At 42.3% G+C, this 72,089-nt stretch overlaps 1 protein-coding gene across 1 annotated transcript; it reads right to left on the reverse strand.

The window, feature by feature from the left end:
• Window positions 1-3,461: 3,461 nt before the first annotated feature.
• On the reverse strand, window positions 3,462-43,457 carry LOC138766861 (zinc metalloproteinase-disintegrin-like VLAIP-B). The gene is made up of 25 exons (XM_069944333.1): window positions 43,347-43,457; window positions 34,640-34,722; window positions 33,044-33,120; window positions 27,186-27,264; window positions 25,626-25,702; window positions 25,061-25,235; window positions 21,905-21,967; window positions 21,589-21,660; window positions 19,608-19,777; window positions 19,418-19,502; window positions 18,523-18,653; window positions 16,506-16,683; window positions 15,687-15,776; window positions 14,977-15,172; window positions 14,438-14,540; window positions 12,335-12,479; window positions 11,862-11,942; window positions 10,901-10,976; window positions 9,987-10,080; window positions 7,477-7,561; window positions 6,832-6,891; window positions 6,236-6,277; window positions 5,721-5,753; window positions 5,550-5,624; window positions 3,462-5,172 (listed from the first exon to the last, which is right to left on the reverse strand). The coding sequence occupies exons 1-25, from the start codon at window positions 43,399-43,401 to the stop codon at window positions 5,146-5,148; spliced, it is 2,352 nt and encodes a 783-aa protein (XP_069800434.1). The 5' UTR covers window positions 43,402-43,457; the 3' UTR covers window positions 3,462-5,145.
• Between the last annotated feature and the right edge of the window lie 28,632 nt (window positions 43,458-72,089).

Genomic DNA, 72,089 nt, shown 5'->3' on the forward strand with positions numbered 1-72,089 from the left:
AGAGAGACATCTGAGCACCTAGCAGACTTTTATAAGGCCATCACACCTGAGTCCTGATTACTCTGCCTCAGAACTCTAAAATCCGGACTGTCTAGCTGTGGCCTGGACATCAGCACCTATAACCAGGCTTTACACCAGACCTATTGCATACATTCTGATAGAACTTGAGGAAATATAGACTCCATCCACAACTTCTCCACATTGTCTGTTACAGTGTCTAAACCCCCATTACTAAAACAAATGTGCAGTAGCATTCAGCTGCCCACTGTGCCTGTTCTTGTCTGCTATTAAACAAGGAGCAGTCCAGGGATTAGAGGGTTAATCACAAATTATACCAAGAGCCACTCGAGAGTGGCTCACAAAAGACCCGAGATTTCCCAATACACCTACTTAGTGTTTATAAAAACGTGGTACTTTTTTACATTCATAAACGATACATACATGTTACAGTCAAGCAAACCCTACAGTGTATTAGTAGTATCATAAACCAGCGGTCACTGGGCACACGCTAGCTACATATCCTGCCTAAGGGCCAGTTCACATGGAGTAAAACTGGCGGAATTCTGTGATGGAACTCTCCACCATGGAATCCTGCCAAACTCAGTGTCATACAGGTTGTCTATGGGAGGGCTCGCACGCCTCCTCTATCCGCGCCTCTCTGCTCATAAGAGCTGCAGCCTGGTGCAGATCATGTTCACTGTTTGGGGTCAAGTGCTACTAAAACATATACTCAGGCCCCCCTCAACATGTTTCGGCACGATAAGTGGCATTGTTGAAGACACTTTGTGTGCTGAATCATGTTGGTGGGGGGGGGGGGGCTGAGTATAGACTATGGGGGAGATTTATCAAATATGGAAACATGGTGTAAAGTGAAACTGGCTCAATTGCCCCTAGCAACCAATCAGATTCCACCTTTCATTCCTCACAGACTCTTTGGAAAATGAAAGGTGGAATCTGATTGGTTGCTAGGGGCAACTGGGCCAGTTTCACTTTACACCATGTTTGATAAATCTCCCCCTATATGTAAATCACTACACCGACAATTAGAAACCAATGCTGCTCCTTATTTGTATTAGTAATAGGAGGGAGTATGACGTGTTGCTATGACATCCTGTTTTTTTTTGTTTTTTTTTTCAAATATAAAGTTCTGTTGTCTGAAATAACCAGGGGGTTTTAGGGTATAAAGTAATTGTAATTTGTATTTTATATTACTTAGTACTTGAAAGCGGTAACAAAATACAGAATAAATGTTATTTCTTTTTATTGGGTGAACCGCATATAAACTCCAATAACATAATTGTCAGATACAAATGTTAGGTCATTTATAAGAGACTATAACTAGACTATTGTGGCAGGTTCCCTTGGGTGATAGTTACATAACAAAAAAAAAGTACGTGTTTTGGAGGGAAATTCTATTACAGCAAGGTGACTCTTGAACATTTATGTTGTTTTTTTAATTGATTCTATTTAAATCAATGTCTTCACACATCTTGATATTGGTCAGAGCTTTTTTTTTCTGATACAGAGCTCCAAATACCTTTTCATAGACACATTAAATGCTGGTTGTTTGCAGCCACCACTAGAGGGAGCATTTGAGCTGATACTGTATACAGATTTATTATTGACTTCAAAGTACTGTATAACACAGCATTTCCCAATGGTAGTTGCTTTAAAGTGCACTTCTGGCTAAAGCTAAAAAAAAAAACCTTTGGCGATTCTACCGTCTCATATCCAGTAACTGTGTGTAGTCCATGTCTTAGCACGCCAACCTTTCCCTGAATTCAGCTTCATTAACATTATATGGCTATTCTGATTTCTGCAAACAGAGATTTTTATTACTGTTTTTAACATACTTTCGATAACCATTGTGAATGTTTTTTTTGAATCTATGCAATTCAGCCTATGATCCTGTAAACTTGGTCCTGAGGAGGGCAAACATTGTAGGATGCATAGCAATAGCATAAAGACCTACAGTACAATGCCCAGCCTCCCATATTACATATTTAGTGTCGTCTGAGCCCAGGGGAAATACCACTTAGAGAAAGGGTAGGTATGGGCGGGTTGGCCCTTGTAGTTCCCCAGCTTTTCCTTATCTTGTGTCATTTGTCATTTTTTTCCATATCTGTATTCCTTCTGCTTACCCGATCACTGACATGCCCTGGGTTTAGGTGTTCAAACCCCCAGCATTCATTAACCAGAGCCTACTCTGTGCTTACTTTCTAGCCTTGCTTTACTCCCTGCCCTGCTGCAGAAGATAGGCTCTATTGTAAGTCAATGGATCCCATCTCCTGCAGCAAGTTTAGCTACAAGACCAGCTGCAGCTGACCGTTGCTATCTTCTATGGGCTGCTCGGATGATCCAGCGATCACCTGGGAAGCCCCACTGCAGCCCCCCGCGCCCATCCCCGGCTCTTACCGACTCGCTGCCGACGCATGTAATATCGCCAGCACTCAGCGCTCGTTTTGTCCCTCTTGTCATCTCATGTAATAGGGGCTTTAGTTTATAAGGCTATATTGTTGGAATTAGTGACTAGCCAGGGAGTGGATGGTGCTGCTGCTGTGCTCTTTCTCCCCGGCTATATCGCCCATCACAGCTGGTTTCAGCAATAAGAACCACTGTGATCAATAACTTTTGACATGCCTGATGACATGCCAAAAGATCTTTTTCATGACAGATACTCTTCAAGTGTCTCTGTCACTTGAAAAAAAAAAACTTTTCATGTGTCACAAAGATATGTTAAAAGTTTTCAACAGTTAGTGTCTGGGTATTAAAGGGGTTATCCAGCACTACAAAAACATGGCCACTTTTCCCCCTACTGCTGTCTCCAGTTTAGGTGTGGTTTGCAATTAAGCTCCATTTACTTCAATGGAACTGAGTTTCAAAACACCACCCGAACTGGAGACAACTGTAGGGGGAAAGTGGCCATGTTTTTGTAGCGCTGGATAACCCCTTTAAGACCCCAGCAATAAAGCTAGGAGAAGCATGACAAAAGCTATTTTTCTTGTGTTATTTTGTTCCTTTTGTGAGCAAGGGCTTCCCGAGTCAACCCCTGGCTGAAGAAGAAGACCCTCCTACATTCATTCAAAGTTGCAAGTAAGTTGCAGGTGGAGGAGCTACACCATAGTGAAGTAACAACTACAAGATACCCTGCATGTTGGGTTGGCACTAAGGGGTGTTACATCTGGTTTAGACAAACTGAGATGAGCTGATATTGCCCAGGAAATTACACATTACAAGGCACCTACTGTAATCGATGGACAACATAGGTCATGGAGAACAAAAAACATTTTTGATACCACTCCCACAATACTTTAACATGCCTCAATATTGTATTTCACAAGTGTCTGATAGAAAGAGGAATCACTGCAGTAATAAACTATGGGATATAGCAACACAGGAGAATATTGAAGACATTGTATGAGTTTTCTTTTATAGAGATAAATCCACATAAGACGGCAGAGTTCTGGTTATTATATGTGCTCTTTATTGCATCTTAATAAAAAAAAAACAACAACACAGTAACAATAAGGTAAAACAAATCATTTACATTAGCAATTCATCTAGAATTTTCCACTCTACTTATAAAGTATGTGAGGAACAAAGTACAAAAATAACATAAAATGCAGCTTTCCAACCTGCAGTTTTGTGCTGGAGATTTATAAATATTACAAACGCCCAAATCACAGTTACAAGCAGCACCAAAACCCTGTAATAATAACAATTAAATTATCCTATGTACAAGCCGTATATACAGAAGTGATACAGGTAGTGATCACTATTGTACAGTGTGTAGTGAATATGCAGGATATACTAAAAAAAAGGACATGGAGCCCCTGAATGCCTTGTTCACACTTGCCTACTTTTTACATGTAATAAAATCAAAGGAGCTCCCTTCATTCTATGGGAATCAAACTAATTCCAAAGTGTAATAGTTTGTGTCTATTCACCATCTATCTGCCACCAAGGAGAACAGCTACAAAGAGCACCTCTTCCTCTGGAGGACTGGAGAGCTATGTCTTACAAACACAGCCCATTGATTTCTACTGGAACAGTGTAATTCTTCTTTCCTCCTGTAGGGGCGCTGCATGTTAATTGAATACTTGCTGCCTAGTTTTTTAATTTTGTCTATCATTAGGAATTCTATAACACATAGCAGACAAATCCCTTTAGGCTAGGATTACATTTATCCTAAAAGGGTTGTCTTAGCAATAAGCCTTAGTAAACAGATGATTTTTTCACAGGATATTGCTATTGGCTACTCATTTCCCTGCAACGACCTCTACAGGTGAAATGAGGCATTGCATGCTATCTGCATGGAGGGACTGGGGCTGCTGCTGTTTGTTACCAGCTCTAAGCTTCATATAGGGGGTGATGGGAGTCCCTCTCTATGATGTCCATATGGAAAGTTTTGTCGAGATGAGATGGACCCTTTAAAGTTTAAGTAAAAACGTATTCATAAGTAATGATAATCTATTGTTGGATACCGAGCAGAAGTATCTTTATGTATTAGATATTTTATCTTGTGCATTATCTAAATTTTTTCTTCCAATGTAAAACTGCAATATATTCACAATCCTGAAAGGGTCAGTAACCAGTGGTAGATATGACTGCAGTGCTACGGCCTCTGTGGATCCTTTACTCGGCTTGTTTTCTGTTCAGGAAGAGGGGGCATGGTAATATATATACCCTTCCCCTTCTTATGTCACTTGAAGTCTCCAGTCCGGGGTAAGAGAGGCAGAGGTGTAGTTCTTGGGGCCTTCACCCAGACCCTGGGGGCCAATAGCATTACTGCTATATAAGAGGACACCCATGTTATAAACGACATATAACAATTGTGCATAAAAACACGTTTTCCCCTTATGGATATAAAGATATGTCAGACTAGTGCCATGGCTCCTTCCTTTCTTTGTTAATGTTTGTTTACACTGACTACAGAGGAAAGGGATGGGACCACTCTGTTGCCCTTCTTCATCAGTCCCTTAGCAGTCTATATAGTGCATTCACCCATTCTTGTGGTTTGTTTTTCAGTGCACGCAGGACTATGGAAGTCATAGAATAAAACAAGGTGTAAAAAAAGATACAAACATAAAAATATAAACAGTCCAAAAGTTCTCTAGCAGAAGGATGTCCGCCGCTCCTTCCATATTAATTTTTCACCGGAGGTTTCAGTGCCTGAAATTAGAATAGAAATAACATGTAAGCTGTGGAATCATTGATGTTATATATGCATACTTTATAGAAGAATACCCTATTAGAATGGGTTGTCTCATGGCAGACATTGATGGCACATTGCTATGGTTTTAAGTCATTGGGCTCTAGGTTTAAAGTCAGCCTAACCCACAGATTTCAGCATGGTTGGCCAACCAGTTAATGTGTATGGTAGCTTCCCTAATCTCCCCCGACATGTTGGATTTCAACCATGAACGATCCTATTGTTATCATGGAGATAGGATACCTTAATTGAGAATACCTTTTGTATGTGAGGATCAAGAGAAATAGCTGTTAGCCGAATGACTATTTGGCTGACACCTATATAGGAAACATCGTACCTTAGGTGGAGGAGTGGGTAGAGCAGGCTTGCTGGGGGGCACAGGTGGTGGAGCAGAGGTCGGCTTCTGTATTGCCTAAAATAAAGCAATGGTGAAAAAATATTGATTATTGTTTCCATCTCAGACAAATTCTCACAGATCATAGATCGAGTCACTATATGTGTTTCTTACCGGAGATTTTTTTGTGAACTCAACTGAAGTTGTCTATGAAGAGAATAAATAAAAAGCCATATAAGTAAAAAATCTGGATTTATAGTTAAGTTACAAACCATATCATCTGCTGATCTCATCACCTTCATCTCATCTCCTTGGATTTTATTTTATTTATTGTATTTTCCATACTTCTCCCTAAATTACTTGTACATGTAATATCATCCAGTTGCCAGTCATCTGAGCTTTTTCTAACTATCAAATTGCTCCATTAAAAAAAAAATCATAGTTTTAATAGCCTCTGAGACCAGGGTAACTAGTCACTGAGACTTCCACAGTGCTGCAGGCCGTGAGTGACATGCCTCGTCCTATGTATGTACAGGTGAGATGTGTCACTCAAGCACAGCTGAGCCAAGGAGCAGGGACCACTTCCCCCATGACTACTTACCCTTTCCTGCCAATACATTTCACAGTAAATGTAAATAATAATTTATTATTAATATAATTGTTGCTAAGGCATGTCTTTATGTCCTTACCGTGGAGAACTGTGGACCTTGATATCCATCTCGACTTGCCGGCTGCAAGAAAGAAGAAAACTCAGTACTATAATACAGTAATAGACTACTTAAAAATGAGTAGAATAGTTATCCACTGTTTATCCGCTGTCTTTATATGTTACTTAATTCATGCAGAACACATTTTTTTTGCAGGATTGGTCTGGTCCAAAGATGATCAGACCATTGTTTAGCTCTGCCACAGAAGACCTAGGTGGTCCAGCAGATGACAACCCTCTGAAGCTAACTTTAGGGTTTGTCACGTACCACTGGGATCTATCACTTGTAGGGTTTTATGTTGGAGGCAGTTTGGTTCCCACCTGACTGATTAGCTGCCCTTTAATGTGCTGACCTGTACAGATCCTCGGGGGCGGGACCCCTAACAATCACACTTTAATGACCTACAAATACTTTCTTCCAGTGAACCCAGGGGCAGGTTTTCCATTAGACACAAGAGCTGTACGTGAAGGACAAGCCCAGATGGACATCGTAGGGATTCTGTTCCTCCACGTCAGATCAAATTTTATTGTGCTAGAACCACAGACCTCATACTAATGGTAATATACAAAAAATTGTACCTGTGGTTTCTTTGGCTTTGCTGGTGGAGGTGGAGGAGGGTACACATTCTTGGAGCTCAGCTGTTCATGGAAAAAAGACAAAAAAAAATTACTTTACTGAGTTCTTTTATATGCATGTACTAAATTATAATAATAATATAATTTTTTTTTTTTTTTTAGCACCAACAGATTCCGCAAAGCCATTCTAAATGTCCTCTGTCTCCTTTGATTTCAAATATTGTGATGTTAGAAAATGGCCTTTGGATTTGGTCTGTTCTTGTGGTTGACCATGGACCTAATTTTTACTATAGTAATGCTAAAGTATTAAGAGTGTTATAAATGGACGTAAGATGGTTTGTTGTTTAAAAAAGCTGATATATCAAATATTTCAACTCCCTAACCCATGTGTTAGAAGCCTGAGCCAAAACAGTCTGGCAGCCGCCCCACTCCTCTGTTCTCTAAGACCATATGGTTTATCAACTATGGCTATAAAGAGCAAAAAAACAAGAACCAAAGAAAACTATAATGGTAAAACTTGCACCTTTTTCTGTGTTTTGCATCCACTGCTGTTTGACTAAAGTTACTAATCAAAATACTAAAGACGTGATGAATTAATCCATTGGGAGATATTTCCACCATGAGGTCCATATACCCCTCTTCTCTTACCTCTGGAGTGGACACGTTGGAGCTAGACTTCACTTGTGGCTGATAGAACGCTGGGTTTGTTGCACCACTGACTCTGACTGCAGATCTGTAAAAAAAAAAATAAATAAATAAAGTAATGACCATCACAATCTAATGGAAAGAAAATACAGCTTTCCAGGCAATTATTTATTTTCCATAACTAAACCTGCCTATACATATTCAATATCTGTCAGTTGTCTCTCCCGTTCTTCCCGTACACATAAACATTTTGCATGGCCGAACATTATGTTCCCTATGGGCAGGAAGGAGGTAAGCTGCTGATAGAAAGCTCTGGCGGTTACTTATCCCCCTGAGACAAAAAGGGTCAGGCAGTAAAAATCTATCACAACCAACACTTTTTTCCACCAACAATATCTTTCGGTGAAGAGTCAGAAGTTCCCATACACCTTATATCCACTGCCAGTATGTGTGTGTGTGTGTGTGTGTGGTGGGAGGGGGTTCAGCTGACTTTAGTATCAAGTGTATGGGGTCTTAATGTACTTGATCGCTGCCATTCATAGACCCCACTAAGTAACTGATATCACAGGGTGAATTACACTGGGTGATCCCATCCCTGAATTTGTTAGGGTCTTTTTTACCTAGAAATTTCACAAGTTATTGGATACCACAGTCATATTGCACCCCAATGCCTTAAAGAACAAAGCAAAAGCTATACGTCCTTCAGACATTGCTTGCTCTAGCTTCATAGGAATTTACATTCATGCCTATATACTGTTTTATGTTTTGGTGTCATAATCTGTCATATGCTTGCCTGCCTAAATGGAACTGGTTTCATACAGCCCTGGTTTTATACTGTCCAAAACTATGGGCAATCTTATTACAATAATCTATGATTTTCTCTGAACCTCTTAGTTCAAAACCATGCTTAAAGGGTCACCAGGATGGCCTTTCACATTTTATCACTATACTATTCAACATGATATTAGCCCATCCGGCAACCATTGCCCATATGCCCTATTGGAGATGTTCGCATTTGGGTACCTCCCACGAGGAGCTAGTACAGAGAACAAAAGCAAAAATTGGCAGCACCTCTATGCCTCTGTTCACACTGCAGGTTGCACGCTTCACACTGTAGGTTATGGCTTAAGTACAGACAAAAAAACATAAGGTGCAACAGCAACCTACAGGTGCAAGTGCTTACCATATATACTCCTCAAGTGTACACTGGGGGGAGTATGTACGCTAAGCACTTGCACCTGTAGGTTGCTGTTGCACCTTATGTTTTTTTGTCTGTACTACTGTTTTTTTGCTAGTGCGGAGAACTGACAAAAGAATGGATACAATAAATTTCCGTGCAGCAAACTGGCCTTTTAAAGAGAACCAATCATCGATGAAAATCAAAATTTTTTTTTCCCCTAATTAGATGTATTTACTTATTTTATTAATATTTGTAAATATAATTGATTACTTTTTTGGCTGTGTTTTTAAAATATTTACTTTTTACTTTCCTATCTCGCGCCAGCTCTTTTCAAAAGAGCCGGCGCGAGACAGGAAGCTCCCGTCATGCAAAGCGGCAAGGCCGGGCACCGCCATCTTGATGACGTCACTTGCGTTCCACCGCTGGAACGCAAAAGACTAAATCAAGATGGCGGCGCCGGCCTTGCTGTAGCGGTCCAGAGGATCAGGTAAAGTATAAGATACAGACTGCAAAGGCAGTCTGTATCTTCATTTTGTCTATTTATTAAGATACAGACTGCCTTTGCAGTCTGTATCTTATACTTTACCTGATCCTCTTGTTCGGTGCAGGAAGGCCGCGCGCCGCCATCTTGAATACGTCACTTGCGTTCCAGCGGTGGAACGCAAGTAGCGTAATCAAGATGGCGGCGCCGGCCTTGCTGTAGCGGACCAGAGGATCAGGTAAAGTATAAGATACAGACTGTAAAGGCAGTCTGTATCTTTCCGAAGTCTATTTATGAAGATACAGACTGCATTTGCAGTCTGTATCTTATACTTTACCTGCTCCTTTGTTCCGGTGCAGTAATGCCGGGCGCCGCCATCTTGATGACGTCACTCTGGAACGCACCGCTGGAACGCACGTGACGTCATCAAGATGGCGGCGGCCGGCATTACTGCACCGGAACAAAGGAGCAGGTAAAGTATAAGATACAGACTGCAAATGTAGTCTGTATCTTCATAAATAGACTTCATAAAGATACAGACTGCATTTGCAATCTCTATCTTATACTTTACCTGCTCCTTTGTTCCGGTGCATTAATGCCGGCCGCCGCCATCTTGATGACGTCACGTGCGTTCCAGCGGTGCGTTCCAGCGTGACGTCATCAAGATGGCGGCGCCCAGCATTACTGCACAGAGGAAGAGAAATTAGGTAAAGAATAAGATACAGACTGCAAAGGCAGTCTGTATCTTCATAGATAGACTTAGGGAGAGAGAATCTTTGATAATAGGGATAGTAAATTTTAGGTGATTGGTTCTCTTTAACCTTTTCCCTTAGGAAAGAATTCCCATCATACCTCTTTGCACATCTCTTTCGGAACACGAGCATTAGGATAAGTCCAACCACAAGAAGAACGGCAATGATGACGACCACCACAATGATGATAATATCTGAAAAAAAAAAAACAGGAGAAATGTTAAAAACCAACAGGGCAATAGGGAATTTGGAGATAGAAGTCAACTTTTCCACTTTAAGCACAAATAGTTAAATGTTATCTTAATTCGGGCCTAAAGGACTCTTAGGGTACTATTACACCAAGCAATTTTCCGACGACTAACGATTAACGATAAACGATCTAAACGACCGCTAAGGCAAACGACCCGAAATCATTCGCCCAAGTACACGAAACGATGATCGTTATTTATGATCGTTCTTGCGGTCGTTTAGTCGTCGCTATTGCGTACGTTTCAGCTGTGAATTCTTATTCCACCGAACGATGTGCGAACGATTAAACGATAAAAATAGGTCCGGATCCTATTAAACGATCAACGATTTCTCGTTGGTCGTTTAATAGTTGCCTGCTATTACACTAAATGATTATCGTTCAAATCCGAACGATTTAACGATTTTTCGAACGATAATCGTTCCGTGTAATACCACCCTAAGACTATGCTTAAAAGAGTTGCAGGGAAAGTAAAAACATTAGAGACAAGGTGGATGAATATTTTAAATTAAATCATGAACATGCTATCGAAAATGGAGAAGGGGACAGAGTTATCCAAGGGGTTACATGGATTGTAAAAAGAAGAGTTTTTTCCCCCCAGTTCCATTGCCATTGTGTCCTTTGGGTTGTGTCTGGTATTACCCTGTTCACTTGGTGACCTACTGTATAATACTTTGCACAGTCCATGGACTGGCAGTGATTCAGGGGAGAAAAAAATCATGGGCATTCATTCCTTAGTAACTTTTGATAATAATATATGTATATACTTTTATCTGAAGTGACATCGCAGTGTGGAGGTGCCCAACCCTCTTGACATTGGCATTGTAGCTCGTGGTCGCAAACCTGAAAGAAAAAAGACACACCTTGTCAATACAATTTGCTCTATGGACAAGACAGATATATAGTACATTGGCTTTAGTATATCAATTTTTTTGGGGCAAAGTAGAATATTTTTGCCCATCAAATATCCTTAGTCTGTGGGTGATATATGAAATAACATTTGGTAACACTAAGATGATACAAGTGACCATTTGAATGTAAAAGGTCTTCTATATACTGTAACTATTTCCATGTACTATTAAAGTACCTTATAAAGTTGCAGAGGTCATATGATGCCATACAGCTTCTAACTTAGCGTATTGCACTTGAAAAACATGTTTTCAGTTATGTCTTGCTCTATCATGAGGTCTGTATTGTCTATCAGTTATCTAGGCATGATCCTGGTCTCTTTCTGTAGCTCTAGAGAGTGCCGAAATCCAGCAACCATTTCTGTCATTTATATGTAAATCAATTGGTCACTGGGTCACTCAGGTTTTGTAGAAACACATAGCCCAACTCTTATTCCTCCTCCCTGTTCTTGCACCATCCATGGCGCCACCCAATACTGACTATTGCAGGTATACTTAGTCCAGCTCCAGGTTCACATGATGTCAAAATCCATTATCCTGAAACTACCATGTTCACAATAAAGACAGACCATGCAGCTGCTATGGGGCCCTCCGAAAGATGGGGTCCATCTGCCTTTGCTTTTATGTGGTAAAAACCTGAACATGCATGGGCAGCAGGCCAAATGGTCATGGAGAGGGCATACGCCAAGTCGGGTTGGCCTGGGTGGTAAACCCCAGCACCATGACATGAGAAAATGTTCATATTTGCAATGAGGGCCTTTCTTTTCCATGTATGTCACTCAAGACCTAAAATACCCCATGTTCCGTACTTGTATCTTACCCCATGTCCAGGGCACTTTTCAGAGCAGTTTGCAGACCGGTAGGCAGCATTAATACTGAGACATTTTCCATCATGACAGACCTAAAAAGAACAGGGAGATCATTGTCATTGCACAAGAATATAAAATAAGTAGCTCTATGTTATCTGTAGGCTAATGTGACTACTGTGACTACTAATAGTATTGCAGATGATTTTCCTCATTGATACCTATACTAGTTATAAGGACCCAGACTGTGTGTGTATAGTAAGGACAGCCCATTGCCTTTATTTCAAGCAGTGTAATGCCTTAGTTCTCCTGTGGGGGCAGTGTAGGTCTAATGACCAATTACTGCTGGGATTTCTAGCAGCAGGACAAGAGCCTAAAAGGGCTTTTTCATAGCATGGTGCCCATTTTTATGTAAGAAATTAAAGTAATGGTATATGACTCAGCTGTATAAAAGTTTTTGCTCCTCTCACTCTTGGCTATCACTTACTTGTCCATCTCCGCACTTTGTTCCGTTTTGAACCATTCCACGGGGATCCAGAACCGCCCGACATCTTGAAATTGTTGCGACAGAAGCGTATACACTGGGATTTTCGCTACCTCCAAAGCAGTAGAGCATCCCGCACTGAATATCCCTGTGTAAAACAGACAGTATATAGTTCATACATCTCGGGCTCCTTTCTGTGAAACTCTTCAATTTAAGGCTATGTTCACACTGCGTATGAGTCCGGCCGCATTTCGTACGCCGCCGTACATGTGCGGCTGAAACTACGGGCGTGGGAAAAAGCGACATGCGGCCGGATGCGTGCGAACCGCGAACATACGCCCGTAGTACAGTTCTGCTTCCCTAGCTTGATTCGAAGCGATCTGAAACAGGTCATTTACTTGGAAATCTTCGCCCAGCCCAATAAAACTCACAGAACCTTTTGGATTGAAAAATCAAGTTCAATTTGGCTGAAATAAGAACTTCGTACGGGACCGCATGGAAATCCACGGCCATGAGTTGGAACATTTCCGTCCTCAAACAATGGTCTTGTTAATTTTTCACGGCGCCGTATACGATCCGGCCGTAAGCTCATACATAGTGTGCATTGTGCGGCCGTATATCGTATACTTTCAAGCGAACGCATCAACCTCAAAACTACGTGCGTATACAGTATTCACGGTTTGCATTACGGACGGACTCATACGCAGTGTGAACGTAGCCTAAATGTGTGCTGGCATTTTCCAAATTGTCATGAAAATTAGATTATATTTTACTTATCAATGATAAAATTTCAGAGACCTCCCAACCAATCTGAACTCATTGTTATATAGCGTTTAGGAATACTTAAAGTGGTTACCAGGGTTAGAAAACAGCACCAATCACTTGTATGGGTTTGTCTTGTATTACAGCTTAGCCTGATGCCCTTACATAGGATAATATGCAATGCCAGAATAAATACCATCAATAAAAGTAAAAAAAAAAATAGTTTTAGGAGAAAAGAAAATCTGATTTTTCCTAAACCCAACACTCCTTTAAATCAAGTTTCCATTATTAAGAGGGTAATTTGCCAGATTTAGGCAAGAAGGCGCTGTGGGTCTTCACAGTACTAAGACTGATGAACAGGGAGATTTATCAAACATGGTGTAAAGTGAAACTGGCTCAGTTGCCCCTAGCAACCAATCAGATTCCACCTTTCATTTTCCAAAGAGTCTGTGAGGAATGAAAGGTTGAATCTGATTGGTTGCTAGGGGCAACTGAGCCAGTTTCACTTTACACCATGTTTGATAAATCTCCCCCTAAGGCCCTATTACACGAAACGATCTGGTGTAATAGAAGACTACAATCAGCCGACATGTTGAAAGACAAACGACTAAGATAGCAACGATTTGCTGCAGTCACTCCGTGGAACAGGAGCAGCTGGAAGCAGACTGCCACTATCTTCTATGGGCTGCCCGGACGATCTAGTGATCACCCAGACGGTTCCAGTGGCCCCTCCGCACTTACCTGCTTCCTGCGGATGCGTGTAATAGCGCCAGCAGCAAGCGGGGAACGATGAGAAAGTGAGCGCTGACAGCTCCTCTCCATTAGCTTGTGTGACTCTTGCACCCGTTTAACATTTTATGACTATGTTCACACTAGGGGTTTTTTTGTGCGTCGTTGCTGCCATGTCCGATATTTGCTGATGACGGCCGCCTATAATAATCATGATCATTAGAGATGGCCATCATGAGCAAATATCCAACGTCTTCTTGACGGCCGTCGACAATGATGGCCGAAGAATCCCTTTATGTGAATTTCATGAGCCTATTGATGTAATAGGACACTTGATTTCATCTACGTTTCACTGTAACCACTTCATGCCTCATTTAGTTGGCCATATTATAACAGCAAGACCAAAGCCCCCCCGATAATTCAACTAAAATTGATCTTATAGGATTATATTGAGATCTAAGTTTAGTTGTTTTCATCGATGGGGGTTTTCAGCCATAATACTGATACTATAAAGCAGCCACGTTACTGCAATCCAAATGGCTCCTAAAACGTAGTCATCACTCCGACTATGTAATGTAGACATTGACTAGAAAGGTCCAGGGACTTTATACTCACTGAGATGGGCACGCGACATAGTTGCCGTCCACCTTCTTACAGTAACCATAGTTGGTGCCTCTTGAATTAAAGTTGAAACAAGATTTTTCTCCGACCTCTGCACCTGGATTAGAAATTGGGATGTTATTATGTCACACCTGACGATAAAGAGGTTTAGTAAAGCCGTGATGATCTGTAAAGTCTTAGTATGTCATCTACATCTACATGTCATAGTCATCTACATCTACGTTGGGATTTCCCAGGCAAGTCTGGATTCACCTTTAGGCCTTAATGCAGTCCTGGCCTGACCATGAACTGCATTAAAGTGGAGGCTTGTAACCCAAATTAAAAACCATTAAAAGTCCATGTAATGCTGCTAGTTTAGGTCATGATTGCAAAAAAAAAAGGCTACTTTCTTTCTGTGTGAAGCTATGGAGCTGAGCTGCACTACTTCATCCAACCAGTGGGCGGGCCATTGCAGGTTTTTTCTATTACTGTCCCACTTCTATAAGGTGTGGCCTACGTGATAGGTGGGATAGGTGGTACATAAAACCACTTACTTGCGCCCCACATTTGAGTGCACTGGTCCTTCAGCGATGGGCACTGTCCATTGTAACAGAACCCTTGGCCATCATTGCACGGTTGACCATTGTATATGAAGCGATCTTGGGGACATACTGGGGATTTTCCGTTACACATATCGACCAGATCACAGTCATCTTTTTTAGGTCTACAAACGGATCCTGCTTTCTTAATCTGCCAAGAAACAACATAATTTGAATGAAGGAAAAAATAAATAATAATAATAATAATAAAAATATACACACACTAAATTTGCTCATAAGATGAATCAATTAGTTTGGATTCAGACACTGCATGTCCCCTATGAGGGGCAGCTTCAGACGACAGTATGGTATATGGGGGTCTCCCATGTCTCCATTGACAGATAATGGGTCGGGTGTGATGGATTTTCATTGCCCCACCCTTTTGTTCTAGGAGCAATAAGCCTTTGCCAGAACTATCTGACTGCGACTTACCCTTCCCCATACAGAACACATGAATGATTGGCTACATTAAAAAATTCATGAGTATAAGGAGGACATGAACAATTATTCAGCCGACAGTTAATAAAAGTGTATGGGCACCTTTACAGTAGAGTAGGTATACACGAATGATATAATACACATAAAGCAATACATATACTGTAAGGTATGTAGTTACACTGAAATTGTTATCAATAAACATTATAAGAAAAAGAAGCTTGACTCACCTTACAGTTTTCACAGCATTCCCCATCTGCACATTCAGCATTAACCTTGAACTTACAGGTGGCGGCATCACAGCAAGGATTGGTACATTCCTGCAAAACATCAAGGAAACCTTCAGGAATGGCTATTATGTTATCCTCTAAGGGCCAATATTAAAGGGGTACTCCAACGAAAATCTTTTTCTTTCAAATCAACTGGTTTCAGAAAGTAATATAGATTTTTAATATACTTCTATTTAAAAATCTCAAGTCTTTCCATACTTATCAGCCGCTGTACGCCCTGCAGGAAATGTTTCCTTTTCAGTCTGACACGGTGCTCTCTGCTGCCACCTCTGTCCGAGACCGGAACTGTGCAGAGCAGCAGCAAATCCCATAGAAAACCTTTACTGCTCTGGACAGTTCCTGTCTCGGACAGAGGTGGCAGCAGAGAACACTGTGTCAGATTAAAAAGAAAACACCACTTCCTGCAAGACATACAGCAGCTAATAAGTATGGGAAGACTTGAGATTTTTAAATAGAAGTAAATTAAAAATCTATAGAACTTTTTGAGACCAGTTGATTTGAAAGAAAAAGAGTACCCCTTTAAATGTTGGAGGTCTCTAAACTTTGGTGTTGGTAAATACTTGAGCAAGTCAAGACTATTCTTTTACTTAACTCAGAGTTAAAAGGAGGCTAGAGCTCAGGATCCCCCATCTACAAATCGTCTACTAATGTGAGATAATGAAAGAAGAGGCTGCCATAAGGTACAGCACTCGCTTGATATAATGCTTTCGCCTATATAATGTTGATGAATTCATCCATGACACAACGCTCCATCATTACCTTCACGCTGCCACAGTCACAATCTTCTCCCAGCTCAGTGAATTTATTGCCACATACTGAAGGGGACATAATATATTGTTTCAATGGTTCATCTCTCATGCACTGTGGCATTCGATCATAGATGAAATCCTGAAAGTTGCTGAGACTGCAGGAACTGAATAAGTAGGGGGTGTTATAGCTGAAAGGAAACAGGGACAAAAAAGAAATTAAATGGTCTCCCCTTCTGTCAAATAACTTCCCTCTGTGTGATTCCTAACACATTTGTAAATCACTTCATTCAACAAAAATGAATTTGTACCCCTGAAAACCATCCACTTTTTTGTCTCTCACTTACCTGCAGTCTGCTGTAAATTGCCTGTTGTTAAAGAAAATCTGTCTCTAGTAACGGACACAGCAAAACAAAACACAGGAAGTGGGGGTAGGGTTTAAAGCGACTCTGTACCCACAATCTGACCCCCACCCAAACTGCTTGTACCTTCAGAAAGCTGCTTTTAATCCAAGATCCTGGGGTCCGTTCGGCAGGTGATGCAGTTATTGTCCTAAAAACAACTTTTAATCCTACAGCGCTGTGTCTAACAGCCGGGGCTTACATTTGTATATGCATTAGGCTGGCACACCCTATCCGTCCCTCCTCCCCTCCTCCCCGCCCTCCTCAGCATTAGGAATGATCCAGGAACATTTACTGCTGTTTGAGCTTTGCACAGGTGTATTAACGATCCAGCCCATGTTCATTATGCACACAGGTGGGGAACAGGAAGCAATCTGCCTGGAGCATTCCTAATGATGAGGAGGGCGGGGAGGAGGGACAGAGAGGGTGTTCCAGACTAATGCATATACAAATGTAAGCCCCGGCCGTTAGACACAGCGCTGCCGGATTAAAAGTCGTTTTTAAAACAATAACTGCATCCCCTGCAGAACGGACCCCAGGACAGATCTTGGATTAAAAGCAGCTATCTGAAGGTACAAGTGTTTTGGGGGGGACAGATTGTGGGTACAGAGTCACTTTAACTACCGCTGTGTACAGAAGAGAAAGAGAAAACATGGGTTGTGTACCTGTAATCTAAAGGCCCTATTCCACGGAACGATTATCAGCCCTATTCGGCCAATATCGCCTGTTACGGCCGATTATCATCCCGTGGAATAGAATGCAATGATCAGCTCATGTCGGCTGATTGTTGCTGTCGTTTGTCTTTCAACATGTTGAATGACTGTGATAGCAGCATTCTGCTGCTGTCGCTCAGCGGAACAGGAGCAGCGGCAGCAGACCACCACTAACCTCTATGGGCTGCCCGGACGATCTAGTGATCACCCGAGCAGCCCTCCCCCGCAGCTCCCCGCGACCCCTCCCGCACTCACCTGCTCAATGGCCCTCCTCCCCTGTAATAGCGGCGGCAGTGAGAGGGGAACGAGGAGCAAACGAGCGATGACATCGATCATTTGCTCCCCACAGTCGGCCCGTGGTATAGGGGCTTAAGCCTATCTACCTTATGGAGATGATCCACAATTTTCCTGAAAGGTAAATCAAGGCCTATTATCTCTTACCACCTATAAAGCTCATGGTAGCTGTCACTTGTGTAAATACCCGTGTACCTACTGCTGTGGGTCAATAGAGCTACAGTGTAATCTCCCTCTTCCTCCTCACTTTAGCTTCTCAGCAGCATCAGACGTTTAGTGCTTAGTGTAACCCCTTCTTTGCTGTTTTGTTGCTGCTGTTTTTTTTTTTCATTTTTGCTTACACAGCAAACTCAGTGCATCAGTAACCCATTCCCTGCTGCGTCTAGAGTGCTGTAAATCAAGAGCCCCGCACAGTGCAGCCTGTTCAGCCTATGTCGTGCCATGGCAGAGTATGTGCTATGATGTGATTGGGCAGAGAAGTAAGAAAAAGGAAGTCCTGTGTATGTACTACTGTATACAGCCCAGCTCTAGTCCCACCCCTGGAAATGGAAAGAATGAGAAATAGCTTGGGCTCTCACTACTCATATGATGTATGGGCGAATCCTTTGGCTGAGAGCCTCACCTTAGTGTTGGTGCCATGATACAGGAATCTGCAGAGCAGGAACATGCGCTGCTGTCATGATTCATTCCCAGGTTGTGTCCCATCTCATGAGCAATTGTAGCCCCAACAGAAATGGACTGCCTGCTGTGGTCCTGGGGAGAGGTAGTGGGTATGTAATTCATCAAGTTCATTAGAAAATGTACTCTAGCGCTGCCTTAAAACCTGACATTTCATGCTGTTACAAGCTACCCAGGCATCTACTATAGAACTTTAAAATAACTTAATACTAAATCAAATAGCATATTACTTAAATCAGGGTTTTATTTTCTGTAGAGCACTTGTCGGCTTTGCTGTATAGACTGGGACAGAATAACCAGAGTCATCTCATTACCAGTGGCTTATCAGGTGATCAAATTCCTCATGCCTGGGGAGAGGTAGTGGGTAAGTAATTCATCAAGTTCATTACAAAATGTACTCTAGCGCTGCCTTAAAACGTGACATTTCATGCTGTTACAAGCTACCCAGGCATCTACTATAGAACTTCAAAATAACTTAATACTAAATCAAATTGTATATTACTTAAATCAGGGTTTTATTTTCTGTAGAACACTTGTCGGCTTTGCTGTATAGACTGGGACAGAATAACCAGAGTCATCTCACTACCAGTGGCTTATCAGGTGATCAAATTCCTCATGCCTGATCCTTCCTTCCCAAACACCATTCATTGGGGGAGAATTAAGAGCCCTCTATAAGAACGAGATAGTGGGACGGTCTCATGAAATCGTCAGGTTTGTCTGACTCTTCACTAATGTGTATGAGGCCATAACAGTAAACATATGCAAGCATCCCTGCTCTGCAGATTGGTTTCTAAAGCCAGCTTCAGTCTAAGAAAGACAGTTAATAATAATTTATTTACCTGGATTACCCCACAAGAGTGGGTGTCACTACACATGGTGGCCACAAATGCTAATCCAACTGTACTGCCATCAAAGTCAGTGTTCCTGTGAGAAGAACAGAAGTTATTCAGTTGTTCAGGACCAAGATTGTACATGTTGGAATACCTTCTAAGAAGTAAAAAGTAAGGGGCAGTAGGTGAAGGGTCTTACGTTACAAACTGGGCATTGTCATGGGCCTTCCTTGGCAGAAGGTTGGTCTTCCTCCAGGTGGAGAAGCGATCAAGGTTTACAGAGGCTGAAGAAACCACCTGAAACTGGTCATTCTTCTCCCAGATCTCCACCCCAGTCAGTGCCACGTAAGTGTTTATGGATTTGTATACCTTGAAAGAGACATGTTATTTATTAGTTATGCACAATTGTTCTTCACTTATCAAACGTATTCAAGATGGCGGCTCCCAGGAAGTCAAGGTCAGTATGAATATAACAATACTAATTTATATAGTTTTTGTTGTGTTTAAAGTGACTGTACCACCAGGCCCAGGCTGAAGCACTGGAGGCAGGCCGACCCACCCTTAGTGGGAGGAAACCCCCGCCCCTCTATGATAGGGTTCCATTGATTCTAATGGAGTCACATCATGGAGGGGCTGGGGTTTCTTTTCACTAAGGGCGGGTCGGCCCACCTCCAGTGCTTCAGCCTGGGCCTGGTGGTACAGTCACTTTAACTTTCAAAAAATTATTAAAAAAACACTGGGGGAAATTTATTAAAGGGAACCTGTCACCCCCTGTGCCGGGGTGACAGGCTCCCGACCCCCCGTTAGAGCCCCCTATACTCACCTAATCCCGCCGGGTCCCGCTTCTGGAGGTGGTCGGGTGACGAAGATCTCAGCCGATGCAGCCCGGCGCGCGCGCTGAGAGATGAGTCCAACACCCATAGAGAATGACAGGAGAGTCCAGCGCTCCGTCATTCTCTATGAGCGTTGGACTCATCTCTCAGCACGCGCGCCGGGCTGCAGCGGCTGATATCTCTGTGACCCGACCGGATCCAGAAGCAGGATTCGGCGGGATTAGGTGAGTATAGGGGGCTCTAACGGGGGGTCGGGAGCCTGTCACCCCGGCACGGGGGGTGAAAGGTTCCCTTTAAGGGCTTTGCGCCTATTTTTAGGTGAATAATTGGATTTTTCACCCATTTTTTTTCACCAAGTTCTATTTATGAACCAGTATTCGACAGGTGAATATTTTTTAGATGCAACTTTTTTTTTATCTGTCTGTTTTTTTTAGTATTCACCCCAAAAGTTTACAACGTTTTAAAAAGTCACTCAAACAGGTGCAGGGCTACGTCTGGTCAGTACCAGGTGAATATGCTTGCACAATTTTTGCAACTTTCATTTACTATTGCAGTGCTAGATTTTAACAAATCAGTCATCAAATATTGTAACAAAATATCCACCAATCCTCACTAGAATAGTGGCACACATTAGATGTCCCACTATGTGTCACCATATTCAGAGACCCATAACTTTTTGGGCTCATACTTTGTGAGTTGTTCACTAGTTTTTCTGTTTATAGCATTTACCTTGCGGTATATGTGTATTTTAATAGTTAATTGTTTGGGCTTTTGGGGATGCGGTGATACCAGTTTTAGTTATGTTTTATTTTGTAAAAGTTTTTTTTTTTTTTAGCTTTTATATTATGTTTTTATGCTTTACAAAAAAATTTTTAACCTTACTTTTAAAAGCCACTATGGGACCTCCTATACATTGCAGTACTTCTGCAATTATCAGTACTATATGGTGGTCGCAATCCTGTAACACCCTACCTAGGATGGAATAGGAGTACTAAGATGACAGACCTGGGGTCTTCATTAGGCCTCTTTTATTGATGTCAACTATTGACTGTGGCAGCTAAAAAGATAAAGAGGCTGGGATTGGCGATATCTCTGACCCTGGCCAGTGCAAATGAGTGTCTCCTGCTTTGGAGGACCAGACATGTCCATACATTTCATGAACATTTAAGTACAGTGTAATGTTTCCTTTTTCCTGTGGTGGCGCTGCAGGGAGATTCTCAGATAGAATGGATGTAATATGAAATTAAGCAATCCCACGCAGTGCTTATCAGTCCTCTGCTCTCTGTGCCCACCATTCCCGCAATCACTATATAATGATCAGATTTGCAGGGTCACCCATATACTCACCTCGTTGACGTAATTGATCATCTCAAAGATCCTCTGCTTGACATTCTCTGCGCTGCTGTTATATTTTGTAAACTAAAACAACATAAAAAAAATATAAAATTTATGATATACTGCTGTACACATTTTACTGGCCATGTTACATGGCTGTTTATTTCTTTATTGAAGCTGGATGTAATATCAGTACTACATTGTCCCAGGTAGTATTCAAAATATTGCTTCAGTACTGACAAAGGCTAATGTAACGCCAGTGTGACCCCCAGTCTCATCATGCTGTATACTCACACAGTATATACTTGTTACGGCTTGCTGTGCTTACCATGGTTTTATCTGCCACCACGTATATCTGTACGTATTTTTGAGACTTTAGAAAGGCCTGTTTCTAGAATAGATAAAAAAACAAAGTACTGTATATAAGATGTAGGTAACGCACAAAAATAATTGACGCTGTATTAAAAGTTTACATGTTAAAATTGTGAATGCCCACAAGAGGGCGCTCTCATTATACCTATATATATCTTAAAGGACAAGCTTTCATGTGGTTTCGATTGCCAACAGTCATTGCAGGTAGAACTGTTCTGCTGGGAATATGTGATAGATAGTAGATAGATAGATAGATAGATAGATAGATAGATAGATAGATAGTAGATAGATAGATAGATAGATAGATAGATAGATAGATAGTAGATAGATACTATCTCCTATCTATCTATCTATCTATCTATCTCCTATCTATCTCCTATCTATCTATCTATCTATCTATCTATCTATCTATCTATCTACTATCTATCTACTATCTCCTATCTATCTATCTCCTATCTATCTATCTATCTATCTATCTATCTATCTATCTATCTATCTACTATCTATCTCCTATCTCCTATCTATCTATCTCCTATCTGTCTATCTATCTATCTATCTATCTATCTATCTATCTATCTATCTATCTATCTATTATCTCCTATCTATCTATCTATCTATCTATCTATCCATCTATCTATCTATCTATCTATCTACTATCTCCTATCTATCTATCTATCTCTCTATCTATCTATCTCCTATCTATCTATCTATCTATCTATCTATCTATCTATCTATCTATCTATCTACTATCTATCTACTATCTCCTATCTATCTATCTCCTATCTATCTATCTATCTATCTATCTATCTATCTATCTATCTATCTATCTATCTACTATCTATCTACTATCTCCTATCTATCTATCTCCTATCTGTCTATCTATCTATCTATCTATCTATCTATCTAGAAAACTTGTATATAGGAGCAGCACTACCAGATGTCCCGAAGTGGGTGCCAGCGGGTGGCCGAGACCAAGGCTTCAACTTGAATATATGTAGAAATCCCCACAGCACTCCGGATTGGCAAAAACAAACGTGGTTTATTGCATGGTGAAACAGCACAAAATAGTCAGAAGCTTCTGACTATTTTGTGCTGTTTCACCATGCAATAAACCACGTTTGTTTTTGCCAATCCGGAGTGCTGTGGGGATTTCTACATATATCTATCTATCTATCTATCTATTATCTCCTATCTATCTATCTATCTATCTATCTATCTATCTATCTATCTATCTATCTATCTATCTACTATCTCCTATCTATCTATCTATCTATCTATCTATCTCTCTATCTATCTATCTCCTATCTATCTATCTATCTATCTATCTATCTATCTATCTATCTATCTATCTCCTATCTATCTATCTATCTATCTATCTATCTATCTATCTATCTACTATCTATCTACTATCTCCTATCTATCTATCTATCTATCTATCTATCTATCTATCTATCTATCTATCTATCTCCTATCTATCTATCTATCTATCTATCTATCTATCTATCTATCTATCTACTATCTATCTACTATCTCCTATCTATCTATCTATCTATCTATCTATCTATCTTCTATCTATCTATCTATCTATCTATCTATCTATCTATCTATCTATCTATCTATCATCTCCTATCTATCTATCTAGCAGAAACGATATAACTGCAGCACACCAGTCTTGTGGTGAAAAAATCGTGAATAGTTTATTCCATAAAGAAAAACACTCGGAACAGTGGTAGCGACGTTTCAGTCCTTCAATGTGGACTTTTCTCAAGCTCCACATTGAAGGACTGAAACGTCGCTACCACTGTTCCGAGTGTTTTTCTTTATGGAATAAACTATTCACGATTTTTTCACCACAAGACTGGTGTGCTGCAGTTATATCGTTTCTGCTATCTACATACACCCTTGGATCAGGGTGATACCGCTGGCACCCAGCATTCATCTAGTTCTGAGTGCCACACGTTTTTGAAGAGTCTATCTATCTATCTATCTATCTATCTCCTATCTATCTATCTATCTATCTATCTATCTATCTCCTATCTATCTATCTATCTATCTATCTCTCTATCTCTCTACCTAGAACAATTTTTTTTTTTTACATTTTTACATGGTGAAGGACAGGGATAGTTTCCTCCCAGTTGGCAGAGAGGATCATACCCCAAAGTAGAAAGTAAAATCTATAAGGGACAGATAGGAAATGAGAGAAGATTCCCCTTATAGGTATAATCAGAGGAGAATGGGAACATGTCATATGCTAAAAGGATTTAGTGAGGAGCAGAATGTACAATGTAGGATAGTGATCTGCCCTGGCAGACACGTGCTGCACAAGCGGAGTCATGCGGTCTCTACTGACTGGACGGGACAGGACTGGTGAGAGACTGGTATGTATAATGCAACCAGATACTGCGACCGCAGCCGCCACATCATGGACACATAGGGGCAGAGAATCCTTGTGTCCCAGGAGTAAAAAGAGCCATTGTCATGAGAAAATCCTAGTGATTCCCCAACGGAATGGGATCAGATGGGTTAAAAACTCATACAGGTCTGATTATATATTATTAATAATAATAATAATAATAATAATAATAATAATAATAATAATATACATCACCCTTAAAGGGGTACTCCAGTGAATTTTTTTTCTTTCAAATTTTCAAAAACTTATATAGATTCATAGTTTACTTCTATTTAAAAATCTCAAGTCTTCCCATACTTATGAGCTGCTGTATGTCGTGCAGGAAGTGGTGTATTCTCTCCAGTCTGACACAGTTCTCTCTGCTGCCACCTCTGTCCATGTCAGGAACTGTCCAGAACAGGAGAGGTTTTATATAGGGATTTGCTGCTGCTCTGGACAGTTCCTGTCATGGACAAAGGTGGCAGCAGAGAGCACTGTGTCCTACTAAAAAGAAAACATTTCCTGCAGAACATACAGCAGCTGATAAGTATGGGAAGACTTGAGATTTTTAAATAGAAGTTTATTACAAATCTATACAACTTTCCGCCACCAGTTCATTTGAAAGATTTTTTTTTGCTTGATAATCCCTAATATCCTAAATAGATGTTTCAGTGACACCTATAAGAATCTTCTTACAAGGGGTGAATTAAATGGTCGTACCTCAAAATTGCTGGATCGTGAGGATTTGGAGGTTTTTCCCTCAGTCCAAGTGGTATTAGTCACCCCGCAGGTCAGAGGAGTGTCTTCTTTGGTCTCAAACACAGCGTGATCTCCAGTATCTGTCTGATTCAGCGGCTCTATCAGGTATCTGCGGTTTCGGGTATGGATAAGACCTCTGCCAAGAAGAGTAAAGACACCCGTATTGATGTCATTATTTTATAGATGCTCTTTACATACATTACCTCAGGAAACAATATGGCTGCCACCACACCAGGGGTTTATTAGTCATAGATTTCTATGAGAAATATCAATATTATGGGATGTCTCATGTGACTGCACAGGCCGCAGGTTGCACAATCCGTTAATAGGACGGTACAGAACATGAAAAGTGTTACTATACATGGCGGTCAGCTCTTCCTCAATGTAAGAACAGTAAACAGCCGATATTAGGTGTAATTACCTGTAATTATCTATAATTACTGCGGAAGGGAAGGACGATAATTGAAGGCTGGATGGCCCGGGCTATGTTATCACTGACATCTCATGTGGGATTGTCCCTGCTTACCTAAGGCCCGTACAGGTACAAATGCTGAGCGTGGAGCCATCTTCTTCCTTCACACGGCCCTGGTAGCAGCAATGGTCCTGCAAGAGAGTAAGAATATAGATAATTTTATATATATATATATATATATATATATATATATATATATATATATATATTAGATTATAGAGACTAAACTACAGTGTGTGGTAGAGACAATGGAGAAAATAAAGGGTAAAGCTACAGGGGGTGGGGAACAGGGAACAGTCATGTCCAGGCCTTATTGCCTAAAGCTCCACATACACCTTATATTTTTGTCCAGCCAGTATGAAGTGTATGGGGCCGACCATTTACAGATGATGTTGGTGAAGATAGGGGATTAGGCATGATGGAAAATCACCGTCCAACCCCTTTGTTCTGGGAGAGATAAGCCACAGCTAGAGCTCTCTGTCCATGGATTAACCCTCCCCATAGAGAACACAGGATCGCTCAGCGAGCAGAGGAGGGACGCTGGACAGGAGAGATAACTATCGGTGGAACAATTGTTTGACCAGCAGTTATTGAAGGTTTATGGCTTCCTTAAAGGGGGCCCTCATTAGTGTTGTAAATGGCACATGGTGAGCAGAAATCTTGTTATAATTTTATAGTGTTTATAATTTCAGCAACATCTCTGAAGAGAATTTAGATGTAAAATATCAGGTTAACATTAAATGGCAGTGACATTTACTGTATTTGGCACAACCCACAAGGCATGGAGGGTGGTGCCTAGTGTACTTGCTTTTATTGAAAATCCTCTTACTGTATACCACATGGTGCCCAATCATTCAATTAAAAAATTCTAATGAACATAAAATACCATGCCCTAGTAAAATTTGTAAGATCAGGGGTGGCTTTTTTTTTAAAAATCCAATAACTGACTAGGCCAGATGTGGCAATTGATGCCATAACGCACCAGTGGTCATCCAGCCTTTTAACCGATTTTGAAATTGAGAACCACATAGGCTGTAGCATACTTTCTCCTTAAAGGCATCTGGACCAGACATGCCAGAGTAGGAGACAGCTCTGCACAGTTCCTGACATGGACAGAGGTGGCAGCAGAGAGCACTGTGTCAGACTGAAAATAAAACACATACAGATACAGCAGCTGATAAGCATGGGAAGACTTGAGATTTTTTTTAATAGAAGTAAATTACAAATTTATATAACTTTCTGACACCAGTTGATTTGAAAGAAAAAGATTTTCGCTGGACAACCCTTTTAAGGGTACAATCACACGTACAGGATCTGCAGCAGATTTGATGGTGCAGATTCAAAGCAAATCTGCAGCTTCAAATCTGGGCCATCAAATCTGCTGCAGATTCTGTACATGTGAACGCACCCTTAAAGTACAAGGGGTGTCCTGTGGACTGGGCCTGGGAGCTCACAGCATCATGATTAATTATGATGCTAGGAGATGCTAAGCAGTTTAGAAGTTTATGTTAGTGTACTGACACAGCCGCAATAGCTAGAGAGCCAGAGGTTACATAATGTTGGCAGGAATTAAGCCTGACTATGCGCCCTGGACTATGCCATGACATTATATACCTGGCCCTGTGGTTTGGTTGTTATCGGAGTCCCATCATCTCCATACCGGGTCACTGTGAAATCTTCAGCTAAAAGACCTCTGCAATAAAACAGAAGGAGGTGTCACCAATAGAAGAATTATTCGGCCACATGTCAAGGTCCTGAGACAATGTACATAAAGCTTAATCCCTGTGTAAAGAAAAGTAGTTCGGCAACTTTGTAATATAGTTTGAGCCTTAAATCCCTAGGAGCCAAATAGCTTGGACTCCAGATGATGCTTTCTCTCTACAATGATACAGTGTACCAAATCCTCAGCACATGACAGCGAATGGTGCTGCAGAAGTATTAGACAATTACCAGGTCTGGATACAACTGCAGCAAAATGTCAGCTGTGAGAAATATTACTTCTCTTCAGGTTTTCAGCCTCTGCATGTGACCAATAGGGTCATGGAAATAGGAACTTCAACACAGAGTTTCCATTATAGTCATTGAACATTATTGAGATAAATTGGAAAAAACCCCTAAGGCTCGGTTCATCCTTACTATTTTCAAGTAAAAAAATTGGACACCATGACAGAAACCCAACCGACCCTAATAAAACACATGGGGTCCATCGTGCGCTTTGTGTCTTTCATGCAGCGGATCTGGATGACGGAGAAAAACAACAGAAAATCTTAGTGATGTCAGTCAGTAGAGTATGCGATCTCTAATGGACCAATTGCTTTTCTGCAGCTCTTTCTCTGCTCCGCCCCCGAGGAACAATTGCAGTTTCCACCTCTGCCAAACATGGAAGATCCTGGGGCTCTTGAATTTCTAAATAAGTTGGACGTTGGTTGATAATCCTTCTGGCAATAAAGATGGCCTAGTTAAAGCCTTTGTCATCTACATTGGCTTCTAGAAAATAGAATGCAAACCTGTTGGCTTTATGATGCCGAGTGGCATGAATGGATGTACTTTATACTGGAGCTTTCAGTTCTGGAATATAGGACCACTTATAGGCTAGCCAGGGGTAGGGTCCGCGGCTCTCCAGCTGTTGCAAAACTACAACTCCCATCATGCCTGGACAGCCAAAGCTAAAGCTTTGGCTGTCCAGGCATGATGGGAGTTGTAGTTTTGCAACAGCTGGAGAGCCAAGATTCCCTACCCCTGGGCTAGACCCATTACTAATAAACAAGTAGATCAGTGAATGGGTGGACAATGTAATCCTTCACAGCCTGGTAATCCCCATTCCATCAGGTTAATTATTATTAATCTCCATGTGATAAGAGGGAAAGTGCTGCAGAGATCTACCTTACAAGGACTACATCATAAAGTCTCCACATATGGCCTTAAAGGGATTACAAGGCACCTTGTCTTATTTACATAGACCTGTAGATGGGTAAGACCAGGGGTCAGCTCTTATGGGAAATTATTATGTCATTGCCGTCATGTACAACAGCGCTCACTCAAAGTCTAAACCACAATGAATAACATAAAGCTCCCACAAGCAACAAAGAGGTTTGGTAATTGGAAAACTATAGAACAAAGGCCCCCAAACCGTGATTTATGTCTATTTGACCAATTTGACCCATCTAGTCCTGTGCTCTCATTAGTGTTTATTAGGTGTCTGGTATAGGAAGTCTTGGTAGGAGCAGCAGTCCTACCCTGAGGAAATCCCAGATTGATTATTATAGTAAGTTTCAGTTACTGTATGAAGATGCGTAATGGCCGGATGTGGCCATAAACATTATTATTATATATTTTTGAAGAAGGAAATAGAGTTGCACTCACCGAGTAAAATTCTTTGTCTTTATTTCTTCATTTATAAAAATAAACAATATACGGACATGTTGCGGACAAACATGAGTGCAGACGCCATAAAGGTGCTGGTGACAGGCTGTTTCACGCCAGGTGGTCCGTAGAAGCGTTGTAAGGGGCGTGAAACAGCCTTTTACCAGCACCTTCGTGGCGTCTGCACTTATGTTTTCTGCACCATATCCGTATATTGTTTATTTTTATAAATAAAGACAAAGAATTTTACTTTTTATTTTACACGGTGAGTGCAACTCTATTTCCTTCTTCAAAAATATATGACTATACAGTACTTCTATGTACAATTTGAGTTGGCACCTCCGATATTTTTTTGCTACTGTTTTGTGTTGCCATTTAGCCTGAATGCCTGATGCGACTTGTAGTGCCACCATCAACTCCTTTGTGTTATGGAAATATTATTATTATTATTATTATTATTATTATTATTATTATTATTATTATTATTATTATTATTATGGATGAGTTCATGCCCACATGCAGTGTGCAATGGCCAATAGGCACTTTCTGCCAATAGATTGCAAGTGCAATGTTAGAACTGCAATGTTTTGTTAAGTTTTTTTTTTATTATATATTGAAAAGTTTTGTAACCTTCTAATACACTTGAATTCCTTACAGTTTCCATGGTCTTTGTTTGCTGTCCTTGAAGGGAAGGGTTCTTGTACAGACTGTAAAATTCTACAAATGCAGTCTGATACTCCTCACAGCTGAAAGCTAGCTATAATAATACACCGCCTAGACAATCCCATGTAAGAAATACCTCTGCAGCCCAAAGAAGAGTGACGGCTCTGTGGATATGATTTGTCTGTAAGAAGTGGGTTTGTGGGTTTTAACCTTTTTGTGCACAGTAAGCAGTATTGCTGATATAATGAGGAAATGAAACAGGTAGTAGCTTTTTATTCTTTTAGGTTAGCATGTGAATCCCTTTAAAGTGCTTATCTATTTAAACTGACTCTGGATAACCTGTTCTGTACCGCATTGTTCAGAGAAGGCATGGATGCAAGTGAACTTTTCAATGTGCAATGCCTTTTCCTGCCTGTGGTGGTGCTGCAGGGAATCTAAACACTTATGACAAGATTTCCCCTCACTTTCAGCAGGAGAACACATTATTTTCAGCTAATTGTCGATAGACTCTTCTGTATTAGACAGCCTGATTAGTGGGGTAAGGTCGCTTACAGATCAGTGTTCACTTACAGAGCCTATTACACGACTTGATGATCGTCCGTTAAGGGCTGCACGGCCATTGCCTTTAGGTGTACTCTATGTTGATATATAAAAAATAATAAACATGTTAGTTACCTCTTTACACTCCCCTGATGTCCTCCTGGCTTGTTTAGCCCCGTTCACACTGAGCAAGAACGTCGGAATCCTGTAGTGCTCATTGTCCTGCTTTGAGTGAAGGAGAGGGCGCGTGCTCCTCCGCTGTCGCTGCTCTCCGCTCAAAGAAATGACATTTCTTTAAAGGACAAGTCCGGCGAAAATTATTTTTTTATATGTTATTACTTATGGAAAGTTATACAATTTTCTAATGTACATTAATTATGGGAAATGCTCATATACTGCTATTTCCCTTAATTTAGTGTATCAGGAAGTGTTAGAATTATCTCTGAAGCAGTGACGTCACGACCAACGGTGTAATTCCTATGGCGTGTCCAGCAGGGGGCGCTCTATATATAGAAGTCAATGAGTACCATTGACTTCTATATATAGGGCGCCCCTGCTGGACACTCCATAGGAATTACAGTGTATGTAATGTAATGTAATGTAATGCACTGTACTGTTGTGACTTTATGAATACATTTATGGAATACTTTGGGGAGCAAGTGTCCTTGCTCCCCAAAGTATCCCATAAATCTATTCAATGAATACATTTGCAGGGCACCGAGCAGGGAGGGAGAGAGGTGCCATCTACCTCCCCCCTCCCTCCCTGCTCGGTGCTGGGCACATATACAAAGTACTACTCCCCCATTATATGCAGATAATGGGGGAGTAGTACCTGTGCTATCCCTATCACCGCCGCCGCTCACACAGGGGCTGCTATTCATCGCGCCGCTGATTCCCCGCCGCCCGCGCCGCTCCTAACTACCCGCCCGCTCGCTCGCCCGCCCCGTTCCTGGCCGCCGCTCTCTGCTCATGCCGGCCGCGTCAGCCCGCCCCCACCCCGGCCGGGGACACCAGGAAGCGCCATGCTCCCGGCCGGGGTGGGGGTGGGCTGACGCGGCCGGCATGAGCAGAGAGCGGCGGCCAGGAACGGGGCGGGCGAGCGAGCGGGCGGGTAGTTAGGGGCGGCGGGGAATCAGCGGCGCGATGAATAGCAGCCCCTGTGTGAGCGGCGGTGGCGGCGGTGATAGGGATAGCAAAAGGTACTACTCCCCCATTATCTGCAGATAATGGGGGAGTAGTACTTTGTATATGTTCCCAGCACCGAGCAGGGAGGGGGGAGGTAGATGGCACCTCTCTCCCTCCCTGCTCGGTGCCCTCCTGTATTCATTGAATACATTTATGGGATACTTTGGGGAGCAAGGACACTTGCTCCCCAAAGTATTCCATAAATGTATTCATAAAGTCACAACAGTACAGTGCATTACATTACATTACATACACTGTAATTCCTATGGAGTGTCCAGCAGGGGCGCACTATATATAGAAGTCAATGGTACTCATTGACTTCTATATATAGAGCGCCCCCTGCTGGACACTCCATAGGAATTACACCGTTGGTCGTGACGTCACTGCTTCAGAGATAATTCTAACACTTCCTGATACACTAAATTAAGGGAAATAGCAGTATATGAGCATTTCCCATAATTAATGTACATTAGAAAATTGTATAACTTTCCATAAGTAATAACATATAAAAAAATAATTTTCGCCGGACTTCTCCTTTAAGCGTAGAGGGGAGGAAGCGGACACGCGTGCGGCCTCTCCTTCACTCACAGTGAGACACTGAGCACAGCAGAATTCTATTGTTCCTGCTCATTGTGAACAGAGCCTTTTTTGCGTTTCCCACTGACCACAGCCACTTCTGAACCTGTCTCAGCAGTGACAGGCTGCTCTGCCAATCACCTACCGAAATGGAACAGCCCTGTGGCCAGTGATTGGCTGAGCGGGCTGTCAGCTGGGTTGTCAGAAGTGTTGGCGGCAGCTGCAGTCAGCTGGGGACTTGGAGACATGGCAGGAGAACACAAGCATGGAGAGGTAAGTATCATCTTTATTATTTTCTATACACCTTTCATAAGCCATCGACTGCACATCACCTATTACACGGAGCGGTATGTGTCCAGCAGGCAATGATTTTTTAACTTTTTGAAAGACACGACTGGCTCTTTGGCTGATCGCTCTCTTTATTACAAAAAAACGGCCTGATTCAGAAGATAATGGCTCCATGTAATATGGCCCTAATGGTGTGTTTACACAGAAAGATTTATCTGACAGATTTTTGAAGCCAAAGCCAGGAACAGACTATAAACAGGGAACATGTCATAAAGGAAAGACTGAGATTTCTCCTCTTTTCAAATCCGTTCCCGGCTTTGGCTTCCAAAATCTGTCAGATAAATCTGTCTGTGTAAACGCACCATAAGGATCATATAAAGCGGATGACCCTTTTAACTCTTTAATTAAGGTTTTTAACCTCCTATCAAGATATATCTTCAAAGAAAGAAGACTGTAAATTCTCCTTGTGTTATCATCAGACACCTGTGATATTTACAGAGACGGATTCTTATCCCAACTGGTTATTTTACTCAGAAAGATCACAACAAGTAAGGCCGGCTTTAGGCCGGTCAATAAAACAGAGGAAGTTGGCTGTGGAGATATGCAAATGGCTACTAGGATATAGGTTCTTCTGGTGGTGAAATGCAAATATTGATCTGGAAGTGCACACAAACAATTGAGCTGAATTCACCTTGTAGTGTCTATTATACACGAGAAAACTATTGACTATGGACAATGTACCCAACCCATTGCAAAACTACAACTCCCATCATGCCCTGAGAGCTTCAGTAATAGTAGTTCCTGTTGGATAGGTGCAGATTAGGGAAACCTGGTCTAGTAGTAATGGGGAGACTCACTCTGTCTTCTCCAGATGTAGAACTACAGGTTTCCCATCCACGTGCAGCTTGTACTGGACCAGATCCGGATATTTGCTCTGTGCAGAATAGAGAAAAACAGATAGTAAAAAAGAAATAGTTGCAATGATAACACATCAATCCCTACTATATAACTCATTGGGAGGTTAGTCACCATAAAATGCTCAGGGACAGAGGCCAAGACTATTCAGATTACATTGAGACCTGTTATAATTATAAGTTCTGAGTTACACAGCGACTATGTGATGTCTGCTATAAGTAGGTCACCAAACTAGAGCAACTTTCACCTGTTTTGAGTCACTAAACTTTTTCCTTGAGTCATATTACTATAAGAGGTAAATCTAAAACGTATTCATCAGCCATTATTGCATAAGGTCTCCTACCTATGACGTGCAACATTGTCTCTGTATTCAGTTGCGCACATTAAATTGTTCTTCCATTAGATATGATCTTAAAGGGGTTATCCAGTGCTACAAAAACATGGCCACTTTTCCCCCTACTGTTGTCTCCAGTTCAGGTGCAGTTTGCAGTTAAGCTCCATTTACTTCAATGGAACTGAGTTTCAAAACCCCACCCAAACTGGAGACAACAGTAGGGGGAAAGTGGCCATGTTTTTGTAGCGCTGGATAACCCCTTTAAGCTGGTCATACATTTCAGATAACTGTAGGCTGACAACTATCTCTCTTGATAACCCAATTCATATGTGAGCTTGATTCAGCTACCTCTTGGAGCTGCTTTTATCTTTCCATATTAAAAGACAACATGCCCAACTACTCTCTAACCCAACACCTACTGTCAGAGGAGAGTTGGGAAGCCACCATACACAATATGGATGGATGTCTGATCTCATAAACATCGGTGGGTTTGGTCAATGTCTATGGCCATCTTTAGTCTGGTTGGTACCTTCTCCAGAACCTACCATTGATGACCCCTGAATCTTGAATCTATCTCAGTGGCAAAGTCACCCTGGATGGGGTTGTCTTCTGCTAACTCTGGGGGCCATTTTTTTTTTCATTCACAGGGGCTACTGGTGGACTGAACAAACCCTACATAGGACTGCCCCAAACTTTTTCCTGTTAAAATTCTGGAGTTTCCAAGTAGACCAAACCCTATAATTCATGTTTTACAGCTGCGATGAGTGATGAGGACTAACGTTTAATCTAGGATTTTGAGTGCAAGCAAAATTATACCAGAAAACACCTCACCAGGGTGTAACCTCTACACATTTCACCAAAACAAAAGTCCTCAGGCAGTCAAGGGGAAAGTGTTACACCCTTCTTTTAATATGCTAATGTAGACCACAAATTAGGTCTTTCGCCATGCTTATGCACAAAAGTGCGAAAAAAACTACTTAAAAAAACCCACATTAAAATGCCAAAACCAGCTGTATTATATCACTTTCTTTTACAGCTGTAAAAATAAAATATCAAAAAAATATAAAATAAAATATAAAAATAAACAACAAAAAATGTTACATAAAAGATGCAGAGAGAAATCCTACTACTCGGTGAAACAACGGACAAGTGACCTATTACATGGACAGATCTTCCTGCACGGACGGAGGTGAAGGTACATTACCTGTGTGTCTCGCTTGTGCTGGGAATGGATTTTTTCGGGAACCACTAGCTGGTATTTCTCCCCCTCTGGTATTCTATGAAACGCTGGGAAGAATGAAATATAAAAATTATTGTCAAGATATAAAAGGTATACATCCCAATAAAGATATGAAATAAAGTCGCTTATCAATGTGACTACAGATCCCAAAATATTTCATGTAACATATTTCCTACGTTATATCAGTGGATACAGATCTCACTCTCAGGCTGACATTACAGGCAGTCATAGTCATTGCTATTCATTGTCTATTAGTGATTGTATCTTTTTGATTGGTTTTGGTATGCTGAGTAAACTGCACCAATTAGTTTAGCTATGATTGTATGACGCTACACCAAGAGGCACTCCTGACAGACAGTTGCAGATCTGGGATCTCAATGTCAAAGGAATTTCCACTACACTGAGCTCCACCAAGGTGATTGCACGCTATTAGAGTTTAGCGAACCATGAGCACACTCAGGTTTGTCCGCACCTCTATGGAAGAGTATTGTGGGCATGCTCTATGACCTTAGCAGACAGGGTGAATTGTAAATCTGCTCTGTGTTATCTGTATTGATATAATATTGCCCTGTGTAACAGGCCCAGCAATTGGCCAGTGGGGTCACATGGGACATGAGGCCAATAATAATAGAGGCAAAGAGCTGCGTAAGTGAACCAGTGATTGTTCATGTAGTCCTCCTATTGCAATGTACTGTCCATCTGAGACCAGTCTTACCTGTCAGGAGTAGTCGCCAGATACCCCCCCTTTATTTTGTTTTTCTCCATTTTCTCATTTTTTATATTGTAACGATAATCTGTAGGAATGTTTTTTGTCACAGCCCTTTATCCTACAGAAGTAATTTGTTCAAAGCTGGAAGGACGACTATCGTGTTATCAGTCTCCAGCTTATGGCTAAGCCTCTGTTATTATACTATAAGAGTTTGGGGTATTATAACATTGCTTGTTATTAACTATCTAAGCCTTGTGGCGAGGTTTTAGCCACAAAATGTTTGTGTGCTGTTTAATTATTATGGTCTTCTGTGTAATTATACAATGCTACAACTTGTAATCCTCCGAGACGTTTGCTGGTTTCATACAGAGTCATTCTCCCGGCCCACCACACTTTTATGGAAGAGATTGCAGGACGTGTTACAGTCCAGAACCCTGTGTGTTTCTAGCAATATGGTAGGTCAAAAAAGGAAGACCTCCCTTCCCCAACTGATCAAGCCTGAGCTTTGCTTGGCCGCCTAGGCCACGTTCAGTACACCTAAATGTATTACAAGGCTCAGTGGTGGGTGTCAAAACTGCAAGATTTCAAGATTATCTTTTAAAAACTTACTCCAACTCTGGAAGTCTCTACAGGAGGATAAAGGTGCCCATACAGTTGGTCAAACTCTCCATACAGGTGCCCATACAGTTGGCCAAACTGTCCACCAGGCTATGTTCACACTACGTATATTTGAGGCTGTATGTTTGAGGCTGTATAGCAACCAAAACCAGGAGTGGATTGAAAACACAGAAATGATCTGTTCACATAATGTTGTAATTGAGTGGATGGCCGTCATTTAATGGCAAATATGTGCTGTTATTTTAAAACAACGGCTGTTGTATTGAAATAATGGAAGTTATTTACCGTTATATGGCGGCCATCCACTCAATTACAACATTATGTGAACAGATCCTTTATGTGTTTTCAATCCACTCCTGGTTTTGGTTGCTATGAGGACCTGACATGAGGACCAAATACAGCCTCAAATATACGTAGTGTGAACTTAGCCTAAAGGTGCCCATACAGTTGACCAAACTGTCCATACAGGTGCCCATACAGTTGGCCAAACTGTCCATAAAGGTGCCCATACAGTTGGCCAAACTGTCCATACAGGTGCCCATACAGTTGGCCAAACTGTCCATACAGGCGCCTATACAGTTGGCCAAGCTGTCTGGCTGCAGCTCCCTCCTCCCTAGAGGATGGGAAAACAAGTGTTGGCCGAATTAATGTTTGGCCGACTGCTATTGAAGGTTTATGCCCACCACCTTTGGCCTTAACTTGGTCCCAAGGAGCTGTATTAGGTCTATTGCAGCTAAGGCACTCACAGTGGGTCCTATTGGCTGTGCACATGGTCACAGCTTTACTCTTTGACCTTCTTATTACCTCCTCCTTTTATTACCCATGCCCGTCTAATGGCAGTGCCCTGGTGCAGCACTCACTATGGTAATACTGCCCGTCCATCAGCACTGGACTCTCCTTGGATTTGCATAAAAGATGGATTTTGCTGGAAGATAGGAAACTCTCTTCCCTGGCAACCAGTAATACCATGGGGCACATTTATCATTTAAGCACCTGGTGTATACCACATTCAGTTTGAACAAAATCTGCACCTCTTTTGTGGAGTAAGCCCCGCTCACCTGATGGTTGGGTGCGGCAAGGCGGGGAGGAGGCTGTCCTCTACCAGCTCTGTGTCACATGATCAGTTGGGCTCATAATGTAAGTCTATAGAGCCCGACTGATTATGCTGACAATCGTGACGGTTCTGAACACTCAGACCTAGACTGATCAAAACTTTTGACATCTATGACATGTCAAAAGTTTTCTATGGTGACAGTGACACTTTAAGGTCGGCGTACTCTTATCTCCTTCCCTTCAGTCCCTCATACTCCACCCTCCACATACCTGTTAGTCGAAAACTCCCTTAGAAGTGGGTTTTCCTACGGCCCTTTCACACGGCCGACTAAGCAGCACAAATGGGCGCCAATCAGTAAGATCAGCGCTCATCTACACGGCCTTCACAAGGCTCCATCAGTCATAAAGCCAGATCACACAAATGGTCACTGGATCATTCAGGCAGCCTGTTCATAGTCATAGATCAAAGTCGCCAAACATCCTTACTTACATAATAATCGCACAAAAGACACGATCAGCAGACAAACAAGTCATTTCTCATCCCTCATCTGATCGCTGGCCGTTTTACATGGGCCAAATGAATGTTCCTGTTTGTCAAAACTGTGGTCCATGTAGAAAGTCCCTTGTTTCAGTCACTTGAGAAGATCGCTCGCTTGCATCACTATTGGGTTCTCCCTTGGACCATGCAAACGTTGCACTTTAAGCATTAGGAGGCAACCCCACCTGCAGTGACCTATCGAACAAGAAGTCCTACCTGCAGCAGCCCACCATACAAGGAGGCCCACCTGCAGTGGACCACCAAACAAAAAAGTCCCACCTGCAGTGGCTCACCAAACAAGGAGGCCCACCGCAAACAAGTAGGCCCATTTGCAGCCGCCCATCAAACAAGAGGGCCCAACTGCAGTTGCCCACCAAATAAGGAGGCCCACCTCCAGTGGCCCACTGAACAAGTAGGCCCACCTGCAGCAGCCCACCAAAAAAGGAGGCTGACTTGCAGCGGCCCACTGAACAAGGAGGCCTACCTGCAGCGACCCACCAAACAAGAGACTTGTGAGATGACAAGATTTTACACATTCCGGGTGGTAACATTTACTCACCCTGGGGTATGTTCACATGATAAATCTGGGTCAGAAATCTCAGGTGACTTGCAGTTTGGTTGCTGTACACTTCACCATGGTTTTGCCCGGGGATAAGATACAGTGAGTAGTGATAATCCGCATCCAGGCTAGCTGACACTACATTGGCCGCTGACAAGTGACACAGAACTTTTATTTTTTTTTTATCATTAGAAAGAAAATCTGCCCTGGTTTTTTTGTGGCGTCACGCCAACCTCTCTGACCATAGATTAGATATGATTCCATACTGATATATCAGATTTTATGACCTCCAACCATATGACAGGATATGACACAGCTTCCATTTCCTATGACAGGTCACAGATTCCTCATTAGTCTCCTAATTCGGGGGATATCAAACTATACCAGCAAAGTTAACCCAGTAAGTGCTGGAAACAGAGCTCATAGTATAGCAATACAACTGGGGGCAAGAGCAGATAGATAACATACTGTATAGTAACACTATATAGTATATTTTGTGAGGCAACATATACTGTAGCAGGGAGCTACCTCCCAGTATATTATCCAGTGCCTTACAGGATATCCCTGAGGTTATGTGGAGATTGGTGCCCTGATTCTCCGCGGTCTTATTCATATGTGTAATGGATGCAAACATACAAGCTCAGCATCATAAACCTTTAGGGTATGTTCACACGTTGTGGATGCTGCAGATCAGTTACATATCAATGTATTTAAAGGAGAAGTCCGGCGAAAATTTTTCTTTAAGTATTGTATTGCCCCCCAAATGTTATACAAATCTCCAATGTACACTTTTTACGGGAAATGATTATAAAGTGCTTTTTTCCCTGCACTTACTACTGCATCAAGGCTTCAATTCCTGGATAACATGATGATGTCACGACCCGACTCCCAGAGCTGTGCGGGCTGTGGCTGTTGGAGAGGATGATGGCAGGGGGACGCTGAGGGACACAGGGCACTGGAGGGACACTGAGCATCCCTCTGCCATCATCCACTACAGCAGCCACAGCCCGCACAGCTCTGGGAGTCGGGTCGTGACATCACTATGTTATCCAGGAAGTGACATCACCTTGTTATCCAGGAAGTGACATCACCATGTTATCCAGGAAGTGAAGCCTTGATGCAGTAGTAAGTGCAGGGAAAAAAGCACTTTATAAGCATTTCCCGTAATAAGTGTATATTGGGGATTTGTATAACTTTTGATGGGCAATGCAATACAGTAATAAAAATTTTCGCCGGACTTCTCCTTTAAATTCCACAGCAATTTTGCACAGTGTGAACATACACAAAAGACGTAACTTCCACCAATACGTCTAAGATACACCAGAAGCTGAAGAGAACTGTAGTGTAAGATGTCAGTCTCCAGCTCCAGGTATACAATATGGAGCAGTTTCTCATAATTTTGGTTGCTTTTTTGGTTAATGAACCACTTTTAGGAAAATTATCATCATTTGTAGAAAACTACATTGTCAGATCCTGTTTTTATCTATGGACTTTAAAGGGGTACGCAAGTGAAAATCTTTTTCTTTCAAACCAGCTGGTTTCCAAAAGATATATAGATTTGTAATTTACTTCTAATTAAAAAAAATCTCAAGTCTTCCAGCACTTATCAGCTGCTGTATGTCCTGTAGGAAGTTGTGCATTCTTTCCAGTCTGACACAGTGCTCTCTGCTGCCACCTCTGCCCATATCAGGAACTGTCCAGAGCAGGAGAGGTTTTCTATGGGGATTTGCTACTGCTCTCCACAGTTCCTGACATGGACAGAGGTGGCAGCAGAGAGCACTGTGTCAGACTGGAAAAAAACAACATTTCCTGCAGGATATACAGTAGCTGATAAGTATGGGAAGACTTGAGATTTTTAAATAGGAGTAAATTACAAATCTATATAATTTTCGCTGGATAACATTTTTAATACCATTTGACCATATTATGCCAAGAGAATTCTTACAGATCTGTATGATTCAATGTAACATATTGCTGCTGCAGCAGATTACTAGATTGCAACATGGGAACTTTGCCTTAGAGGGATTCTGGCAAGAAGTGCAATATTTTCCATGGAGTTATAGATATGGCAATATGGAGATTTGCCAACACTTTAATATACAGAACAATGTGCAAGAAATCCCTTATGTAAGAACTCTTGAAATTACACATCATAAACTTTATATATGAGACCCTTAAAGTATCTACCTACCCCCATCCCCCATTGATGACACTGGGGTGGGTATGAAGTACAACATTCCAGGATATCCTTAACCTGCATTTACAAAGCACCACTAGCCTGAGGGCACATTCTCCCAGCGCTCCACTATACATAGCCCCAATCCCTCTAAATCCTTATCATTCTCCATAGTAAATTCTGATCCTCACGCCCACACACTACCAGGCTGGCTGAATCCATGACTTGCCTGTCAGCTATTTCTGTACCCATGCTGCCCACCTCTACCCATGAATCATAAATAATAACAGGTACAGTCATCCTGGCGATACCATCTGCGCACAGGTAGAGGTATCATACAGGAGGTAGACGCATGCTGACACATCCACTTAAAGGGGATTTTAGACTGTAAGCTCTGAGGTGCAGAAGACACGTCCTACTGTGGGCTATGTACACTATATTCTATATAACCTTGTTACAAAAAGGTCCCTAATATTCCCTCTCTATAATCCAATGACATTGTCAGAATTTTGGATGGAATTTTAGGTAATTTTGTCTACTAATTTTCAGTTGTGCAAATACTACACCTCTGATCTTATAAGCAGGCCTACATTATGTCACGGCTGATGACTTGCCATATTATTAGGGTGTTATTCTCAATTAAAGGGGATATTCCCATCTCAGCTCATATAGTTATTTATTATTTAGTTATAGGTTTCGGCAAGTTAAATATTTTTGCAAATACATTCATTTAGCAAAATTACCTCTTTCTTCTGATCTGTTGACTGTTTTCCTCCCAGTGTTGCACCTTTAGTTTTTTGTCCCTTCCAGTGTTGACAGCTCGTTGTCTAGGTTACCGACCACCACTCTGCTTTAAAAGCAGTGGTCTGGTGCATATATAGCTATTGTGGCTGTATCCATGAATTCCATGTACAGTATTATTACACCAATAATAAAATGGGCTCAGATGAACCAGAGCTTGGTCTAGTTTCACTCATCTCATATATATACATATATATATATATATATATATATATATATTGAAGTGAAATTATAGAATCAGGGATTTGATCAAATCCCGGCACATGATGAAATGGCCAAGCCGTTCCAATACTTCCCTGAAGAAAATCAGTGATTTGATCAAATCACTGACCCCTTTCAGAGAAATGATGGAATGAATTCTCTCATTTCCCCTGGCAACATAGAATTTGCTTACTGTATCGCCTCTCTTCTCCCCAGCCTGTCTGCTCTGCTCCCCGTCCCGCTGCCATATGCCTGCCAGGGAGGTGTGCCGCTCTATTCCCCCGTCCACCTCCGGTCCACCCTGCCGCCATATGGCTGCCGGGAGATGTGCCGCTCTATTCCCCCGTCCACCTCCGGTCCAGTCCACCCCGCTGCCATATGCCTGCCGGGAGGTGTGCCGCTCTATTCCCCCGTCCACCTCCGGTCCACCCCGCCGCTATATGGCTGCCGGGAGGTGTGCCGCTCTATTCCCCCGTCCACCTCCAGTCCGGTCCACCCCGCCGCCATATGCCTGCCGGGAGGTGTGCCGCTCTATCCCCCCATCCACCTCCGGTCCGGTCCACCCCGCCGCTATATGGCTGCCGAGAGGTGTGCCGCTCTATTCCCCCGTCCACCTCCGGTCCGGTCCACCCCGCCGCCATATGCCTGCCGGGAGGTGTGCCGCTCTATCCCCCCATCCACCTCCGGTCCTGTCCGCCCCGCTGCCATATGCCTGCTGGGAGGTGTGCCGCTCCATTCCCCCGTCCACCTCCGGTCCGGTCCACCTCGCCGCCATATGCCTGCCGGGAGGTGTGCCGCTCTGCTACCCTGTCTGCCTCCAGTCCTGTCCGCCCCGCCGCCATATGCCTGCCGGGAGGTGTGCCGCTCTGCTCCCCCATCCGCCTCCGTCGCCAAATATAGAGCCAGGCGACTCCTGACTAGTTCATTCCATCATTTCCCGAAAGGGGTCAGGGATTTGATCTCATCACTGACTTTCTTCAAGGAAATGATGGAACGCCTTGGACATATCATCATTTCCTGAGATGTGATAAAATCCCTGGATTCTATAATTTTACTGCAACATTATCACTACCTTTCTACACTCTATGAAGGAGATTTATCAAACATGATTTCAAGTAGAATTGGCTCAGTTGCCCCTAGCAACCAATCAGATTCCACCTTTCATTCCTCACAGACTCTTTTAAAAATGAAAGGTGGAATCTGATTGGTCGTTGGGGTAACTGAGCCAATTCTTCTTTACACCATGTTTGATAAATCTCCCCCTATCCATCTATCTGTCTACATGTCAGTCCAACCACAGCTTTTAGAGCAGAGCGATTGGTCAGTAACCTAGACAATGAGCTGTCAACCCTTCAAGTTTAACTATATTAGTTGAGCTAGGAATACTCCTTTAAGGCTTTATATAACGTGTCAGTGGCCATCAGGGAATATGCCTAATGTACCAAGTTGCAGAATGAACACTATATTATATATTCTATTTGCGTATTACATCCTAATGACAGACAGATTGCGAGTTTTCTCACAGGTCTAGACATACGTTACCCAAGAGCTTGCAATCACCTTTAGACATGGTGACCCAAGATGACCTTTCAGACCATCTAAAATGCAACCATAGTTCCCTCCCTACTTGCTGAGGAAGACCAAGGGAAACCTTTGCATACAAAAGCATGTACAGTAAATAACCCCTACCAGTCGCCTTCAGGCTGGGAGTCTTATCAGTTCAGCCCAGCCCAGGTAATATGATCCAGTACAGGAGAAGAAATATCTCTGCTTACAAACTTTGACCAAACGGTGCAAAACAGATCTGTCCAATCCACAAAAATTACTTGTACTCTCAGTAACGTAATATCTACTCAAATCTATTGACTCTATAAAGTGCACCTATACATCAGTTTACACCTATATAAAGTGCACCAATAAATCAGTTTACACCTATAAAAAAAATAAATAGAAAAGTAATAGCAAAATCACGAGACGACAATGACATACTGAGGTATAGGTGGTGCCGATACTCACCCTGGATCTGGCTGTCCAGCAGTGCCAGCAGCAGAAGCAGCGCAGCCCTCAGCATGGTTCACTACCTCCGAGCTCACACCTTCCAGTACTGAGAGAGTAAGGAAGTGCTGAGCATTGTATGCACTGGATCAGGAATTTATAGACTCACTTGAGCAAACAGGTTACTCAACTCCGCATAGACGGAAGTGACAGCATTTGTGGCTGTCCCTGTCTATTGTCTGATCTCTTCTACTCCTGCCCTTGTGTCCGTTGGAGGTTTGTTGTGATCTGACCATGAATGTATCGGATTCCCCATAGAACAATCCTTTATTATATAGTAACCAATACAATGGATATTAGGGATATATCAATAACCAGAAGGTGAAAAGAGATTATAATATGATTAATGGAAAATAGCCGGGTGCTATGCGGCTTTTGTTACTGCTAGTTGTGCATTGTTATGTGGGATATTTTATCAGGTTTCATTCATCACATTTCATTCGACTATAGGAAGGCTGGGTGTCAGTCAATAGAGCTGCTATAGCGCCCCCCCAAAAGATTGTCCCTAGTGATGAGCGAGTACTAAAATGCTCTGGTGCTCGTTACTCGAGACAAATATCTCCCGATACTCGAGTGCTCGTTTCAAGTAACGAACCCCATTGAAGTCAATGGGAAACTCGAGCATTTTTGCAGGGGACCAAAGCTCGGCAGAGGGAAGGTCGTGTGAAAACCTGTCAACCACAGAAAATTATGGAAACAACACGGAAGTGGACAGGAAACAGCAGGGGCAGCATGTATGGATGCCTCTGGGGATGGCTAATCGCAACATTACGCCAAATTATGGGCAACAGCAGGGTGGTGTTCCTCAATTCAATTTTGCTGACCCAGACCAAGATGGGAGAGGCACATGTACTGGCACATGTTAGGAAAGCACCCAACTAGGTGCAACTGGGAGGATTTTTTGTGGAGTCGTTATACTGCACACTTCACAGCCAGGATAGGTGTAGCTGCACTACAGGTCCCAGCAAGCCAAGATGCTGCGACAAAAATGAGAACTGGGGGAACTTTTGGTGGAGTCTATAGAGTCTGTGTGTACCAGGTGCTGTATGTTTTAGAGCACCCGTTATACTGCACATCCAGGATAGGTGTAGCTGCACTTCAGGTCCCAGGAAGACAAGGTACAGCAGCAGCAAAAATGAGTACTGACAGGACTTTGGCCAATTTCTTTGGGGTCTATGTGGACCATGTGCTGTCCCCTTTCTGGCACCAGTCACTCTGCACAGTGTGCAGTCAACATGGCGGTAGCTGCATTACAAGTCCCAGCCAGCAGCCAAGAGGAGGCCCAAAAAAATGTAGTTGTAGCCCTTAGAAGGACTGTTGGGTTCTTTGTGGATGATTCCTGCCTAACAGACACTATTTTCCCCATCCTAACACTCTCCCTGACAGACAGCAGCTCTCTCCCTAAGCTCATCCAGCCTGCGTCTGAAGCGAGCAACACAGGACCTGATTCTTATATGCCAGGGTCATCTGATCTGGCCAGCCAATCGGTACTATCAACATGTAGGGTTCCCACGTGATACTATGAGCTCCCAAAGACTCTCCTGCATGATGACTGGCTGAGAAAAAGCCGCCAAACATGCAGGAAGAGGAAAATGCCATTGTCTCGAGTATCGCGAGATGCTCGTCCGAGTAACGAGCACCATCGAGTACCCTAATACTCGATCGAGTACCAAGCTCGAGAGAAGCATGCACGCTTATCTATAATTGTCACCCATCAAAATAAGGCTGGGTTCACGCAACTGTTTTTTTCACCATTTTTGCAAAAAACGGATGGAAAAACGGATGCATTTGTGTGCATCCATTTTGAGCTATTTTTCCATTGACTTTCAATATAAAAAAACCCATCAAAATGCATCAGTTTTGTTAACATACACAAAAATAAGGTCAAGTACACCTTGTGTTCGTAAAAAAAACCCAAAAACGGATACTTTTTGATCCATTTTTTTGAATAATAAAAGTCAATGGAAAAATGGATCAAAACGGATGTATACAAATGCATACCTTTTTTAATTTTTTGGGGAAAAAAGTATTGCAGAAACTGGAATAAGATAAGGGCGGACTAGATGGATCAGGTGATCTGCTGACAGTCTTCTATGAGAAAGAAGGGAAGATTATGTGCAAGCTGACACTACTATATGCCATGAGCTGACTAATGGGCTCTGGGTTTTAGGTGCTAGGGTAGATACCAACATCAGACTTTGGTTAGACCAGGGTATGTAGGTTTAGAGATGGGTTTGTAAATCCATTTTTTGGACATATGGATTGATGCAGTATTGTCTAAAAACGGATGTCCAGGGAGAGTATGGCCAGATTAAGCATGAGTGGGTCTATGGTGGAGGGTGTAGCCAGATTAAGCATGGGTGAGTCTATGGTGGAGGGTGTAGCCAGATTAAGCATGGGTGGGTCTATGGTGGAGGGTGTGTCCAGATTAAGCATGGGTGGGTCTATGGTGGAGGGTGTAGCCAGATTAAGCATGGGTGGGTCTATGGTGGAGGGTGTAGCCAGATTAAGGATGGGTGGGTCTATGGTGGAGGGTGTGGTCAGATTAAGCATGGGTGGGTCTATGGTGGAGGGTGTGACCAGATTAAGCATGGGTGGGTCTATGGTGGGGCTTATATCATACTACAAAGAATTACGCCTTGTTTTCAGCTACAGACATTGGAATGTAAATACTTGAGATAAAATTACAGACAAGGAGGGAATTTATCTGTTATTTTTTATTCTGTGTACCTACTTTTATTGCAGATTTTTGCCTAAGGCTGTATGCATACGTTCAGTATTTTTTTCTGGTCCTGAAACAACCCGTGAGAAATTACGGGACGTGTGCATAAGGCCTAACTTTTTTATGCTTAAACATTTTTAGGTGTTTTTTTTTGTTTTTTTTTTGCAAATGATATTTCTATAGAAACTGCAACCAAATAAACAGCCCAGAAGCAAATTGTAAGTGTAAAACCAGTTGATCTTTATTTAGTACTAAATTTATATATAAAAAGTACACATATTGTAACGACTGGAGTGGTGGAGCCGCTGTACCACCACTAGCGATGACGTAAGCCGCACCAGGGAGTGGAGTCTAAGTGGCTGCTGGTCTTCACCAGGACCCGCCGCAAGGTGGGATGGATTTGCTGTGGCAGGCAACCCCCAGGTCGCTACCCCTCGCTTAGCTTGCTAGTGGCGGTGGGCGAGGTGCAGCGGGTGACAGTTAGGCTGGGGCTCAGTAGGATACTGGGCTGGAACTGAAACAGCAGACAGAAAGCTGGAACCAGGAATGGGGGCAGGAAACACTCTATAGGATACATGCAAAGGCTCCAACACAAGGGACAGTGCATGCTGGGATTTATAGGGAGGTGATTGGTGTACATTCAATTAAGGGTGTACTTCCCCTAAATTTAAGCAGAGCCAGCGTGCGCATGCCCTAGGAGATGTGGACACGTGCGATGGCTGATAGGATAGGAGGAGCCACCCGGGGGAGCCACGACAGGGGACAGAGAGACAGCCATGGCTGGGGACCACAGAGCCGCCGCAACTCGTACCTTTTGCCGCGGCCGCTCTGAGGGCTCCAGCCACGGCTGTGACACACATTAATAAAAAAAAGTTTACAAATAGAGACCTTCCATACTGATGATACAGAAATTGGGATTCAAAGTACTGCTCTACCTCAATATACACATGTCCACATACACGTTACATATATACTGTATTTTCCGGCGTATAAGCTGACCCCCAATTTTTCCAGTTAAAATATAGAGTTTGGGGCGACCACAGATTCTCCATTCCTGTTCTGAAGATTTTCAGCACCCACCCTATAAGAGACATTTGAGAATATTTTCCTTGGTTCAAAAGTAGTCTCAAACGCATGAAAAATATAGTATATATAAATATATATATATATATATATATATATATATATATATATATATGTACCACGGAGGATAGGAATAGATGTAATGTGTATAATCCTGAAGGCCGTAGGTGTTGAACAGAGGGAGCTATTATATATATTATGATACGATATGTAATACGGGTTACATCAGTAATCCCCCCATACAACCTTCTCTACTAGACCATATCAGGTAACAAAAATAATGTATACAAGACAGCAAAAAGGCAAAATGACTGAGCACATACAGCCGAAAACAAACAAATATTGTGTTACCACAAATGTAAGAGATCACAACCTCCCCAAACACCCAGCGGGGATTACTGATAACCCGTATTACATATCATATTATATATATATATATATATATATATATATATATATATATATATATATATATAGCTCCCTCTATTCAGCACCTACGACCTTCAGGAGCTGCCCTGGCAGGTGACACCATATACAACTTGGTGCTCCATTACCTATATCTATTACCATCCTCTGTGTTTAAAGGGGTAGTCTGGTGGGAAAAAATTTTTTACAAATCAACTGGTGTCAAAAAGTTATAGAGATTTGTAAATTACTTCTATTCGAAAATCTCCAGTCTTCCAGTATTTATCAGCTGCTGTACGTCCTGCAGGAAGTGGTGTATTCTTTCCAGTCTGACACAGTGCTCTCTGCTGCCACTTCTGTCTGTGAAAGGAACTCCAAAGGAGAGGATTTTTTTTTTTACTGAAGTATAATAAAGATAATACTGATCCATGCTATGCATTGTATATGCAATATAATCATTGTATGTAATCCCCCCCCCCTTGTTATCCGATCTATTAAAATATAACAATAGTGTTGTAGTACAGCGTGAACGAAAAGAGATGAAAAAAAAAGCCAGGATTGCTGAGTAACATTATAGCTAAAAGAAAATAATAAAAAGTGATTGAAATGTCCAACTACACAAATTTAATGCCAATAAAAACTATAAAGAACTAGAGATCTTGGCACAAAACATAATAGGGAAGAATCAGAATAGGGAAATTTTAATAAAATTTTTATATATATATATATATATATATATATATATATATATATAAAAATATATAATTATTTGCAAAAAAAAGTTTTACTGATAAAAAATAGTAAAATACTAGAAAAGCTATATAAACATGAATATCGTTGTGTATAGAATGAATATAATTGCAGTCATTCTAAGGGTCTATTTACACATAAAAAGTTTATCTAACAGATTATCTGCCAAAGATTTGAAGCCAAAGCCAGAAATGGATTTGAAAAGAGGAGAAATCTCAGGCTTTCCTTTATGACCTGCTCACTGTTTATAGTTTGTTTCTGGCTTTGGCTTAAAATCTTTGGCAGTTAATCTGTCAGATAATCTTTCTGTGTAAATGGACCCTTAATTTCACAGCTCCTGTTGATTTAGAAACGACAAGGACTCTTTAAGGGTGCCTTTACACAAAGAGATTTATTTTACAGATTTTTGAAGCCAAAGCCAGGAATGGATTTGAGAAGAGGATAAATCTCAGTATTTCCTTTATGACCTGTTCTCTGTTAATAGTCAGTTCCTGGCTTGGCTTCAATGATCTGTCAGATAAATCTCTCTGTGTAAAGGCGCCGTAAGCCTTTGGATTTAGGATCCTCGCTGCTGTTCTCAGTTTTCCAGAAAGAGAGTTTATTCCTTAATGATAAAGATGAGTTTCCTCAGGTAAGACCTGGAAGGTGATGCACTTTCTCTGCCATGTTTTATCATTATTGGCCACTAATTTCAACACTGGCAATATTTCCCAATGTACGAGATTCTAATGGATCCACATATAATTAAATTTAAGGGTTTTGAAATAGACATCCCCAGGCTGTTCAGTGTTAGTTATATTATACATTATATTATATGACATCTAACGCTGCTAACCAATGATTGATGGAACATGTGGCCCATGCTGCAGCTTCAATGGTTTCATCACATACAGACTTCAGAAGTCAGCTAAGTAAAAGGCCCTTTACACACGTTGAAATGGCCCGTGTAAAAGTAATAGTGATCAGGCAAAGACCGGGCAAAATGCACGATCCTCGGCTAATGGCCTGTTAAGTGCAAGATTTAAAATTTAATCGGCATTGGTCACACATCTTCCTATGTAAATAGGGGATGTGAGGCCGATGGCGATAAGGAAAACTGACAGCACAGATGTCCATGTATGTGTGCTTTCAGTTTCCACATCACAGAACATTACATACTTACTGCTGCTGTGATTCAGCATCCTGCTCTCCTTTCCAGCTGCTGTGTCTTTAGGCCCGCCTTCTCCTGTTGTCAATCATTCTGGAGGAGGAGGGGCCTAACAACACAGCATCTGGACGGGAAAACCATAGGAACAGGATGCCAGATCATGGCAGCAGTGGTAAGTATTAACTGCTCTGTGATATGGAAACTGACAGCACAGATATACATATGTTATTTATCTGTTCTGTCAGTTTCCATGGCTCCACAAACAATACATAGATCATTTGTGCAGCCTGGCCACCAGATTTTCTCGTAAACGCACCGCAAACAAACGCTGATCTTGATTGCGGCCCCATGGCTGAGAAATCTGCATCTCTAAGAGGACCCTAAATCTAGGAGTCAATCTGGCTTCTTTAGTAGCCCAGGTAGATGGAAACAAATTATATGGCTGGCGATCAGATTACACACACATCAAAACTTCTGCATAAGAGCTGTATACACAGAACGATAGGATATCTTTGTAAATTTGTAAATAACCAATGATTGGCTCCTACATGGTACATATCATATAGGATCAATAACTTTACATGAAGAATGTAGTTTATTTTTCCACCCATGGCTGTCATGGGAGAGAGAAAGTCTTGCTCGGCACTAAAACAATATATGTAACTATAATTAATAAAATAAAATCCTTCTAGTAAAACTTTCAGAAGATCAGGGTGCTCTTATGTAATAGAGGAAAACTATCCAGTGACAATAATAAGTCATATATAATGGTTCACATCCAGACCAGCAATACACTGTGTGGGTGTGGGAGACTCTTCCTCTTACATGTCGGATGATGTAGGACGCACATGACAAGAGTATATTTAGCACAAGAAACAAACCAAAAAAAGAATAGCTAAGTAAATTTATAAAGATATGATGATCGATGATAAACTTTCATTTTACTCTAATATTATATTTTTTTAAGGTGGAACTAGCATTTTACCAAACTTTTGACATGTCATAGCGACATATCAGAGGTTGGTATCGGTGGGGGTTCGGGTGCTAAGACCCCGCTGACCACTAGGACAAAGGGCCAGGACATGCTTCATCTCCGCTCTAAGCTGCTAATACAAGCCGTCTATGTTATAATGGATGTTTATGAGACTTTCGGTATAAGGAATTGCTATAAGTTCCATAGGCTTCCATTATAAAATAGGGGGAGATTTATTAAACATGGTGTAAAGTGAACCTGGCTCAGTTGCCCCTAGCAACCAATCAGGTTCCACCTTTCATTCCTCACAGACTCTTTGGAAAATGAAAGGTGGAATCTGATTGGTTGCTAGGGGCAACTGAGACAGTTTCACTTTACACCATGTTTGACCAATCTCCCCCATAGAGTGTACATACATATAAGTAGCTTTCTTTCTGTTGCTTTCTTGGTCACAATTTCCAGCACTTGATATCCTTGTAGCTGAATTTATCTGGATGTGTCCCTTCATGTGATACATTTTGTAGATTGTAAGCCCTCACGGGCATGGTCCTCTCTCCCTATGTACTAGCCGGTAATTTTATGTGTTTTTTTCTTGATTTTGTGTTGCATTCTATATGTTATCCCCTTATTGTATGTATAGTGCTCTGGAATCATCGGCGCGTTAAAAATAAATAATAATAATTTAGTTTCCATCAGCAATGGTATACTTTTGGTAATTTTTCTTCCATTTGTCTATAGTCTAGTGTTGTTAGATAATTTGAATTATAACTGTTACATGTTAAAGGGAATATGTCGAAAAGACAATGCTATCTAATCTATCACCATCTTGTTATAGAGCAGGAAGAACTGAGCAGATTGATATATATCTTTGTGGGAAAGGATTCAGTATAACTTGTTACATGTTGATTGAAATCCCTGCTCGTTCTGTGATAAGGAGTCCAGTGGGCGGGGTCACCCAATGGACTGGACTCTTTAGCAGGAAACATCAGAGATTTCAATTAATAAATTACAAGTTATACTGAATCTTTTCCCATCAAGTTATATATCAATCTGCTCCGCTCCTTCTGCTCTATAACACAATGCTGATAGCTTAGGTAGCATTTTCATGGTAACTGATTCCATTTAAGTTTTAGTATGCTGGTTTATGTTTTAAGTCCCGCCAATATATATGCCTTTCTGAGATCAAGGCTGACTTCATAAGGTTTACAGTGTGTGCTTCAAGCAGGTAAGGCTGGGTTATCATCTAGATCAGGGGTTCTGTTAGGAGCCTCCTTTACAGATTCCACCAAAATGACAGACAAAATAGAGTAGCCTGATATTCTACAAAACGGGTAGGGGAGATCCCAGCCCAGTCAGGAGGCACGTTTTTAGTATATTGTAAGGGGAATTATCCCTTATGCCTATGGTTCCCTGCAGACTAAAACTTAGCTTTTAATGATGTCTTAAAATAACTTATAATGTGCTCAATCTACAGTGATAGTGAAGTTTAAAATAGATCCAGGTGTTGGTTACCTTGCGGGCTCAAGTTTGCGGCGGATATGTGGTTAATATTAGCAGCACCTCGGCTGTTGGTGCTAAACTGATGAACTTTGTGTTCTATCGACTTACTGTTACTTAGTGGTGAGTGATAAGCACAAGACACACTCGCCACTCTAACCACTGTTTATCCCCGTATACTACTCCGGTGTGTCCGGAGCTACCAGGTTTGTCCCAACTGGGATTAGAGCCAGTACGCTCACTGCATGCGATTTTGTATACGCATATCCATAACCCACACCAACCAACTGGATCTATATAAAAAGCACTGTCTGCCTAACTTAGCACTGCAGACAGTGCTTTTTATATAGATCCAGTTGGTTGGTGTGGGTTATGGATATGCGTATACAAAATCGCATGCAGTGAGCGTACTGGCTCTAATCCCAGTTGGGACAAACCTGGTAGCTCCGGACACACAGTATACGGGGATAAACAGTGGTTAGAGTGGCGAGTGTGTCTTGTGCTTATCACTCGCTTACCACTAAGTAACAGTAAGTCGATAGAACACAAAGTTCATCAGTTTAGCTAATATTAACCACATATCCGCCGCAAACTTGAGAGTTAGTCCATGGGAGCCCGCAAGGTAACCAACACCTGGATCTATTTTAAACTTCACTATCACTGTAGATTGAGCACATTATAAGTTATTTTAAGACATCATTAAAAGCTAAGTTTTAGTCCGCAGGGAACCATAGGCATAAGGGATAATTCCCATTACAATATGATATTCTACAAAACATGTTAAAGTACCCATCCATTAGTGTTAGTATTAGTATCTACAAGTACCCACTACCATTAGAGTACCCAAGGAATTTTGGGTATCTATGGAGATGGAACACGCTGAGACCCTAATTGGATCAGAATGGGGGTCGCACGCGTAACCGTCTTGGTGTGTTTTATCTCCATGGATACCTTAACTTACCGCTTCCTGACATCATCATGTACCCTTTAATAGATCTGTCAGTCATGTGACATTGGTGTCCAACATGCAGCTGATCCAGCCTGCACTCTAGGTGATGGTGCCTGACTACTGCTAACGTCATGTTCCTCTCAGTAGAGAGGCTGGACCAGCAAAACTCCCTAAGCTTCTTACTTTCCCTTGGAAGGTATCTAGTGTGTGTGTGTGTTAGCTCTTTGGCTCCCAGTCACGCCTTGTATAAATGTACTGTATAAAACAGAACAAAAGGCGCAAACATATGTACAACAAAGCACCAGATGGATAATACCTAATAACAGGCTCCAAAGGGGCCCCAACAGGACACAGCACAAAAAAATGACTGCCCGAAAAAAAAAACTGGCAATGACTGCCAACGAAAATTTCACTGCCCAACCCGCCTGTCTGGCTGCGGCTTAGCTCGCCCCTCCCCATAGATAACACAGGCGCGTTTGGCCGTGTAAGGGAAGAAAGGGGGGAGGATTGAAAAGATATCATTTGACCGTCGGCAGTTATTGAAGGTGTATAGGCACCTTAAGACCAACTTAGGCCAAGTTTACCCAGGAGAGTGATGAGCCTTATATCCTACTCCAAGCACCCATGAAGTTATTTCCAAACCTTGAAACCTGAGCGCTGGCAATGGCCCATATATAAATCCTCATGATCTGCTGTGACGATAACAAAATGTCACCAGACTAACAGAGACACATGATGATAGCCGGAGCTCTCCTGGCATGACATGATAAAGGGGATTAGGATACACTGGCACCAGCTGTAGTGACAACATTACAGCCAGACGTGTCGTTCAGACAGGCTCTTACAGTAAGGGCCCTATTACATGGAGCCCGATTCGCCCGATCATCGCTCTGTGTAATAGAGGCAACGATCAGCTGATGACAACTATGATTGGCTGATCGTTGGTTAAGGTGTGGACCTATAATCGCCAGGTGCCAAACACCGCCCCCTGTCCGGTAAGGTATCAGGTGTTTGGCCAAGGGCTGCATGGACATCGCTAATGATGCCCATACAGCCCTTACTGCCTGATTATCGGGCCATCTAATAGGTCAAGTAAAGGAGCACTGATCCAGCAGATCGGCGCTCATTTACTAAAATGATCGATCCATAGTCGGCCCGTGTAATAGCAACTTAGGTAATGGGGGTTGGACTACGAGGATCCGGACGGAAGATGAAGACAAGCAGTCTTGGATATGTTCTCATAAAGAGGTAATGTATTAGAAATATATGTGTTTTCATTGAAAGCAATGGGAATGACTAAAAAATTTTCATAAAAAGCAAACTTACATGTGTCTATTCTATTAAGGTCAATGCATCTGAGCACTTCCAGTTTCAGTGTTGATATGAATGGAGAAGTGGCCATGAAATCCAGAACTAGGGGCCATTTATTCTCCATTACGGATGTAGCTATAGGAAGTGCGGAGGCAGAAGTTACACTAGATGTCCAGTAGATAGGAGAGCAGTATTATAATGGCTTATGGTGATGGTGGGGCTGGACACAGATATGGCATTGGCGTCCACGAGGGCCGCACCTCTGTACTGTATATGTAGACAAGGCTCATCATGTTGCCACTTTTGATACAGCAGGTATATAGCATGGTCGCCTCCTTGTGGGGCTTAAACAGTCTCTGTTTCCTTGTTTTTTCACAATAAACCCCCATCCTGTCAGACAGTGGTATGTTATCAATGTAAGTAATGCAGCGTAACACAACCACATTAAAGGTTATCTGGCCGTTTATCTCACATCATTTAGTTGCCTGAAGTATCTGTGCAAAATGCAGAAAACTATTTGTTTGTTGGGATAGCCCTTAGTATATTATCGATGCACGCGGCATATACAGGAGCAATAGCCAGAGCCAGAGAACTATTTCTAATTGCACAAAATTTACAACTCTCATATTACAGTGGCGCCGTGTCAAAGTCGCAATTGCGTCAGTGTACGATCTTTGTTTTGCGCAACCAAAGTCACCGTGTAGCCCTAGCCGCTTATACATTAAATTACATAACACTCCACCGACATCTAACTCTCAAATCCTTTAACAGTCTTAAAAGGGTTGACCACTTTATAGTAAAATAGTTCCGTGTACAGTACCCGTAAGTGTACTCACTGTATATTCTGTCCATAAGATGGTCGACATGGAGGAGCATGTGACCATGCTACGCCTGCAAGTGTCCACCACTGAGCCTGTATATGCCTATGGAGGACACTGGGGGCGGGGCATGGATGCAGGGGCGGGGGGAGAAACAACTGGACCTTTTAATTTTTGTAAAGTACCTATACCTACTGCTGCCGGGGGGTGGTAAAAAAAAAAGACTATGGTGAATGCTTATAGGCCTAATGCAATACCCAAGGGGAGGGAAGAGGATCGGTCACGTGACCTGGGCCCGCAATCACAGACAGGAGGAGGGATAGCCCGGGACCCATAGAACCCCTTCAGTGCCAGCCACTTGCCTTAACCCCCTGCCGTCCCAGTCACTTCTTCTTATGCAGGTCAGTGACTCAGAGAACAGTACTCCTGGCTGTCACATCATGTTTCCATTCAGACCTGCATCCTATGATAGGAAACTGCAGCTTAAGCAAGCAGTGTGATTGGTCATGGAGCAGGGAACACAGATTGTAATTGTGTCTGTTTTGGACTGTTCTTATCTACGTAATCTCACAATGACTAAAACAATTACCTATGTCACTTCCCCAGATACAATAACATTTTATGTAGAACATAGTTTATTTGGCGAGGCACCAATGCGCACGTGTAAACAAGCGCCCCCACACCCTCAACATAAACAGACTGGCATGAGCTGCCCTGGTAGAACGCAAAACTGCGGTTTTATATTGAAGAAGCAAGTAAGTATAAGGCCGTGTTCACTCGCTGCTTTTTAGAACTTTAGTAAAAAGAGCGTGTATCACTTAGATCTGATATTACTGATCAGAGTCGCATAATGGAACATGTTCCATGTTTTCTTGTCTGTTTCTACTTTATGACTGTAATTTTTTACCATTTTTATTCGTAGAACATTAATATGGGGGCTACCATCTTGCCTGAGCTTTTTTTTTTTTTTTTAAACTGCATTTAGTAACATGCTTTAGGGCTAGCCTCATGGACAAGTACATTGAATATCTTCAAACCCTATTGTTTGTATGGGACACATTTGTGAGCATGCTCTGTGGGCTCATTTTACAGGAGAAGTGGGCTGAGATGTGAGCAGCAGCTATTCTGTGCACCTCTGTTATCTATATACTGGTGTCACATGTCAGTGTACTTTTGTGTGTATTAACTATATACTGGTGTCACCTGATATTGTACTCCTGTCTCTGATCATAAGAAGGGCACTGCTGGAAAACGATCAGTACAAAACAAGATAAGGCTAGGTTCACACTGCGTTTTCAGCATCCGTTTAACGGATCCATTTTTGCAAAAAACTGATGCATTTGTGTGCATCCGTTTTTGATCCGTTTTTCCATTGACTTCCATTATAATAAAAAACGCATAAAAACAGATCCGTTTTTTTGACGCACAATAAAGTACTGTTGACACTACATTTTTGACCGTTAAAAAAAAACGGATCCGTTAAACGGATTGCAAAAACGCAGTGTGAACCCACCCTAATACAGATAATAAAATTTAAAATTAAAATTAAATAATAAAACTTTTCTGATGACACATTCCCTTGAAGTTTTGTATGTGGTTTCATTTTAGCACCATAATTCTTACAAATGTAAAATTAAGAAGAGCTCCAGCCAAAAAGAAGAATCGGCTGCAGGCAGTGGGGTGCATGAGCATAATAAATAAGCTGTACTTGCCCATCCCCATGCTCCTGCAGCGCCACGTCACATGCTTACTGACTGCCACTGGGCTCCAGTTTCTCCCTTGTTGCAATGTTGTCACGACCTAGCAGGAAGGGTCCCACTCAGCCAGTCAGTGACTGCAGCGGTATCCTGCCTCAGTTACTGACTGGCTGAGCAGGCATTCTAAGCCCGGCTTGTGACGTTGCAGGAGCAGGAGATCCAGGAGCCTATGGAGGTCTTTGAACAGTAAGGCAATGATAGGGAGCACAGGGATGGTAACTGGAGCTTCTTTATTATGTTCTTTCACCTCCATGCCTGCAACCCATTTCTCATCTTGCCCAGACTTTTCCCTTAAAGGGGTTATCCAGCACTACAAAAACATGGCCACTTTCTTCCAGAGATAGCACCGCTCTTGTCTCCAGCTTGGGCGGGGTCTTGCTGCTCAGTTCCATTGAAGTGAATGGAGCTTAATTGCAAACCGCACCTGAAACGGAGACAAGAGTCGTGTTGTCTCTGAAAGAAAGTGGCCATGTTTTTGTAGCACTGGATAACCCCTTTAAGGGCAAGGGGCTTCTTTTGGGCCCTTTCTGGCTTTAAAAAAAAAAAAAAAAAAAAAAAAAGGAAATCTTTAGGGGTTTTTTTTTTTACACATTTTTTGGGTCAAGTATATCCCTACAAATGGTCGGTTTGCAAATTGCTAATTTACATATACTGTAGCAGCTACAGTATATACTAATATACTGTAAAAAAGACAAAATTCAACTTATGTATATATATATATATATATATATATATATATATATATTTATACATATTCAACCCAATGGGCTTTATGTGTAATGCAGGACAGGAAAAGTCCTTCAGAGTGAGAGAATCCACCTGCCTTTGGGTTAACAGGTAAAGGTCACTGTCAGAAGCTCAACAGAGGAGGAGGAGCTGGGGCACTGTACAAAGCATTTCTTTGGAAACCATTTGCCTATGCCACGTGACCTCTGGATTACAGCGTAACACAATAACATATTCTAATAGAAGATTTTTATTCAAATATGTATGATTTAAAGAGGAACTTTTTTATGATAATGTTTAGAAAATGGGGAAACAATATGCTGTTGTGTGTTACATGGAGCATCTGATCCATTATGGTTTATTATTAGCAATTATTTATTTTTTTTAAATCAACTCTGGTGTAGTGGTAGTGGTGTGTTCTTTCCAGTCTGACACAGTGCTCTCTGCTGGCACTGGAAATACTGGAAAGAATACACCACTTCCAGCAGGACATACAGCAGCTGATAAATACTGGAAGGATTGAAATGTTTGGATAGAATTTGTATAACTTTTTGACCAGTTGATTAGATTTTTTTTCTGGAGTGGTTCAATCGGTATTACAATTTATCACCTATCCACAGGATGATCAGTATTTCACTAATCTAGTCTATATTCCCCATTAGGGATATGAACATCATAAAGAGATTTTACAGCTTTGAACCCTATTGGCCAATGTGTTGTATCATTTGAATGAGCACAGTGCTTGCTATACCACATCTTGCCTGTAGTGGCCGCTGCAGAAGAAATGTGTGATCAGTCAAAACAATATCAGTATATTATGGGGGTTTTCAGAAATATCAGACCCTAAGCACCTTTTAAAAGAGTTTGCAGTGTTTAGCCCCCCCCCCCCCCCCCCCTCCCTTCATACTCTTGGTAGCTTTTCTTACTGATATTAGAACATCTTTATTATGGTTTGTTGTTTTTTTTACTTTCATAGATAATTACCTTCATGCTAAAGCATGCTAAGGCATGTGAAAGAGCCGGAGTAATGGAGCGTGCATGGTCAGAGTATTCCGGTTTTACAAATTTTTTTTCTTCTTTATGGTGGTGAAGATGTGTATACATGTATGAGCTCCTACTAACACACTTAGCCAAGTACTGGGGCGAAATGCAAGAATAATAGGGTGTGCCCATAAAACTGTGGGAATATGGTTAAAAACATACTTACCCTTTCCAAGCTGTTCTACTCTAGGAATTTGCTTATATGATAGCTATAGTAGACAATATAGTTTAGGTATACTAATATATATATATATATATATATATATATATATATATATATATATACTGTATATATATATATATATATATATATATATATATATATATATATATACAGTGGTGCCCCGGATTACGAGCAGAATTTGTTCCAGGACCATGCTTGTAATTCAAATCCAATTCAAATTATAGAAATGCAGACAATTGGTTCCACACCCCAAAACTAATGATTTATTATTCTGAATAACATGTAAAACAAATGAAACAAACATTCAGAAACAGCAAAATATGTGATATTATAAGTTACTGTACAGTAATGGAGAGGATGGGGAACACAAGGGCTGACAGAGACTGCAGGGGGCATGAAGGAATGAGCAGGACAGATGTGGGCACATACATGCAGCACTCTCTGTCTGGGGAGAGAGGGGTTACAGCTATGGAGAGATTACCTCCACAGTCCTGTCCCCTGATGCAAGCCCCAGCCTGAAGTGGATCTGCTATGATTTGGAAGGTGACGGAGACTTCCTGGGTCAGAGTACAGTGCTGTAGACCCCGCTATGTAGACAGTGCCAGACTGGGGTACATTGGGCCCACCAGAGGAAATGATCTTTGGGGCACACCAAAGAAGAATCGGTAAAAAGCGACATACTGACCCGGCCCTATCCTGGATTCATCTGGATCTGCGACAACTCCCTTGTGAATGACATGTTTTCAGTCAAACTATAACTCTCAGAATACCTTACACTTATGAAGATTTAATGAAGGGTATGTTGGGAGTTGTAGTTTCAGACAGAACAAACCTTTAATAATTGATTGTTGTGCAGAAGCTTCTGGTGTCCGTAATTTGTTACAACCATCAGCCCTAAAGGTCCAGCACTATATGTCTCTACAGTGGCAGCTCATGTGCACTACAACTCCCAGCATATCCTGAGGGATGCAGACCAGTAAATGCTGGGAGTTGTAGTTCTTGCAGTTGTTGTACTTGGAGGATTCTAGGTGTATTGTATACTGGAGGCTTTGTAGTAGATGAGAATACATAGTTATGTGGGGGCTCAGTGTGTGGAAGTGACCCCAGAACAGCAATAAGATATATATTATCACCATACTGTACCTCTAAACATACCATCACACTGTTACTGACCATATCATCCATCATCATACTACTACTCCTTCATCCTCCTGCTCTTCCATCATCATCATACATACTACTACCTCCTTCATCCTCCTGCTCCTCCATCATCATACTACTACCTCTTTCATCATCCTCCTGCACCTCCATCATCATACTACCTCCTTCATCATCCTCCTGCACCTCCATCATCATACTAATACCTCCTTCATCATCCTCCTGCACCTCCATCATCATACTACTACCTCCTTCATCATCCTCCTGCACCTCCAAGATCATACTACTACCCCTTCATTATCATCATACTACTACCCATTCATCTTTCTGCCCCTCCATCATGATAATACTACGTCCTTTATCATCATACTACTACCCCCTTCATCCTCCTGCCCCTACATCATATTACTACCCCATCCATCATCCTCCTGCCCTTCCATCATCATAGTAGTACCCCCCTCATCCTCCTGCCCTTCCATCATCATAGTAGTACCCCCCTCATCCTCCTGCCCTTCCATCATCATAGTAGTACCCCCCTCATCCTCCTGCCCTTCCATAATTATAGTAGTACCCCCCTCATCCTCCTGCCCTTCCATCATCATAGTAGTACCCCTCTCATCCTCCTGCCCTTCCATAATTATAGTAGTACCTCCCTCATTCTCCTACCCTTCCATCATCATAGTAGTACCCCTCTCATCCATTTGCCCCTCATCAGCACATCAGTACCTCCCTTATCATTCTCCTGCCCCTCCATCTGTATTTAAAACAAAAAACAGCTATACCTACCTCACCGGTATGGTTCCTCTAGTGCCCCAGCAAATCCTCACTCCTCCTCTCATCTCGTACTCTTCACTCCCTGCTTTGCTTGAGTGAGAGCGTGAACACTGGAAGGGGGCGGGGCTTCCCGGGACCACCCAGGACATGGCTTTGCCGGGGCTGTCTCCTCAGAGTCGGGAAGACCCGGCAAAACCATGTATTTATCCTGCTGCAGCTGAGGGGCCCACTGAGGACAGGCAGCATCATCCTATGGCTGTCTGGGGGCCCCAGCTGCTGGACAGGCAGTGGGAGTGGGGGAGGGGCCCACCAGAGGATCCTCCGGTCCTCCGGTGGCTCAGTCCGACACTGTATGCAAACCTTGTCCCTTCCCCACTCGCGCTCCCACCCAGTACAGGGAGCTCTTAAACCAAAGCAGTGCTCTTACACCAAGTCACAATTTTGAAAAGCTGTGAGCTCTTAAACCAAAATGCTCTTAAACCAAGTTACTCTTAAATCAAGGTACCATTATATATATATATATATATATATATATATATATATATATATATAACATTTGAAGAATTTGTTTTTCATGATATGCAAAACAAGAGGGAATGTGGTGAGCATGCTTCTTATTGCACATTAAATCATATAGATAAATAGTGCACACAAACACCAGGTAAAGCTTATGGGCAGCAGAGTTTAGCACTGATTCCTTGTAGCACTATGGTCCTGGGTTACAATCCAGCCTATGTTGGTGTGGGTTGCCTTCTATTTCCTCCCATGATCCAAAAAAAACACAATAGCGGCGAAAAAACGACAGCAAGAACGATCATAAGCAACGATCGTCGTTTCGTGTAATTGTATCAACAAATTCAGGTCGTTCGCCATTGCGGTCAATTTGACAACGTTTATCCTTAATCATCAAAAAATAGCAACCTCTGACAACCTCTGTGCAGTGCTACTGTACGTAGGTGTTGGGTGTGATTGTACAGGGGTGGTGAATGTTTTATATTAGGGATCATAAAGCCCTAATATATATCTCTTGGCCGTATAATCATGCTCATAACTAGATATTCACCCCCTTTATAAAAATCAAGTCCCTCCCAATTTATTTTGGTTAACTTCAGTTCCTCTTTAGGCTGCGTTCACACGTAACGGATCCGCAGCGGGTTTCTCGCTGTGAATTCGCACCGAGACCCGCTGTGGATCTCTGCCCGGTACACCCTATGGACAGACAAACTCGCAGCAGGATGCACATCCCGCTGCGATTTTGTCCGCAGCCCGCCCTGTTAACCCTCCGGCTGCCAGAGCGTATACTTTACTTTGTCCCCGCTCCGGTGTAACAGGCCAGAGTATACCCCCAGCCCAGACTATACCCGGGGTTAAAATGGCCTAGGCTAGATTATACCCCGGGTATATTTTGGCCTAGGCTATTTTATACCCCAGGGTATATTTCGGCCTAGGCCAATTCATACCCCCTCAGGCCATTTTATACCCCCATGAAATCAGCAGCAGTGAGTGATAGACACAAGAATTACTTTTTTTTTTTTACATTTTATTGGGGATTCGGCTTTGTCTGCTGAGTTAAGTGAGAAGCTACTGATGGAAATCTTAAAAATTTAATCACATAGGAGGAGATTTATGAAACATGGTGTAAAGTGAAACTGGCTCAGTTGCCCCTAGCAACCAATCAGATTCCACCTTTCATTCCTCACAGACTCTTTGGAAAATGAAAGGTGGAATCTGATTGGTTGCTAGGGGCAACTGAGACAGTTTCACTTTACGCCATGTTTCATAAATCTCCCCCATGGTGTTAAGTGAAACTGACTCAGAGAGCGGCGGCAGCGGAGGAGCGCGCCGTCTCCTTCACTCAAAGCAGCACACTGAGCACGGCGGGATTCCAACATTCTTGCTCAGTGTGAACGGGGCCATAGGGAACATTTATCATTATGGGGTTTTTGGCTAATAAGGATATTTTGTGACTTCATAAATACCTTTCCAAGACTTATTAAGGGTTTTGCGCTATTTTACATCAGTTTTCAATGCCTGCACCTTTTTCAATGTATGCAAGGGGGGGGGGGGGGGGTTGTTCTATTAACTAGTTTTCATTAGATTTGTCAAGTGCAAATTTTCATTTTATTCATAGCTAGCATAGCTTTTGCAGCCAAGCTGTTTTAGACTGGGTCCACACTGTGTTATTGCAGTCCATTTTTCTTTTCCCATTAGTTTTTTGCAAAATGGATGAGAAAAAAGGGAGCGTTTGTGTGCCTCCATTTTGGTCAGTTTTTCCATTAATCAGTTTTTCCATTCCATAATAAAAAACGGATAAAAATGCATCTTTTTTTAGTGTATGCAAATACTGTGGTGTACATTAAAAAAAATGCGTTTTGATCCGTTTTTAAATCCATTTTTTTTTTTGCAAAAAGGATGAAAAAAAAACGGACTGCAAAAAACGCATAAATTATGCAATAAATTTTGCAAGATGTATCAACGCACTTGCGTCTAATGATAATTTTCGCGCAACAACTGTAAAATTTTTCACAGCCCATAAAAAACGTCACAAGAGGAAGCAGTGTGTGTCCGGGTATGATAAAAAAAAATATCTGCACACTTTTCAACAAATTAGAGATAAAGTGAAAAAAACTGTGAGGTGATAACATTATGACCTGGAGGGATATATTCTGGTTTAGGCTATTTTACGCTCCCTGGTATAGAATATATCCCCTGGGGTATACTGTAGCCTGGGCCAGAACTGAGAAAAACAGTGACATGATAACTTTGAGGGACATACAGTAGTCTGGCGGGGTATATTGTGGCCTGAGCTAGACTGTCCCCAGGTTCATAGTATAGCCTAGGCTATATTACACCCCTGGGTATGAAAATATATGCCTTGGTGTATACTGTGGCCTGGGCCAGGGGTGAGAAAACCAGTGTAATAACATTATGGCCCGGAGAGATATAGCATGGCCTAGGCTGTTTTACACCCCTAGGTATACAGTTTATCCCCCGGGGTATACTGTGGCCTGGTTCAACATTAGATGGATATATTCTGGCCTGGATGGGTATACTCTGGTCTAGGTTATGTTACACCCCAGGGAATAGTTTGGTCTAGGCTATTTTATACACCGGGTACTGTTTGGTCTAGGCTATTTTATACACCGGGTACTGTTTGACCTAGGCTATTTTATACCCCGGGGTATACTCTGGCCTAGGTTATTTTATACCCCGGGGTATACTCTGGCCTAGGCTATTTTATACCCCGGGGTATACTCTGGCCTAGGCTATTTTATACCCCAGGGTATACTCTGGCCTAGGCTATTTTATACCCCGGGGTATACTCTGACCTAGGCTATTTTATACCCCGGGGTATACTCTGGCCTAGGCCATTTTATACCTGGGTATATTCTGAAAGGGGGTTAAACTGGCCTGCTACACTGGCTTACTGACTGACACACAGCTCTCCTGGAAGGTCTGCTGCTCCCAGTAGTAAAGGCCTGAGTCTTGTTTTACCCAACCTGGCACTCTCTGATCTGGTTGGGCAGAAGGCGGTCTAAACGTGAGTATGAGTATTGTTCTTCTACACTACAATCCCAGCAGAGTACAGTGCTAAATTGGACAAGGCTCCCAAGAGGGTACCTACACCTGCACTAAAGCTTTACTCCTTCATTACTCTTCACCTCTGTCACCTGCACCTTCTAAGTTCACTGCTATATTATCTTGTATTGCACTGAAGTTTCCTAAGTGTAAGTCAGCTTGGTTAAATGCGGGACTCTCCTATTTTTGTGTCAACTTACCTAGACCTTGGGCTACCCTTTTCAAGTGCAGTGTCCCTGTGTCCAGGGCTGGGTCATACCACTCCTGGCCACCATGACATGTGCCCAAGTGAACCAGAAAAACACCAATCCCACCTGCTGCAATAACCCACCACACAGCACCCTGGGCCATTCAGGGCTGATGGTTGTAACCCACAGATTGCAGCCATTATTTATTAAAGGATTGTCCTCTCACAAACTACATTTCCCAACATACCCTCAGATCTTCTCAGAATGCCCTCCATGTAGTTCGACTGAAAACTTATTTACTCGGTAGTTGTGAACATCCTGAATCCAAATGAATCCAATATGGAACTGGGTCAGCATGGCGCTTCTCACTTGTTCTTCATTGGTGGCCCCCAGGATCATTTCCTCTGGTGGGTCCCGTTACCCCAGTCTGATACTAAGATATATCAATGTTCACAGTACATTCCATTGTTCCAGTGTCCCATTGAATGTAGTGAAGTCATAACTACTTGTTGCATCCATTATTAGCCATAGTTTGTAGAGAGAAAAATAATAATAATATTAGTAATGGGTTTCAATACAAGTAAACAACTAGAGAGGAGAGATACTTTACTGGTAATAGTCATATGTTTGCTCATAGTGGCCACAATAGAAGAATAATAGACAGTTAAACAGAGATGTGGATGAATGTTTGTGTAAGGATTGTATATCAGAATAGTGAGAATGATAGGGGACATTGAACAATATCTGCTTCTATATATAGGACTACATCTCAAGCTTTCCACCTGTCTATGCCAAAGTGATTCTCCGTCACGTGCTATAGAGATGCATGGGTCTTGAGTACCTGCTTTTCTTCTTGAGTGCTTAGAAGCAAAACAGTGTACTAATAGAAAGTAAATAGTAATACAAGTCTTACAAGCTCAAGTGGTTTTCTGGGAGGTAATACTGAGGACCTTAAAGGGGTATTCCCATCTCAACTTACATAGTTAATCTTCTAGGAGTCGCCAAGTTAAATATTTTTGCAACTACACTCATTTAGCAAACTTGTCTCCTTCTCCCGATATGGTCCATCTTTTCGCCGCACGGAGTCCCCATACTGTATACCCCCACCTCCTGTAGTTGCTCACATGCCCTTCACCCCCCATATTCATTGTATCTTATTGTGCATCTTTTCACCACTCCTGCCTCCCCTGCAGCCTCCCCTTTTCTGGGTTGTAACCACGTCTCTGCTCTAAAAGCAGTGGTCTGGCTGGTGTGTATATATAGCTATAATATACATATGTATTCATATTACACAGTATATCTATATCATCTATATCATAAAATTGAAAGTCTGTCTGTCTGTCCTTCTGTCTGTCTGTCCTTCTGTCTGTCTGTCTGTCCCATATAGACCTCCAAACGCCTGAACCGTTTGACCCCAAATTTGGCACACAGATACATTGGGTGCCCGGGAAGGTTTTAGCGAAGGTCCCGTCCCCGCCAGATGTACAGGAGGGGAGGGGGGGGGGGGAAGAGCGGCGCCCCATAGAGATGAATTGGAAAATCTCCACACTGCACACACATAATTAGCTGCAGCTGCCCAGAGAAAACAGCAGTTGGAGCCTTAGCAACCAATAGGATTACTGCTTTCATTTTCACAGGGAGTTGTGGTTGCTAGGGAAGCTGCCTCACAACATCCACAGTAATAACTGGTAGACCCCCTACTCCACCTATACAGTACATGTATATACAGGACCCCCTACTCCATCTATACAGTACATGTATATACAGGACCTCCTACTCCACCTATACAGTACATGTATATACAGGACCTCCTACTCCACCTATACAGTACATGTATATACAGGACCTCCTACTCCATCTATACAGTACATGTGTACAGGACCCCCTACTCCACACTGCCATACCAGACCTGACCAATACCACCATACTATGACTGGATAACACCTCCATACCAGACCTGACCAATACCGCCATACTGTGACTGGATAACACTGCCACACCAGACCTGACCAATACCGCCATACTGTGACTGGATAACACTGTCATATCAGACCTGACCAATATGCCATACTGGGACTGGATAACACCGCCACACCAGACTTGACCAATACCACCATACTGTAACTGGATAACTCTGCCATACTAGACCCGACCAATACCACCATACTGTGACTGGATAACACCGCCATACCATACCAAATAACACAGCCACACCAGACCTGACCAATACCGCCACACTGTGACTGGATAACACTGTCATATCAGACCTGACCAATACCGCCACACTGTGACTGGATAACACTGTCATATCAGACCTGACCAATACCGCCATACTGTGACTGGATAACACCGCCACACCAGACCTGACCAATACCGCCATATTGTGACTGGATAACACCGCCACACCAGACCTGACCAATACCGCCATACTGTGACTGGATAATACTGCCATACCAGACCTGACCAATACCGCCATACTGTGACTGGATAACACCGCCACACCAGACTTGACCAATACCGCCATACTGTGACTGGATAACACTGCCATACCAGACCTGACCAATACCACCACACTGTGACTGGATAACACTGCCATACCAGACCTGACCAATACGACCACACTGTGACTGGATAACACTGCCATACCACACCTGACCAATACGGCCACACTGTGACTGGATAACACTGCTATATCAGACCTGACCAATACCGCCATATTGTGACTGGATAACACCACCACACCAGACCCGACCAATACCGCCATACTGTGACTGGATAACACCGCCATACCATACCAGACCTGACCAATACCACCATACTGTGACTGGATAACACCGCTATACCAGACCTTACCAATACCGCCATACTGTGACTGGATGAATCTGCCATACCAGACCTGACCAATACCACCATACTGTGACTGGATAACACTGCCATACCAGACCTGACCAATACCACCATACTGTGACTGGATAACACCACTATACCAGACCTGACTAATACCGCCATACTGTGACTGGATAACACTGCCATACCAGACCTGACCAATACCACCATACTGTGACTGGATAACACTGCCATACCACACCTGACCAATACCGCAACACTGTGACTGGATAACACTGCCATACCAGACCTGACCAATACCACCATACTGTGACTGAATAACACCGCCATACCAGACCTGACCAATACCGCCACATTGTGACTGGATAACACTGCCATACCAGACCTGATCAATACCGCCATACTGTGACTGGATAACACTGCCACAGCACCTCCACCAACTCTATACTACAGGTATACAGAACCCCAAACTATACACTACAGGTATTCAGGACCCCAAAACTATACACTACAGGTAAACAGGAACTCCACCAACTATATACTACAGGTATACAGGACCCTCAAACTATACACTACAGGTATACAGGACCCCCAAACTATATACTTCAGGTATACAAGACCTCCACCAACTCTATACTACAGGTATACAGCACCTCCACCAACTCTATACTACAGGTATACAGGACCCCTATACACACTGACACTTTATACCCGGGCAGCGCCGGGTACATTTTCTAGTATACAATATGTGGGAGATATATCAAACATCTAGCCCCTAGCAACCAATCAGATTCCACCTTTCATTTTACAAAGAGTCTGTGAGGAATGAAAGGTGGAATCTGATTGGTTGCTAGGGACAACTGAGCCAGTTTCACTTTACACCATGTTTGATAAATCTCCCCCTATGTGTATACTTTACTTACGTTGTGAGAACATGGCCTAATAGTGTATCTACATGTAGCAAACTTAGTACCTTCCACACAGTTACTGAGCCGCCAGCCCCTTATCCCCCCACAACTAATAATAATAATAACTTATTTGCCCCCACTTAGTAATAATGCCCCTTATTGCCCTAACTTGGAATAATGCCCCGTCATTGCCCCCACTTTTATTAATGCACCCAATTGCTCAAATGTAACAATCCTTCTTCTTGTCCTCACTGGCAGCAATGCCCTTATATTGCCCTCACTTGTGATAGTGCCTCCTTATTGCCCTCTCCCCATTTAGAAACAATGCACCTGTAATGTTCCCTGTGGTTTCCCATGTGGCCAAATGAAAAATAACTGTGCGGCTCGATGTCGCTTTTGGCCTGCAGCCTGTGACATACTCCGATGGGTCCCCTGGGCGGGCACAATGGTGTTATATAATCACATCAGCCCAGGCAGGGTTTGCCCCCCAGATGCCCGGTGCCAGTGACGCCCCTGAGATGCTTGTGAATAGCGACTTCCTGATTCTCACCTCGTAAATCAGAATTTCTTCATTCTGTGGTTTATAAGAAAAAGGAACACAATGAAGTCTTTCTGCAAGACACTGTGTCTGTCACCAAAGAAAAGCCGCGGCTTATTACTGGCTGCCAAACCACATCTGTTTGCTAACCAGGGAGCCTGGGCTCCATGTTCAGCAGTTTCTAACGTCATCATAAGACATGTGATGAACACAGACACCGTGACCTTTCTGTGTGTGTGTGGGGGGGGAGGGGGGGGTTAGAAGTAAACTAAAAAGATAGAAAAGAAGAGGCAATGCCAAATATAGATACCCTCCTACTTTTCTGCCATATAGTGTAGTTTTGGTGAAGCTCACTTACAAAGAAGACTACATTTACATAGCGTTTATTGAGGCAAAAAAACAGCTGTATTTTCATATTCACTGCCGTAAATAGTAATGATCATTAGTCCTATGGCTGTATCCATATTTTCAAGGACTCCCTAGGGCTGCAGGCACCAGTATTCAAATGCCGAACAATCCGACTGAAGCCTGCTTGAGGTGTGCTCATCTCTATTACCAACCACCACTCTACTCTAAAAGCAGTGGTATGGCTGGTATCTATCTATCTATCTATCTATCTATCTATCTATCTATCTATCTATCTATCTATCTCTAGTATACATTTGTATATATATTATACAGTGTATATACACCATGCCTCCATACATCTTCACTAAATCTATAGGCTAGGTTTACACTATGTAACTGTGCGGCTGTATTTGCGGCTGTAATTGTGCGGCGGTATTTTTGGTGGTTCACGCGTACGCTGGAAAGTATAGGATATACGGCTGCACAGTGCACACTATGTATGAATCTACGGCCCTATCGTAAACGGACCCGTAAAAAATGAACAAGACCATTGTTTGCGGCTGGACATGCGGCCGTGGATTGACAGGCGGTCCGTACGGAGTACTTCAAAAATAGCCGGCAATGATGCCGAATGCCGATGCCTCTAATAGTTAATATATTAAATTAATAAAACACATTTTCTTTGTAATAAAGTTCCTTTCGTTGTTCAATAATTTAATTCTAACGAATCTATCATTGTGCAATTAAATATACTGTTAAAATAAATATATATATATATATATATATATAAATAAATGTATATTTATATATATATTTATTTTTTGACAGTATATTTAATTGCACAATGATGGATTCGTTAGAATTAAATTATTGAACAACGAAACTGATTTTATTTCAACAAAAATGTGTTTTATTAATTAAATATTAATTAGTACAGGAAGCTCCATAAGCCGTTAATTCATATTGCCGGCAATAGAGAATTCTGTACTAATCATCACTTTACTGTAATTAAAACATCAAATGTTTCTTCTAATTATGTTATCACAATAGCATTAATAGAAGAAACATTTAGAATTATATGTGCGCTCAGCTGATTGGCTGATCGGCTGATCGGCTGAGCGTACATATAATTAGCGGGTCCGCAGCACAGTGACTTCATTGTGCTGCGGACCAGCGAAGAGGACACATCGGGGTGAGTATAGAGCTCTCCCCACCCCCTCCCCAGCACTGCACCCCTCCCAGCAAGGAAGGGGGGTCACTTAACCCCTTCCTTGCTGGGATGGGTGCAGTCTGACATCAGTCTGGCCCCCAAGGGGTTAAGGGGGATACAATACATCCTCCCTTAACCCCTTGGGGGCCAGACTGTAAGCAGCGATCTGTAAAGATGCTGCATACTGTAAGGAGCACAACACCGCTCACAATGATGGGTGTTGTGCTCCTGTTTGTGTTTTTTGTGTGTTTCTCCCTTTTTGCTTTTCAGATATCGGTATGCTCTGGATTACGTCGGATTCCGTGGACTACGTCTATGACCAGCGGTTGTTTGTTGTTGTTTTTTTAATAAAATGGTCAATGAGGGGTGTGGGGGTGTTTTTATTTGAATAAATTTTTTTTTTAACTTGTGTCTTGTCTTTATTTCTTTACTTTAAAGACTTAGTAGTGGAAGCCGTCTAATAGACGGAATCCATTACTAAGTTGGGGCCTAGTGTTAGCCGGTATAAAATGGCTAACACTAACCCCCCATTATTACCCCAGTACCCAATGCCACCAGGGGTACTGGGAAGAGCCAGGTGCCAGTGGTCCCGGAGCGTCAAAATTGGCACTCCTGGACCGGGCGGCAGCAGGCTGGTAAGATTTAGGCTGGGGAGGGCCTAAACCAATGGCTCTTCCCACCCTGGTGTTACCAGGCTGCTGTCGTTTGGTTTTTAACCCGGCTGGTTATAAAAATAGAGGGGACCCTATGCGTTTTTTTTTATTTATTTATTTAAAAAAAAAAACGCGTAGGGTCCCCCCTATTTTTATAACCAGCCGGGTTAAAAACCAAACGACAGCAGCCTGGTATCCCAGCCTAAATCTTACCAGCCTGCTGCCGCCCGGTCCAGGAGCGCCAATTTTGACGCTTCGGGACCACTGGCACCCGGCTCTTCCCAGTACCCCTGGTGGCATTGGGTACTGGGGTAATAATAGGGGGTTAGTGTTAGCCATTTTATACCGGCTAACACTAGGCCTCAACTTAGTAATGGATTCCGTCTATTAGACGGCTTCCACTACTAAGTCTATAAAGTAAAGAAATAAAGACAAGACACAAGTTAAAAATTTTTTTTATTCAAATAAAAACACCCCCACACCGCTCATTGACCATTTTATTAAAAAAAAAAAAAACAACCGCTGGTCATCGACGTAGTCCACGGAATCTGACGTAATCCCCAGGATACCGACATCTGAAAAACAAAAAGGGAGAAACACACAAAAAACACACAAACAGGAGCACAACACCCATCATTGTGAGCGGTGTTGTGCTCCTTACAGTATGCAGCATCTTTACAGATCACTGCTTACAGTCTGGCCCCCAAGGGGTTAAGGGAGGATGTATTGTATCCCCCTTAACCCCTTGGGGGCCAGACTGATGTCAGACTGCACCCATCCCAGCAAGGAAGGGGTTAAGTGACCCCCCTTCCTTGCTGGGAGGGGTGCAGTGCTGGGGAGGGGGTGGGGAGAGCTCTATACTCACCCCGATGTGTCCTCTTCGCTGGTCCGCAGCACAATGAAGTCACTGTACTGCGGACCGGCTCTTTATATGTGCGCTCAGCCGATCAGCCAATCAGCTGAGCGCACATATAATTCTAAATGTTTCTTCTAATAATGCTATTGTGATAACATAATTAGAAGAAACATTTGATGTTTTCATTAAAGTAAAGTGATGATTAGTACAGAATGCTCTATTGCCGGCAATATGAATTAACGGCTTATGGAGCTTCCTGTACTAATTAATATTTAATTAATA

Source organism: Dendropsophus ebraccatus, chromosome 1, assembly GCF_027789765.1.
Source record: "Dendropsophus ebraccatus isolate aDenEbr1 chromosome 1, aDenEbr1.pat, whole genome shotgun sequence".
NCBI lineage: Eukaryota > Metazoa > Chordata > Amphibia > Anura > Hylidae > Dendropsophus > Dendropsophus ebraccatus.

Excerpts from the sequence above, each read along its gene's own strand:
- LOC138766861 (XM_069944333.1), bottom strand. The coding sequence starts at position 43,401 with ATGCTGAGGGCTGCGCTGCTTCTGCTGCTGGCACTGCTGGACAGCCAG. Across the intron at positions 19,503-19,607 it reads GACAATGCCCAGTTTGTAAC|GAACACTGACTTTGATGGCA; the intron begins GTAAGACCCTTC and ends TTCTTCTCACAG. Across the intron at positions 15,777-16,505 it reads GTGACTGTGGCAGCGTGAAG|GAATGTACCAATCCTTGCTG; the intron begins GTAATGATGGAG and ends GATGTTTTGCAG.